This window comes from Trematomus bernacchii, unplaced genomic scaffold (genome assembly GCF_902827165.1).
Source record: "Trematomus bernacchii unplaced genomic scaffold, fTreBer1.1, whole genome shotgun sequence".
Lineage (NCBI taxonomy): Eukaryota > Metazoa > Chordata > Actinopteri > Perciformes > Nototheniidae > Trematomus > Trematomus bernacchii.
In genome coordinates, this window is record NW_022987342.1 from 4,504,749 (window position 1) to 4,566,453 (window position 61,705).

The 61,705-nt window shown below is 42.5% G+C and overlaps 3 protein-coding genes across 4 annotated transcripts; 2 read left to right on the forward strand and 1 right to left on the reverse strand.

Moving 5' to 3' along the window:
* The first annotated feature begins 10,385 nt into the window (after positions 1 to 10,385).
* On the forward strand, positions 10,386 to 14,560 carry scoca (short coiled-coil protein a). Of its 2 annotated transcripts, none has more exons than XM_034131196.1 (4): positions 10,386 to 10,494; positions 11,719 to 11,790; positions 11,897 to 11,977; positions 13,070 to 14,560. In XM_034131196.1, the coding sequence occupies exons 2-4, from the start codon at positions 11,772 to 11,774 to the stop codon at positions 13,210 to 13,212; spliced, it is 243 nt and encodes an 80-aa protein (XP_033987087.1). In that variant the 5' UTR covers positions 10,386 to 10,494; positions 11,719 to 11,771; the 3' UTR covers positions 13,213 to 14,560. The 2 variants fall into 2 exon arrangements, with proteins under 2 accessions (XP_033987087.1, XP_033987088.1); XM_034131197.1 differs by having other exon boundaries at positions 10,392 to 10,490.
* Positions 14,561 to 14,850: 290 nt separating this feature from the next.
* clgn (calmegin) lies at positions 14,851 to 36,499 on the reverse strand. The gene is made up of 15 exons (XM_034131088.1): positions 36,269 to 36,499; positions 33,749 to 34,048; positions 33,575 to 33,648; positions 33,348 to 33,406; positions 32,015 to 32,156; positions 31,809 to 31,890; positions 30,786 to 30,978; positions 30,487 to 30,676; positions 26,419 to 26,532; positions 26,171 to 26,327; positions 21,925 to 22,140; positions 20,199 to 20,315; positions 19,204 to 19,345; positions 17,716 to 17,882; positions 14,851 to 16,011 (listed from the first exon to the last, which is right to left on the reverse strand). The coding sequence occupies exons 2-15, from the start codon at positions 34,046 to 34,048 to the stop codon at positions 15,940 to 15,942; spliced, it is 2,025 nt and encodes a 674-aa protein (XP_033986979.1). The 5' UTR covers positions 36,269 to 36,499; the 3' UTR covers positions 14,851 to 15,939.
* Positions 36,500 to 37,228: 729 nt separating this feature from the next.
* On the forward strand, positions 37,229 to 44,966 carry exosc9 (exosome component 9). Its single transcript, XM_034128116.1, has 12 exons — positions 37,229 to 37,371; positions 37,983 to 38,077; positions 38,277 to 38,396; positions 38,600 to 38,702; positions 38,916 to 39,053; positions 39,748 to 39,830; positions 41,004 to 41,136; positions 41,256 to 41,344; positions 41,436 to 41,582; positions 41,671 to 41,825; positions 43,239 to 43,314; positions 44,504 to 44,966. The coding sequence occupies exons 1-12, from the start codon at positions 37,306 to 37,308 to the stop codon at positions 44,565 to 44,567; spliced, it is 1,269 nt and encodes a 422-aa protein (XP_033984007.1). The 5' UTR covers positions 37,229 to 37,305; the 3' UTR covers positions 44,568 to 44,966.
* Positions 44,967 to 61,705: the final 16,739 nt, after the last annotated feature.

Below are 61,705 nucleotides of genomic sequence, written 5' to 3' on the forward strand. Positions count from 1 at the left end.
CCACCTTGGAACTAAAGTCCTTTTTTGTAGCTTGTAAATTCACAAGCTACCCTGCAGTATACAAAGTCATTAAAACTAGCTGCACCTTTACCAGCTTTGAGAACACTTTAATGATCAATCATTATAAAACATATCATATATATTATTCTGAAATGGACCAATCTGCACAAACACTACTTTTACTTTCGGTACTTTAACTATTTTGATGCCAATACTTTTCTACTTTTACTTGAGTAACATTTTGAATGCAGGACTTTTACTGTAACAGAGTATTCCTACAATCTGGTATTTTTTTACTTAACTACAATATCTGAGTACTTTTCCCACCTCTGCACACCTGATGTTACTCGTAATTGGGGCAACAGAGCTACGAGTTAAGGAAGTCGAAAATGTTGCATTTCTCCGACTGAATATGACGCTTTTTGGCCGGCTGTTTGGACAGACTACTCTACTTGTGTCAACGCGCTAACGCGAAAACACTAATGGCAAACGAGCTTTGTCCACATCGAGCCTTGTAGAGTGTCTCTATACTCTCTGAACACTCGTTCAGCGTGTCTGTAAAGGCCCTGACACACCAGGCTGTCACCAGAGAACTCGCCGACACCGACAGTTCCATTGACGAGTTCTCCTGCGTCTTGGCCATGTGTCGCACTGGAACACACCGCAAAGACTTCAGCCGAGCACGTACGAACTGCGCATGCGTGAGTGGCAATAACTGTCCTTACCAGCAGGCGGTGGTAGTGTGTATTCGTCATTCAAAATAGGCAACAACCGGAAGAAAGAGAAGAAGAACAGACTGTGATATAAACAAACAGCAAATAGCGTGTGCGTTCCATTTTCACTCTCGTCCATCGAAAACATGTTTTAGAATATAAAAATACATGAATGATGAAATGAGCACATAAAGTGCAGACATACTATAAAATCACAGTTAATAGACCTGCATCTGATGATCGCAGTGTTCTGGCGGGTGTGTAGTTTATTGAGTCAGCAATGTAGTAATGTATGTAATGTAATAATGGCCACTTCTTGCTAAATTTACATTTCCATGTGATGCTTTTATCCGAGGCGACTCACAATAGGTAAATGAACAGCAGTAGACACTATCTCATTTACTTAGACACTGTACTTAAGGACAATGTTGAGGTACTTGAGACTAATCCTGCAACTTTATACTGACAAATAAACCGGACTTGACCAAAAAAATCACGGAGCTCTCAGCAGAGGACAGCCGGGGACGCTCCCGCCGATATCAGAGATGTCCCATGTGTGGGAGGTAAGAGAGGACATTTAAGGGCTATGTTTGATGTCTTTAAGTATCACCTGCTGGTGTTTAGCTGCTGTCCTGTGCCTTAAATCGTTTGTTTACGTCCCTCACTTCCGTTTCGCTTCTCATTTGCTAGCTGAACAGCTGATCAGAGTGGTTTCTTGGCCCGATAGCTTGTGTCCGACACCCGGCCGATTCAACATGTTGAATCGGCCGGGTGTCGACCGTGAAAGGCCAAATAAGGCGTGTCACGGCCGAGGGTTCGGGACACACCAAATTGACTTTGGGCAACAAGGAACGCGTTGTCGCCAGACAACCGAAGACGGCTGATATCGGCCTGGTGTGTCAGGGCCTTTAGGCCCCGCCCCCCGCACACAGAGAGACACAGGGAGATCGCTCTTCTGGAGTGAAGAGAGCGGAAATAATGATATTGCAAGTTAGAAACGTAAGATGCATTTTGACAGACAAGATGGACAATTGGGGGAAAATACCCTGCATTTTGAATCTCCGATAGTCCACCATTAACACCTTAGTCCCGTCTCGTCTCGTCTCGTCAACGAAAACTAAATATACATTTCGTCAAAGTTTTCGTGATCAAGAATCTATTTTTAGCTCGTCATCGTCTTAGTCATGTAAAAAAGGCCGTTGACGAACATTTTTCGTCATAGTTTTCGTTGACGAAATTAACACTGCTTCAGTAGAAGCTGCTGGGACTCCCAGCAGCTTCTACTGAAGCCTTCCGAGTAAATCGCCAGAACGCCGACACCTCCTCATCTCCACTGCTCCCATGTTTTCTTTTGTGTTGCCATAAGTTAGTCTCTCTGCGTTTGTGCGCTGGGCTAATGCTAATAATGCTAATGCGAGGATAATAAAATGGCGGCTTCACAAAACCTTTTTGGAGTTTTACGGGGTGTGGTTTGCAATCCGCCCAGCCAATCTGAAATAGGAACTTTGTTCTCCCACGAAAGTCCCTACTCTCTAGCAGGGACGGAAAAGGGGGTAAAAAGGTTCTCGCCGCGTTCACACCGGAGTACTTTTCACCGTACTTTTCGCGTTTAGTTCCGTTAGTACCCCTTATGTCGCGTTCACACCAAAAAGAGCACTTAATCTCGGGAACTTTTACCCCCCATTTTTAGTGCCTGCTATAACAAGAGTGGTAACGACCGGAAGACCAGTAAATGGTACGAGCGCTTGGATGCTCTGCTAGGCCACAGACCTTTTCTCCGGGACAGCATCGACCTTTGATTCGGGCACGATGCTGTGGGAGGCCGCTCAAGGAAAGCGGCCTCCCACACTCTTAGGAAAGCGGGCACGGGATGTGAATTTCTTTGACACCGTCGAGGCGTTGGAGGACCGGCGTGCTGTGGTGAAAGAGTCGATGCACGGGGATCAGATGGTGCTGTTAACCAAGGCCCAGGAAACGGGAGGACAAGATGCTCACGATGATGGAGCGCCAGGCTGAAGTGTTGAAGCGGCAGATGGAGCGCCAGGAGCACCAGGATGAAGTGTCGGTGCAGGATGAGCGACAAACCACTTTTCAGAATGGGTTTCTGGAAGTGCTTTCCCAGCTAGTGAAAGCCAACAGGTCTTCCTCCCTATAGTTGCCACTGTTAACAATGTCTGCTGCTGAGCCTATCCCTACACCTGGGACAGTTTATTTTTATATTATTGTTATTACTGTTATTATATAGTCTTGATACAACTGACACTTTATGTTATATTGATAATGTTAACTTACATGTACAACTTCTATTTTATTTACATTAAAAATGTGAACTTCTATTTACTGTTATGTCTTGAGAGTGCAATAAAGAGAACCTACATGGCGATTAAACAGATCCTGTATCTTGCTTATTTCTCCTGACACTTTATCTTTAGTGACCTGTGTAGCATCCTATACATCACATGTAAGTGATTATTCTGATACCATCATGTTTCATCGGTTATAAACTGGCGAAGCTTTATTTGTCATTTATTTATCATCAATGTTGCAACCTTGTGGGGGAATGGCAGGGGCACATACATAAATATGATAATTTATATAATTTTAAATATTATTTGACCTAAAACTAAATGTTTTTATGATTATCCTCTGAGGAGGACATGGGGATTTGCGAACTTTTAATTCCTCGCCCATTTTACACAAAATGGAGTCCACTATGGGCCAAAACTAACATGTAGGTTTCCATAGTGTTTATGGCAGATGGATGCAGTGGGTCTCAGGAAGATATATATATATAATAAATAATAAAGGTGGGTTTGCTGCTGAGCCTATTTACTGTGCATACAACACACCTGGCACAGTTTATTGTTATTATATTGCCACACTGTACACTATTGTAATGTTGCCTGTCTTGACTGGAAAATAAAAGAGAGAAACAAAAGCACTGTACAAAAGATCAGCTTTATTGTCAAAATGTTTACAATGTACAATTTACACGCTGTTCAGATGCCTCATAAGGGCTGTGCGCGTGTCTTGCCCCCCAGCCTCGGCAATGGCTGGCGCTGGCCCATCAAGCTGGGTCGCCGGTAAGGCAGTCCATTCGTCCCTGTACTCATCATTACTTTCACAAAGGTTATGTAATATGCAACATGCTGCCACCTGGATTTTGATCTTGTCCATCTTGCAGTCGTTTCTTTTCATCAAGCACCGCCACCTGCCCTTCAGTCTGCCAAAAGCGTTCTCCACCACCACTCGTGCTCGGCTTGTTTTGTTATTGTACGCAAGTTGCTCAGGCTGCATTAACTCAGTTACAAAGCTGTATAACATGAGCACAAACAGCACAACTTCAGTCGACTCCATCTCCATCATGTCTGAGGTCGGAAGGTAAACAACAGACGCCTAATGTACAGCGAGTGGGTGGGCGTCGCAGTATACGCGGGAAGTTTTTCTTCTTCTTCTTCTTCTCTTGTTTTTGTAGCGGATTGCAAACAACTTTAAGGTGCATATCGCCACCTACTGTACTCGCCGTGAAGTGGTTTGTGGCCTGCCAGTAAACCCAAAGCAGAAGAAGAAGAAGTGACGTCAGCGACTCATTTGCGTAATCTTCCCTCAGGGAAAAGTACTCTTTGGAAATGCAGAACAGGATATGCTGCGTGATCAGATTGTGGAAAAAGCCTACAGTGGACGCATTCGTGAACGCTTGCTGCTAGAAGACAAACTGACACTGGATAAAGCCATTCAGATTGCAAATCAGGTGGAAACGGCGGCGCGCAACGTGGCCGAGTTCTCCAACAGTGAAGTGCCTGTGAGAGAGATCAGCGCGCCAAAATGGGAACAAAAACGTCCCGCTGCAAGTAAACAAAGGAAAGGTGAGAGTCTGAGCAAGCACGAAGATGTTACAGATGTGATTCAGATAAACATATGGCCAATTCCACACAATGCCCTGCTACAAACAAAATATGCAAATCCTGTGGAAAAACTGGGCATTTTGCCGAAGTGTGTCGTTCAGAACAAAAACGTGAAGTGAGGGAGGTCGTTATTCCAGAACTGACTGTTTTATTGCTGAATAATACTGCCCCAAAAGAGAAGAAAATAATGTGCACTGTAGATTTGGGACTTTCTCCTGCTAACCAGTCATTTGAGATGATAGTAGATACTGGTTCTTCAGTGTCACTGCTGCCTGCTCATGTGTACGAGACCTACTTCAGTCACATACCACTGAAACCTACAAAGGTTCCTCTAGTCACATACTCAAGACAGAGAATCCCAGTACTAGGGAAACTGCATTTACGTGCATTCCATGACGGAAATACTGCCTCAGCTACCCTTTTCATTGTGAAGTCAGGTTCAATACTGCTGGGCCTGGACCTGTTTGAGGCACTGGAAATGGTCATCATGAGAAACAGAGTGGTACTGAAGTCAGAGCAGACAATCAGAGATAACAACCCCACCTGCAACTCCTATTACACAGACACCTACTGCATCTGCACCTGTTAATACAGCTTTACCTATGGGCTGTGTTAGGAACATTGTACACAAAGTAAAAGTGAAAGATGATGTGAAGCCTGTGCAGGAGAAATTGAGAAGGCTTCCATTCTCAGTCAGAGATGCTGTTTCTGCAGAGTTAAAGCGCCTTCTTGATGCTGACATCATTGAAAAAATAGATGCCTCTCCCTGGGTATCACCGATCGTTGTGACTCAACGAAAGAACTCATCTAAAATAAGGATGTGTACAGACCTCAGGGAGCCTAACAAGGCCGTCATAATGGATTGCTACCCCATTCCACACATGGAGGAGCTCTTCTCAGAACTCAGAGGAGCTACCATATTCTCAACCCTCGACCTGGCTAATGCATACTACCAGCTTCCACTGCATGAGGACAGCAGAGATTTGACTGCTTTCATTACTCACGAGGGACTCTTCAGGTACAAGCGAGTTTGCTATGGGCTAGCATCAGCACCCTCAGCGTTTCAGAAGATGATGTCCATGGCGCTGAAAGATTTACCTGGAGTGCAGGCATATCTGGATGATATCATCGTTTACTCCTCATGCCGTGCTGAGCATGAAACCCGCCTGAAAGCAGTACTGTACCGACTGCAGGAAGCTGGACTAAGTCTCAACACAGATAAATGCAAATTCTACCAGGACAAACTAACGTATCTAGGACACAGCATAAGCAAGGAAGGTCTGCTGCCAAACGATGACCACATTGCAGCTATTCGGGATGCTCCATCACCCAGTGATCCAGTGACTCTCAGGTCTTTTCTTGGCCTAACATCGTGGTACTCCAAGTTCATACAGAACTATGCAACTGTGGTGGAACCAATGAGAGATGTGCTACGCAGAGCTACATTCACATGGACTGATGAGGCACAGAGTAGTTTTCAGCAGGTTAAAGTACTCATCACAGACAGTTCATCACTGGCTCTTTTTGACCCGTCACTGCCCACCATAGTGTCTACAGATGCCTCAGACTATGGCATAGGTGGGGTGCTGACACAGATACATCCTAACAACACTGAAAGAACAGTGGCATTTGCTTCCCGCTCTCTTAGTGCTGCAGAGAGAAAGTACTCTGTGGTAGAAAAAGAAGCTTTGGCCTGTGTGTGGGCTGAAGAGCGTTGGAGAACCTACTTGTGGGGAACAAAGTTCACCTTAACGGGCCGTCTCCACAGCAGCGTTAAAAAAATCCTCAAGCTTCAGATACGCCCACGCGTATCTGAAGCTTGAGGATTTTTTGCGAGCAACCAATCACATGAATCTCCCGCCCGGGACATACGAAGCAAAAAAGCCCGAAGTAAACTGGATATAAACTCCCCAAAACAGGCGAAAACCTACCACTGTCTCTGCCACCTCCCTCCATGCCTGGCTCCTCCGGTTTATATCCCGGTAGGTCTGGTCATAAAGCACCGGGTGATTGATTCGCTACCGCTAATTTCTCCTCCATTTTTTGGAATATGAGGAAATGACCTGCGGTATGTCTCTCCCAGCATACACGCCGTTTGATTGGCTAGAGCTTGAACTGTCAGATTTGCGTACACGGGATTTGATTGGCTGACGCTTCCACCTCAGCCTCAAAAGTTGAACATTGTTCAACTTTGAATCCTCAAAATCCTGAAAATCTCCGCTCGCCTGCCCACAATGCATTTCGGCGAAAAGTGAGGGAAAGTGACGTCACCCCATTCAAAGTGAATGGGCAGAAGCGTTTCAAGATGTTTTTAACCGCTGCTGTGGAGACGGCCCGTAAGGACTGATCACCAAGCTTTGACCACACTCTTGGCTACAAAAGGCATGGGGAGAGCTGGTATGAGAGTAGCACGCTGGTCTGCCAGGCTACAACAGTAAAGAGCTTAGTACCCGTATCCTCTGTCCCTTGCTTCATTAATGTCTTTTTACTAATACACAACAGTGTGAAAGCGCCTAATGCAAATTTTTGGAACTATATCGGAACTATACTGGGGAGCTAAGACGCAAGGAAGGGACGTGAGTGAGGGAAAGGAGGAGGTGAAATATTCAATTGAGATGAGCCTACTATCACCACAATGAAACACGTCCAGAAGAATGTCATGCAAATCTGCCTGCCTTCCTTCGATTCTCCCTGAACTGCCTGATCTTTTTAATGTTCAATGTTAAAGGAGAGGCGTCATGCTTTTCCGGTTATTACCCGTCCCCTTGTGTGTTATGAAGGTTTTTATGCATGTAAACGGTGTGCAGAGTCAAAACCCTCAAAGTACACCCTGTAGCGAGTAAAACTCTAACACAGAAAATACCTCCCCAAAACGCCTCGTTGGAGATACGTCATTGTCCATTTGATTCTTCCGGGACGGCATGATGTCAAGCCGTACCCGGAACGAAATGGACCAATCCGTGGAGCCGTTACGTTACGTCCGCGGAGCCGTTACGTTAAGCCCCCCGCTGATTGGTCCAAATTGACCAATCCACGGACTTCCTCACACACACATCTGTGTGCAGGGAGCAGGCAGCTCAGCTGATTTCTCCTCCCTGGCTGCAGGCTGATAACAGACAGTTGGGATTGCGGCGAAATTCTCTCTGCAGACCCATTCTCACAGCGTTTATCAACCTTTTTGTTACTCAATATCAAGCCACACTTATTGTTTTTACTTCGGATGTGAGTTTGTGTGTGCTCAGGATGAGTTTGGCTGTGTTTCGCTATGTATCCTAAACAAGGAAACAACACCTCCACGGAGCTCAGCGCGATTCACAACGTCCCGACTAATCAGAGCACACTGTGCTCACAGGGAGGGTGCGGGCTGGAGCTTTGGGAGCTACAACGAGCCGTTAAAGGCAGAGAGTGAAATTCAGTGAATACAAGTAGTTTACAGAGATGCTGTATGAGAAACCAATGTGAGTTTGGAAAAATGCACAGTATAAATCTATTTTAGTATCAGTGGAAATGGCCATGACACCTCTCCTTTAACCATTTGTGCAGATAGCATGAAATAGAAAAGATCGCCGATGCTAATGTAGCGTTAGCGTTAGCATGTCTGCCCCCAGGGGAGGGGGCATCCGGGCTTAAACGGTGTATTATAGAATGATCACACCGGTGTGACAGTACTCTTCAAAGGGTTCACGAAATATGACTACTACTCTTACTGTTTAACATTAATGTTACTTCATGTTAAGGCTAATAAAAATGACAAGGCTGAGGCTGTAATGCTAACTAACGTGCTTGCTACTAGCTAGGTAGCTAACTTGATCCAGCCACTCCTGGTCCTTTCATCAGACGGGAAGCGAAAGAACGAGCAAGACCCATTGCTGGTATGATTACAACCTCGTACAAAGCACACAGGCATCTTGTTAAAGTTATCTTATCTTAGCTATCTCTTATATTTAGTGGAGGAAAACAATTATGACATCACTTACGCGACTCTGGGATTTGTAGTCTTTCTAGTTGCGTATTTTTCATAGTCTTATATTTCAACAGTTTTATGACAAACTGTGACTTTTTGACATGGAAATTATTTTTTAAGATTGACAAACAACATAGGCCTATGTGTAATTCATGGCACAATTCAAACGGGATCGAAAGATACGTTTTCTCTCGCCATTGACTTCAATACATAATTTTTCAGAAATAAGGTCCCATGCGGTCCACCGGAAAGGGAGGGACTTCACCTCTCTATAGCGTTGAGCTAACGGTAACAGCGTTTATTGTTTACTTCCGCTGCATGTTTTATTCTTCTACTTCTTATTTAATTGGCATTTGTGAGCAACGAGTTAGTGATTTACCGCCCCCTACTGGGCTGGAGTTTGCAGAAGTCTATTGCCCGGATTAATAATGAATAAAAAAAACTGAAAAAAGAAAGGAAGTGGGTTGCTCACCCTCGCCTTCGTGTCCACTTGTATTAATGGACATGAATCCAAATGAGTGTGTAGGCTTGGTGACAAACTCTCTCAAAAAACTCAACTGAAGACATTGTTGCTTAAATGTTACGTTTAGTAAAATATGATTCTATTCAACTCAACGTCTCATAGCTAATTCCTTACATGTACGTTTGTTTATATATATTTCCGCTGTATGTCTCCTTTGTCTTCTTCTTCATTACCGCCACGTTCTGATCTGGAGTGTGAATCACAACTTTATTTAAAAGATTCAAGATTCAAAGGCCTTATTGTCCTGTGTACAGTGTAGTAATGGGAATGAAAATCTTTAGTCCAAGTAAAGTAAAAAAAACAACATAAAAATAGTGCAAAAAGAGTATAAATAGAGTAAATAAAATAGTGCAAGAATATGTTGCAAGTAATGCAGAAGCAGTAACATCTCAAATAAAATACAATAAGATAAATGTTGCAGAGAATGTTGCAAATGCAAGTCTTTATACATGTAAATAGAACAAGATAAACAAAAACAGAATGTAAAATAAAACACTTTATAGTGGATAGATACTCTTCCTATAGGCGGACTATGCAGATGCATAGAGAATACAAATTAGCCGTCTTTATTTGTAGACAGCCAAGCCCCCTCCTGTGTTCGGTGAAGCATTATATGCTTAAAATTCTAATGTAGGATATCAACACAACTAAACTGCAATGATAGCAAAGCTGTGGCTTGTGTTTTTGGGGTAATAAAGTCCAAATCATCGTTGGGCTGTCACCCAATGAGTGACGTCTGAGGAAGATGAACAATGTAAATTATACATTGTTGAGAAAATGCAGCATCTCTTGTATTTATTGACGTAGAGGAGCCTTATTGTTTACCTTTTTAATATCATTTTTTGTAAGTTTCAATTGCTTGGTTTTCGTGAAATTAGCCTGTTTTCCTCTTAAAGTGCAACAGACTGATGCATTCTCCACAGATCATCTTAAAGGCTTCGGAATCCCCCCATTGTAGTTAAAAAACTGTAAAAACTAGGGCCCCCAAACAGCATCTTGCATAGGGCCCCCAAAAAGCTAGAAACGGCCCTGAGTCCTTATTGTTTATAAATACATTTGTGAGCTGCAAACAGATGAAGTTATTGAGTTATGAAGGCATTTTCAATACCAATGTTATTATCATAGTATGACTTAATCCTTTCCAGAACACTACAATACAATCAAACCCATTCGATTATTATTTACTAGTCTGATTATGACTGCAGTGTGTGTGTGCGTGTGCGTGTGCGTGTGTGTGTGTGTGCGTGCAGTAGTGCTCCCCCTGCCGGTCGGTGTGCTCACGCACAGTGACGTTGCCATCATCCTCATTAGCATCCCCATCCTTCCCACAGAGCCGCTGGTCTGTTTACAGGTCACTCCGCTAAACGGAGGAGACATTTCTGGCTGTAGGTGAGTCCAAACCAATGACTGCATAATATAAAGGTCCGAACATCGGTACTTGCTCTTTTCATTTGGGTAACAGAACATTTTAAACTGCTCGATGAAAGGCAGCCTTGTAATCTACATCTGAAGCTAAAGCTAGCAGCAGCTAGTCTGTATCGTTAACAGTTAGCAGCGCTCCGTATGATGACCAGTAATATTTATATATCAAATAGTCACTTCTAAATTTGAGCTCGTTTTTGTTGCCTACTGTGAGACACTCATCTTGCGTTTGTTGTTGAAGTGGTAGCCCCATTGCTAGTTAGCCTACATAGCTAAGCGTCCATTATCGGACACTCCTGGCGAGTTGCTTTACTTTCCCCCATTTTCTGCCAAAAATATTGCTCACAGCCACATTGAGCCACAGTGGTATATTAGACTTTAAAATGTTTTCGGGCGATTATATGGAGCTGGCCTAATCTATGTCCGCCGACATCGCTCATCTTTGTCCAGACAAGCTAACTAAGCACTAGCAGTTCTTCGCAGAGATAGAGCAGCTATACCGCTCATTTGATGTTGTTGGTTGCCGGTTCATTTAATATAAGATAGTTTGGACACAATTACCCAATGTCAAAGACTGTTTGGCTTCAAGCGGGCCTTACAGTGGTCCTTTTGCGGGTTATCAGTAGTCAGCATCACCACATCATCTCACACCCCTGCCCCTGGGTGCGGTGTCAGCTCCACCCAGCTGCCATCATCATCCCCGGCAGGAAAACATGCCTGAGCCTCTCACACACAGTAAACATAGCATCGATCATAACAAGCAGCAAATTGAAGGGAATAATCATTATTGCATCTATTTTCATGCAAATTAATAATCACTATTAAAATGGTGGTTTGTGTGTGTGCTTTTCTTTTTGCATGGATCTGTACAAACTTTAATACATTTTAAAGTTTCAATTTGTAGGCCGTAACATCTCTGCAGCACCACAATACTTAGTTGGAATAGTATTTGCCTTTTTAAAATAAGATTACTCTGGTCAAAATTGTGATTCCGACAAATTCAGATTAAACACCCAGCCATGATTTAAGCATATTGAGTCCGGGAAACCCTGAATCTCCGGCACTTGGTTTTATTTATATGGACAGAGTAGTATATAATGGCATGCATCTCTTCCTGCTTTTGATATATTCACCATGCTATCTTATGATCTACCTTATGGAGCTCACAGTGTTCTTCTATCTCTTTTACAGTGGACAGTGGATCTGCAGCCCTGCATACTAAACAGGAGAACGAGCTTTTCATCATGAACTGCGATATAGATGGTACGCCGGCTTACATGCAACTTTGTAAAAAACTATACATGTCCCATCATGTTTTAATCAGACAATGCGTTTTAAGTTGATGTGGAAAGCATGTTTCTATTTGCAGGAGACATGGAGAACCAGGTGGAGATGGAGGAGAAGACGAGGTTAATAAATCAAGTTTTGGAACTTCAGCACACTCTCGAAGGTAACACACACACAACTTGGATATAGTACTGTGCTAATGCACTTAACTGCACCTGTCCCTCCATCTCCTTTCCCCATTCACAAACACATGCATATGATTTTGATGGAGGATATATATCACTTAAACTTAACCTCTTTTTAATGTGAATGGTGTTTAACATGTATCCACAAATGTAGGCAGAACTTGTGGACAAATTAGATTAGTTTCAGGCCCAACTACACCAGAAGAGTCTGCTCACACATTCTTCTGTTTCTGATGTTTTTGTTACTCGCCATCAATGTTATATCTGCAAATTCATGTTATCCACTCAGCAGATATAAACAGAGAGAACACAGCTAGACATTTGTGGAAGAAAGGCGCTGGCAGTGTCTCCTAACGGAGTTTCTTCCAAAAAACCCATCTTTTTTTATTGTTCCTATGACAGCAATATCTTGACAACCGTGGTTGTATGACAGATAAGCATCACCCCATTTGAATTTTGTTAAAAATCTTTTGGTCTTTGTTGTGACAGTTTCCGTCTGACAGACACGGCCAAAAACAAGCTTTGCCTTAAAGGTCTTCAGTGTCATTTCTTTGTGCTTTTCTAGATATTATAATAATATTATATAATATTTTCATCTCGAAGCAGCTGCCTTTGATGTTCTCATTGTAATGAATTGAAAAAAAACGCTCAGGCTGCCTTGACATGACAAGCGGTAAAACGGCTATGGCGTGGCCTAACATTTCTAAGGAGAGAGCTGTGCTGCCCCACTAGTGGGAAGCACTCAACGTTCAAATTATTTCAACTCTAACCTTGTTTAACGCTGACTTTTTGACACGCATCCAATCAGTATGTAGCGGCGCAAGATAGCAAAGGAGGTAACCGTAGAATTGAACATAGCTGGCTATTTTCACCGCAAGGCTCTGCTCCAAACCTCGCAGTGAGCAAAGATCAAATAGTGTATCATGTGAATGCAGCCTCATCTCATTTTGTAACTGTGCCCCGATACTGGATTTGTTAAATACTCGAATTTCAACGTATTAAAAGGAAGCATCGCATTTCCGAACTATTCGATGGTTTTAGCTTCCATTTCTTCCTTTTTTTTGTTCCAGACCTGTCAGCGCGGGTGGACGCAGTCAAGGAGGAGAACCTGAAGTTAAAGTCTGAGAACCAGGTGCTGGGTCAGTACATCGAGAACCTCATGTCTGCCTCCAGCGTGTTCCAGACCACCGACACCAAGAGCAAACGGAAGTGAGGAAAAGAAAGGGACCCGCCATCCAGGCATGGAGAGGGATTTGTTTTTCTCAGCAGACCTGGGCGTTTCTTCTGTAATCGCTACTTTCCAGAGTGAATTGGATAATCATAAATATAAACGTTCCCTTCCTGCTGACTAAACAAATCAATCTAACGTTAGTCTTGCCCAGGTCTGTTTTGCAGCAGCTTCCTCTCCACACTACAGACAAGGTAGACATCACCCTTTAATCAGCAACACTAAAACAGAACTATGTAAATAAAGTGGTTGAGGGTCATTTGTACCTTGAGTCTCTTCTTAACGTTCTCTGTCGAAGTCGTATCTGTAAAATAATTCTTAGCTCTGCTTTACCCGCTTGGTTTTCCATATTTCAAATACTGCTGCTCATTTCAACACCGGTTTATTTTAATTATTTATTTTTGTACATTTTTCTTTACGTCAGCGCAAGTCCCGGATGCAAGCAGGACTATTACTCTGTTAAAAAAAGCTGGCAAACTGGACAGTATTAGGGAGGATATAAGATGTAACTGGATCGCATGTAGGAGTTATTTTAAAATGCATCTAATGATGTCATTAAATCAATAATCCCTAAATAACGAAGTGTACAAATAACTTTTTAACAATGTGGATAGTAGATAACAATGCAAATAAAAATCACAGATAAACTAAAAGTGGTGTAAACAGTTTTTAGTTGCAAGTGTATGCAATATTTTAATCACGATACATGATTTCCATTCTGTACTTACAAGTATTTGCGACCCTTTTCAGTTCATCATGTCATGTGGTGTTGTAAATTGTAATGTAAGCGTGATAAAGGAAATTATCGGGTCATAAATGGTTTCATTTGTGTTCTTATTCTGTGGGAGGAGGGGACTAAATAGGCCAGATGACACAAGGAGGAGGAGACAGGCAGGAAGGGAGCAGTTGAGTGGCCTTGAGTGCTATTGATCCACTCAGCCTGGAATACACCGGCTGCTAGAGGAGGGGTATGACTGTAAAATGTGCTGATGTGCTCAGAGTACAGTAGAGGAGGGTGTGTCCTCAAACTTCTGCTAGCTCAGAGACAAAGGGGATGAGGGTGGAAGAAGTAATCCTAAGAATTGTTTCTCTTACGGAAAAAAAAGTCTGATAATATCTGGAAACCAGTTATCAAAGTGGAAGTGTTAACAATACAGGATGCTATTAACACTGTATATGCTTGTAATTTATTAAGGTTATTTTGATAACAGTTGTACAGGCTTTCATTTATTTGCTGGCATGTTTTTTTCCCACATAACCACCCTGTACTCTTGTGTGTAGACACCCTGCACCTTTGCCTTTTAGACATTTGTTAAATAAAAACCTAATATCACTCCTTTCTCTGGGTCTTTTTTCACCTGTACAGCTTTATATAGGACATATCCTGCTTCTTTTAGGTGCTTTTTTGTATTTTGTGCTGCTAATGTGACATGTTTACATGCAGAAACTCCCTCTGGAAGAAACCTTTTTTCTAGATTTTAGCCTTTGCAGACCATTTACATGCACAAACCTATTAAACTCACTACAGGAAAGGGAAAACCCCAAAAGCATAATAGGGCCTCTTTAAAAAAGAAAATAAATCTGAATTGCTCAGAAATAAAATATGCCCTTTTTCATAATTTGTATTCAATATTTTTATTTCCAAGAGCAATGTACAATTTGCAAACAAATGTAAACAGGGATATCTGCCAGAATGTGGCAAGAACATGAACTACAAAAGCTCGAGACAATAATATAAAACAAAATAAATTAGCATCAATGTTTCCCCCAGGCAACAATCTGGGGTGTGAACTGATATTCTGCGAAAGCACTGCTGTGTACTGACAGATTGAGACGTGTTTTCACAGGGTTAATATATCCAGCTGTTTGATGTAGAAACAGTCTTATTGACAACTGATGGCCAAGGCATTCAGTGTTTTGTTTTTTTAATCAGGTAAAGCATTTCAAACAGGCCTAGGTTCAGAATAATCATATTCAAGAAAACTGCCTTAAGTCGCTGGAAACACTGCATTATTAAAACTGAATTCATACCAGCATAAAACATACAGATAGGACCAGCTGTGATAATCCTCCATTGATAAATTATAAAAGTAAATGATGCTCCTTACAAACTAGCTAAAATCTAAAACAGAATGTGGAGTTTTATTGAGGTTAACTTTTAAACCTAAACTGTGTCCCCCCCCCCCCCCCGGACTGTCAAAACCCGAACAATTTCAAAACACGAAGGAACTTTATTCTTGAATTCAAGGACATGAAAAATAACTAACTGGTGAGATGTAGCCCATGTGATATGCTGTGTAATGGAAGGAACAAGTGGAGTGGACAGCTTTTTTTGGGGGGGGGGGATTTTTTTAGGCTAGCAATGGCTTAGAGAAGAGAAGATGGAAAAAAGGAAAGCTCAGGAAAGAAGAGGAACAACATCTAGAACGAGCAGAATCTCCAAAGGATTCTTCTCATAGTTCGATAAGCAGGCAGGAGGGGGGAGTCGAAACAAGACGGGGGAGGATGCAGGATGTGGTTTGGGAGACACTGCCCTGTGAGCGGGCAGCTGGAGGGGGGGGACGGGGACTGCAGGCTACCAGGTGGTGTGGAGGAAACGCATGCTGCTCCACTCAGAGGAGGCGGAGCAGCAGCAGCAAAGACGGCCTTTCAACCTCCTCCGCTTTGGGGGGGGAGACAGGAGATAGTGTAGATGTGGGGGGGTTCACCTCTTCAGTCTTTCCGTACCCTCCTCTTCCTCACGGCTTGTTTGTGGCTCTCCTCGGTGACGTCTCCGCCCTCCTTCTGAAGCAGAGCACAATTGGTATCCAATTAAAAGCGAGAAATGAAAGGTGAATTTTATGGATGAGATATAAGAACCCACTCTCGCTATTGCCACATGACCAATATGTTAATGAAAGTGCAGCGTTATCTGGACACGTCATCAGGTGATCTAAAACCTTTTTACATTATACTTCGCTGATGCTTTCAATCCAGAGTGACTCAACAATAAGTGCTAACAGCCATGACAGTCTAGTTGCCAGCTCATAGAGTTCTATTGTGAACCGTTTATGTTGAGTACCCCAACGTTTTATGTTAGAAATGTACAGTACGGGTCCCCAGCACTTAGACATTTCCGAATGCTAATTTGCATATGTTGGACAATTTGCACTATTAGCATGAGATGCATTAATTAGCAAATGCAAACAATAGATACAAAAATTGCTTTGCCGATTTGGGACATTTTAGAGTGATTTTGGGGGTTATGGAGGATGTGAAATCACTTTCTGACACTTTCAGGATAAAATAATTGGCTAACAGAAAGTGAATTGATTAATTTTGAGTTACATTTGAACGTTTTAGGGGACTCATAACTGCTATCACTCCAACATTTTCCAAATCGGCCAATCAATTTTTTTAGCTAGTGTCTGTATATGCTAATTGATGCAACTTATGCTAATTGGGCAAATTGCTCAACATATCAAGTTAGCATCCGGCAGTTTCTATATGCTGGGGACCCGTACTGTACATTTCTAACATAAAACTTCGGGGTACTCAACATCTCAGGGTTCACACCTGTGTTTTTAGTTTTTAAATGAGCTAAGTACTACATTATTTCTTTCTGTGTTGTAATGACCACAGGTGTAGTTCAAAGAGGTGTAGCCGTCAGCTGTCCTGATATCAATGGGGAGATCGTTCCACCATTTAGGCGCCAGGATAATGAACAGGCGTGTTTTAAAGGAGGTAGAATGTAGAATGAAATGCATGTTCCTCCAATGAAAATGAAAACAAGAGTAGCCTGACTGTGCCCATTTCTCACTAGGACAAGGACACAGTGCCAGAGACAGAAAGTAGTCTAAACAGAATACTCCTGTACAGTGTGATGTCTGCTGGCTAACCTCGAGTGTGAGAACCTAAATAAATATATTAATGTGTGGCATTTATGGGTCCATGAAGTGATTTGCATCCAACATTGTAGCAACTTTATAAAACACTGTATTCAGGGTCTTGCAGTGATGATTTTAAGCCCAAGTTAGTGTTGCAAGGGTTTCCTTGACCAAAAAGCACTATTTTTTATGCAGAATATTGCAGAAAGAAAGATCTGTGGCTAACACATGTTTATATATACTTGCACATATTGTTCGGCTGGATCATTTCCACATATTAACAACACTTTGTGATTTCTTAAGTGTTCAAAACATTAGGCTTTAGTGGAACTACATCACGGTGGCATGGCTGCGCATCACCACTGCTTAGCAAAATGTGGCTAACCACAAACATGTTCAAAGACCAATGACTTCAGAAGAAGGAACTGGAAGTTTTGATATTCTAACTAATTTCAAGGGTTTAGGACTCATTCCGGCAATAGTCTATAGTGATATCAATTTTAACTAGGTGATCCAATATGATATCTAGTCAAATGTAAATATCACATCAGTATTGATACAGAAATGGGGGAAAGCCATGCATCATGCTCTGCAGGAAAGAATAACTCAGGATGACACCAACCTCCTTTTCTAATGTTCTCTCAGGAGCTTTGCTCTCCTCTTCTTCCTCCTCTTCCTCCTCCTCTTCTTCCTCTTCATCATCATCCCCTTCTAGATTGTCGCCTCCTGCTTCGACTTCATCTTCATCCTCCTCTTCCTCCTCTTCCTCGTCCTCAGCCTCTTCGGTTGCTTTTGAGAGAGTAACAAGATGACAGTAAGAACACAGAAATACGACTGTAGAACAGGGCAGTAAAAGAACGACGCTGTGTGACGTCCTGTGTGTGACGAGGACGTCCTGTGTGTGACGTCCTGTGTGTGTGACGAGGACGTCCTGTGTGTGTGACGAGGACGTCCTGTGTGTGTGACGAGGACGTCCTGTGTGTGTGACGAGGACGTCCTGTGTGTGACGAGGACGTCCTGTGTGTGAGGTCCTGTGTGTGTGACGAGGACGTCCTGTGTGCGACGTCCTGTGTGTGACGAGGATGTCCTGTGTGTGACGAGGACGTCCTGTGTGTGACGAGCATCTCCTGTGTGACGAGGACGTCCTGTGTGACGTCCTGTGTGTGACGAGGACGTCCTGTGTGTGACGAGGACGTCCTGTGTGACGTCCTGTGTGTGACGAGGACGTCCTGTGTGTGACGAGGACGTCCTGTGTGTGACGAGGACGTCCTGTGTGTGACGAGGACGTCCTGTGTGTGATGTCCTGTGTGTGACGAGGACGTCCTGTGTGTGACGAGGACGTCCTGTGTGTGACGAGGACGTCCTGTGTGTGATGTCCTGTGTGTGACGAGGACGTCCTGTGTGTGACGAGGACGTCCTGTGTGTGACGAGGACGTCCTGTGTGTGGCGAGGACGTCCTGTGTGTGACGTCCTGTGTGTGACGAGGACGTCCTGTGTGTGACGAGGACGTCCTGTGTGTGATGTACTGTGTGTGACGAGGACGTCCTGTGTGTGACGAGCATCTCCTGTGTGACGAGGACGTCCTGTGTGTGACGTCCTGTGTGTGACGAGGACGTCCTGTGTGTGACGAGGACGTCCCCTGTGTGTGACGAGGACGTCCTGTGTGTGACGAGGACGTCCTGTGTGTGATGTCCTGTGTGTGACGAGGACGTCCTGTGTGTGACGAGGACGTCCTGTGTGTGACGAGGACGTCCTGTGTGTGATGTTCTGTGTGTGAGACGTCCTGTGTGTGGCGAGGACGTCCTGTGTGTGACGTCCTGTGTGTGACGAGGACGTCCTGTGTGTGACGAGGACGTCCTGTGTGTGATGTCCTGTGTGTGACGAGGACGTCCTGTGTGTGACGAGGACGTCCTGTGTGTGATGTCCTGTGTGTGAGACGTCCTGTGTGTGGCGAGGACGTCCTGTGTGTGACGTCCTGTGTGTGACGAGGACGTCCTGTGTGTGACGAGGACGTCCTGTGTGTGACGTCCTGTGTGTGACGAGGACGTCCTGTGTGTGACGTCCTGTGAGTGACGTCATATGTGTGACGTCCAGTGTGTGACCCTCTGACCTGCAGCTGCTGCTCCTTCTGTTCCCTCGGCTGCTTTGTCTTCATCGGCTGCTGTATCCTCCTCTTCGTCGTCCTCCTCCTCTTCCTCTATATCAGCTCGGGGAGGATCCACCTTCTTGTACACGTATTCGTCGTCTGATTTCTGTGACGCGAACAGGAGATGGTATCACAGTCGGGGTTAAGGTAAGTCTAATTATATAGCACATTTCAGACAGAAAAGGCAATCCAATATGATTTCATAAGCATGAACACACAACAAGAGTATTAACAAAACAAGAAAAGAAAAGATAGAAGGTAGTTAAAAAAAAAACATTGTAAAATACAGTTGTTGCAGAGTGCTAACAAAATATTGTTAAAGATTGGCCCTATTATGCTTTTTGGGTTTTGCCTTTCCTGTAGTGTGTTCTATAGGTTTTTGTGCATGTCAATGGTCTGCAAAGGATAAAATCCCTGTGTTCCCTCCAGAGGGAGTTTCTCTTAAAGCATGTAAACATGTCACAGTAGAGGCGTAAAGTACAAATATGATACCTTAGAATTATCTTAAATGTGTCCTCTTTAAATATTCTCTGGAAAAGCATTGGTAAATAAAAAGGTTTTTGGCCTTGATTTAAAAAAACTCAGGGTTGAGACAGACCTCAGGTCTTCTGGAAGTTATTAAGGATCTGCAGAGCAAAAAAGCTAAAATCTGCTTCTACGTGTTTTGTTCTGACCGTGGGAACGAATAATCCAAGAGCTCCGTTTAGCTTGTAACAAAGCAGCATGTCAGACATGTATTCCCAAACCATTGGGCGCTTTGTATCTGAACAATAGAATGTTGAAGTTATTTCTTTGAGATGATGGAAGCCAGAGCAGAGCTCTGATAAAGGGGGTGATGTGTTCTCCTATTTTTGTTGAAGACAGGTCTCGGGCTGCAGCGTTCTGTTGGATGGTGTGTTTGTGTGCAGGATCAGAAACATGCCCTTCATACATGTTCAGCACCAGGTTCCTCACTGTACCTTTGGCCAGCAGAAGAGCACAGCCAGTCCTATCGGCAGGCCGACCGTCAGGATGTAGATCACCCAGAGCCACGGCCGCTCCTCTGCTGCGATCGTCAGCTGAGCGAAGATCCCCGGCTGGTGAGATTGAAGGGCGAAGGAGGACAAGAGATCAGAGAGAAAGTAGTGAGCCTATGACAGAAACTGACAGGCCTGTGCTAAAGTATATGCACAGAGAAGGGCTGCACAATTAAAGACATTTTTATCTTAACCTTGATTTTTGGTTCCTACAATTAAATGAACATGAGCAGCGAGAAAAGCATATTATTTTTGCTGTGTTAACGTATACCTACACCCAATTTGTTAATGATTAGTTTGGTTTACAAGAGCACAACATACTCCAACTCTAGCATTTTACTCTAAGTACATCAGATTGGTGAATTAGTTTTTAAGATGTAGCCTACAACATTTAGGTTAATATTCTTCTTTTTTATAATACATACAGCAGACATGTAATATCAGAAATTATTTTTATTTCGTGCAACCCTAATTTGTAAATTAGGATTGTAGCTAGCGCTGCACAATTGATCGCGATTTTATCGATGCAATATTCAAATTGCAGAAAGCACAATAATTGTTAGAGGCAAAATATGTGTAAAAAATACTAGTCTGAAGAAATGGCAGCCTGATAATTGTATTCTAGAGACGTCATATGGTGCAAATCCACATTATTGCGGTATACATGGTGTTTATAGCATTATCAACACATCATCATTATTTTTTATATATTTTTTAAGTCAAGTATGATGGTGCAGTAATGATCATTTCCTCCAATATTGTAAATCGGAATTTCAAAACTAGTCAAAATAATCTCACAATTATTTTCTCAAATTGTGCAGTCCTTATTGTAGCACAACATGGAAATGAAAAAAGTGCCCTGTTTATTTAAATGCAAAGTGCAATACAGACATTTTTATCGCTATAAATCTAATAATTGTGATAAAAAAAATTGCGATCTCAATATTGATCATCAAATAATGGTGATTATAATTTTGGCAATAATGGTGCAGACCTAGCGCAATGGGGTTATTCCCTATCTTTATTCAAGAGTGTGGTCTTTAAATTTGAGAGCATAATTTATTGATTTCACATTCAGATTTTGTATTTCTTTCCCTCAAACCCTGTCCTCGCACTCAAACTGTATGCTTGCACTCAGATATATTGCTGCTTACACAGATTTCCCGTGTTCCAGCTTAAAACCTTCTCCTCGCACTCAGGCTGTTTCTGTGCACTCGTCAAATGTCTGCTCTCAGATTTCTGCTGTGCGTTTGGATTTTTTGTGCAACAACCCTGTCAAAATCCCTCAACCAATAGGAGGCCAGGTGTCCTTGCGGGTGCACAGCAGAAATCTGAGGGTAGACATTTGACGAGCGCACAGAAACAGCCTGAGTGCGAGGAGAAGGTTTTAAGCTGGAACACAGGAAATCTGTGCAAGCAGCAATATATCTGAGTGCAAGCGTACAGTTTGAGCAGAAGCAGAGCAAATCTAAGCGCAAGCAGGCACTATTTGAGTGCGAGGACAGGGTTTGAGGGAAAGAAATACAAAATCTGAATGTGAAATCAATAAATTATGCTCTCAAATTTAAAGACCACACTCTTGAATAAAGATAGGGAATAACCCCCATAAAAGTGACAATGTAAACGTTTGATCAGCTGTTCCTGTCTCCCTTTTAAGCGTCACACTGACCTCATTGGCGCTGGCCACCAGCTTCTTCAGCCCCCAGCTGTCCGAGGCCCAGCGGTCGGCCACCTCCTTGTGAGAGGTGATGATGAAGTTGTCGAAGTAGATATCTGAGGTCATGGACCACAGCTCCAGGCCCACGGCTTTGAAAGGAGTCATCCTGAACGGCTGCAGGTCCTCGAAATAGTCCGGGTTATCGATCTTACGCGGCTTCCAGACTCCCTTGAGAGAAGACAAAGGAGGCAGAGGAAACAGTTAGGGTGGTTTCAGCCGCAGCTGAACATCCAGCATCTCCAACAGGAAGGGTTTATAGGTGTGGCATCACAGGGAGCAGGGGTGGGAGATTTGATGAGTACAAAGCCAGGGTTTTTATAGGCCCATTTTATTTAGCTAATTAAGATCTGACAGCAGGGAGACGGCTGAAGAGACAGCATATTTTACATCTAAATGTGTGAATTAAAAGGGTTATTTCAAACAAACCAGAGTATGTGTGGTGTTCAAACATTCAAAACCCTAACCAAGACTCTTTTTAAGGGTTTGTTTTTGTTTCTCATGTTTTACCATAAGTTTAATTCAAGTTTATTTATATAGCCCAAAATCACAAATCATATTTGTCTCAGAGGGCTTCACAAGTCAACAAACACAATTGGCAATGTAAAACAATGTAAAAACAACAAACATATCTTACAAGATCAATGTGAAAATACCAATTTAAAAAAGGAGCATAACACAATGACACAAATACAGTTAGAGTACAATAATTAAAATTCCATAAAACGAAGGGTCCATGAGGATGTATAAAAGGGGGTTTAAAACCAGTCTTAACTGTACGCTGTACTAAAGAGGAAAGTCTTTAACCTATTCTTAAATGTGTGGACACTGTTTACAATGCAGTTATGGCTTAGTCCTAGTTTTTTTAAAGGGAACAACTTACATTTAATTTAGAATAGGGCTTCAAAACGAATGGAAGTTTGATCAAAATCGCGATATGGACTAGTGCGACATTCAAATCGGAGAAAGCTAAATATCAAAATCATTGAAAATATCTGAAAACATTTTTTGGACTGCAAAAAAAACGATGCAGTCCTTGGTTCAACCTAGATTTAGCTGAACTGCTTCACCTCAAGAACTCCACCTGGCACAGGGCTCGTCACTCAAAATCCCACGACGATTGGCTATCATTCAGGAACATTAGAAATAAGTCTATACAGACCATCCGCAAAGCCAAGGTTGATTACTTCCATAATCAATTTAACCTCTGTGGATCCAATCCAAGGACATTCTGGAAAACAGTGAAAGAGATGGAGAATAAACCCCCATCCTCTCATCTGCCTAACGGCCCGTCCACACGGCGGCGTGCGTTGAAGCTTCAACGCTTCTTCCCATTCACTTTTGAAGGTGCCGAACTGCATTGTGGTTCCGTCGCTTCGCTTTGCTCGCTTCAAAAGTTGAGAAAAGTTCAACTTTTGAAGCTTCGATGGAAGCGTTAGCCAATCAAATCATATGCCAGTACAAGCTCTAGCCAATCAAACCGAGTGCTTGTGTGTCCGGGGCGGGAGATTCATGTGATTGGTTGTTGGTCGAGTTTCAGACACGCCCGCCGGCAAGCTTCAACACACACTGCCGTGTGGACGCTGCCGTGTGGACGCTGCCGTGTGGACGCTGCCGTGTGGACGCTGCGTAACTCCCTCGTTAATGAGGATACAGTAGTCATCGGTAATAAGCGCATAGCAGAGCACTTTAACCAGCACTTTATTAAATGTGGGAACCTATTTGACTCTATAGCGCCTCCTAAGCCCCCCACCAACACTCTGCCACCCAGCCCCTCTTGCGCAGCCCCATGTCACAGCTTCTGCCTGCAGGAAGTTAGTGAGAACGATGTGCTGGAGGTCCTTAGTAAACTTGACCCCAACAAACCTGCAGGTCTTGATGGGCTAGACCCCTTATTTTTTAAAGTTGCAGCCACAATTATTGCAGAACCTATCTCCCACCTATGTAATCTGTCCATACAGACAGCAGTGCTACCTTCTGCCTGGAAGGCAGCCTCAGTGCGACCTTTGTTTAAAGGGGGAAACCAAGCTGACTAACTGCTATCGTCCAATATCCATTCTATCCTGTATAGCGAAAGTGTTAGAAAAGTTAGTTTGCAAAACAGCTAACATGGTTTCTGAAGGCTTACAACATACTATCTGACATGCAGTCTGGGTTCCGTGCAGGTCATGGGTGTGAGACGGCGACTCTTAAAGTCCTAAATTATATAATCAATGCCCTTGACTCCAGACAATACTGTGCTGCCATTTTCATCGATCTTGCCAAAGCCTTCGACACTGTAGATCACCAACTGCTTCTGGGAAAGCTTAGATGCATTGGTGTCACTAACTAATCGATAGCCTGGTTTGAAAACTACCTGTCCATGCGCACCCAGTGTGTAAAATCTGACAATCTGATGACACAGCCCCTATCCATCTCTAAAGGAGTACCACATGGCTCTATCCTAGCACCCATCCTATATATACATATATACATATATATATATATATATATACATATATACATATATATATATATATATATATACATATATACATATATATATATATATACATATATACATATATATATATATATATATATATATATATCATGGAGAAATCAGTGGGCTACTCCTCTATCCACTTATATGCCGATGACACGATTCTGTACACTGCTGGCCCTTCCCCAGATACTGTCCTGAAAACTCTACAGGATAGTTTTCAGAGAATCCAGTCACATCTCTCTGCCCTTGGCCTGGTCCTGAACACCACTAAAACCAAGATCATGTGGCTTGGCCGCAGTGGTGCCTCCCAAACTGGTACTATTGTGGCTGCCGATGGCCGGGACCTCGAAATGATTAAATCTTATAAATACCTAGGATTTTGGATTGACAGTAATCTGTCACAGAACATCTCTCCAAAATTCAGACCAAGGTTAAAGCTAGACTCAGCTTTCTATATCGCTCCTCATTCATTTCATCTGCTAAACTCTCTCTGGTCCAGATGACTGTCCTTCCTCTGTTTGACTACGGTGATACCATCTACCGCTCGGCGTGTAAAGGAGCTCTCGATCATTTAGTCTGTATCACTCCGCCACCCGCTTCGCCACCAATGCCCCCTACAGGAAACATCACTGATCTGTACTCTCTGGCAAACTGGCCGTCTCTTGAGACCAGGCGAAACATCCACTGGCTGATGTTTGTTTATAAAACACTCCTAGGCCTCACCCCCTTCTACCTCACAATTACTGCAACACCCGCTCAGCTACACACATCCTGCTAAAGATCCCCAAAGCCCATACATCCTTTGGCCGCTCCGCCTTTCAGTTTGCAGCAGCTGATAGCTGGAATATCATACAAAAAACCTTGAAGATGGAGACCTTTATCTCCCCCCGCTCCTTTAGGGACACCATTACAAACACCCTGGTACACACATGCAGCTGCTTCGCCTGATGCCTACTACCAATGTCTTGACCTCTCCTATAGTATGCATTGCCATGAAGGAATGAATGGATGAATTAATGAATGAATGAATGGTCTATATTATTTTAATGACTGATTGAACTCCAGCAGTATTATTTTAGATATGTTATATGTTTAACTGCTATGCCCGTCATAACTGCTCTGTGTCATTGTGTTGTCTCCTGAGTTCTGTAGTGCTCGGAGTCTGTCTTTTTATTTTCTTCCTCCCAACCCCCATCCCCTCAGGAAGCCTTTTGCCTCCTGTCAGGTCATCATTGAAAATAAGAATTTGTTCTTAATTGATTTTCCTGGCTAAATAAAGGTTCTACTACTACTACTAGGCAAGGCAAGTTTATTTATTTAATTAGTGCGAATGCTGTTTACAGCATCCTACTATAGTTCTTTGAATCTTTATTCCGAAGGGCCCATACCGAATATTTTCGGTACGAATACGTATACCGTTACACCCCCTAGTAGTCCGTTATTATAATACGTCCATGTAGTCCGCTGTATAGAAAACTGTAGTTTCCCCACAGCAGACGCACATTTATGACGTCTGCTGGCGCATCATAAATACGTTGTATAGTGAAAGTGCAGTCGGATTCTCAAAGCACCGCAGTCTCTTCTCCTAAATCCTTTTGAATTCTCCGATCCACTATTCCTTAACCCTGTGACGTTTCACACAGAGGTCAAGGAATAGACGATAGGGATAGACGATAGGAGCTGATTTTTGGACTATTTTACTGCAACCCTAGTTACCTGATAGTTGGGATTGTCCACCAGAGGGGCCTTCCACTTTCCTTTGTACTGAGGGTTGTTGATCGTGGGGCGCTTCCACTCCCCGCAGCCGGGGGCCGTCTCGCAGGCCGGGTTGGGAATCTGAGGGGCTTCCCACTGCCCGTCCATCTCCTCGTCCCTGCACACAGAGAGGAGAGCTCCATCATTCCCTCACTGGAACATCATTGAAGAACTTGTTATGGGTGTGTTTGGTGAATCAGTTCACTTACCAGTCTTCTGGTTTTTCTGCGATAGGGTCGGGGACAAACTCTGGTTCGTCCTCCAGCCAGCCCTCTGGCATCAAGGCTTCAGGGTCCTCAATCTTAGCAGGAGCTTCTTCATCCCTGAGACACACACACAGCCATGTTTGTTACTAATGACTAGGTAATAATAATAATAAATTCGATTTGTAAAGCACCTTTCATTGCTAACAGCAATCCCAAGGTGCTACAGGAGGCATAATAAAAAGAAACAAAAGAAACAAAAGTTTAATCAAAAGCTTTTTTTAAAAGAAAGGTTTTTAGGCCTTCCTTGAAGGCGTCAGTGGTCTGTGGAGTCCTCAGGTGGTCTGAATGTAATGGCCCCTACACACCAGGCCGATATCGGCCGTCTTGCGTTGTTTGGCGACAACGGGTTCCTTGTCGCCCAAAGTCAATATGGTGTGTCCCGAACCCTCGGCCGTGACACGCCTTATTTGGCCTTTCACAGTCGGACACAAGCTATCGGGCCAAGAAACCACTCTGATCAGCTGTTCAGCTAGCAAATGAGAAGCGAAACGGAAGTGAGGGACGTAAACAAACGATTTAAGGCACAGGACAGCAGCTAAACACCAGCAGGTGATACTTAAAGACATCAAACATAGCCCTTAAATGTTCTCTCTTACCTCCCACACATGGGACATCTCTGATATCGGCGGGAGCGTCCCCGGCTGTCCTCTGCTCAGAGCTCCGTGATTTGTTTGGTCAAGTACGGTTTATCATCTCATCGTAAATTTAGCAAGAAGTGGCCATTATTACATTGCTGACTCAATAAACTACACACCCGCCAGAACACTGCGATCATCAGATGCAGGTCTATTAACTGTGATTTTATAGTATGTCTGCACTTTATGTGCTCATTTCATCATTCATGTATTTTTATATTCTAAAACATGTTTTCGATGGACGAGAGTGAAAATGGAACGGCACCCGCTATTTGTTTGTATATCAGTCTGTTCTTCTTCTCTGTCTTCCGGTTGTTGCCTATTTTGAATGACGAATACACACTACCGCCGCCTGCTGGTAAGGAGAGTTATTGCCACTCACGCATGCGCAGTTCGTACGTGCTCGGCTGAAGTCTTTGCGGTGTGTTCCAGTGCGACACACGGCCAAGACGCAGGAGAACTCGTCGATGGAACTGTCGGTGTCGGCGAGTTCTCTGGTGACTGCCTGGTGTGTCAGGGCCTTAAGGGGCTTGAGGCCCTAACATTCAACCCTCTGAACCCCAAACTGTTTCTGTTTTATTTGCTCCTTCACATTTAATCAGTTGTTATCATTGCAGTAAAACAGCACAATCTTTGCTAGAAATACAAGTGACATCAAACATGTATTTTGTGTAAAATAACAGCTATGAAGCGATAAATCATTATAAAACTGAAAAAAGCTGAAAAGTTTACTTTTTTAATAATACATTTTACAACAATTCTATATAAACAAGTGGTTTCCAAGTCCCCCGAAGTGATGCCAATAAAAAAATAAAACACATATGCTACTATTTACATTTTTACAACCTTAACTTAAAGTGGACCTATCGTGCTATATTTGAACAATATATTGTAGGGCCATACCTATATAAAGTATATAAATATAGGTTTTTTTTCAAAATACCAAACAGATCCTGCATTTTAGCCATGCCTCATTTCGAGGGGGACAAAAAGAGATCTCCGTCCTCCGTGTTTTATTATGCGCGCCCACATCCGTTTCCGGGTCGCTGCCGGAGGACCTGGGACTCCGGGACGCAAACATTTGACAAACGGCTCATTTCGGCGGACTGGCGCGCGTCCACTGGACGCCGGGACGACCGGCCACACTCCCCTACAGGCGCTCGGATGCGAAGGCCCGCCCACAACTGCGTGCACGTCTGTGACCGCAGTTTTAATTATATTATTATATAGAGTCGTTATTCATTTGTTTTAAAGCTCAATAAATAACAAAGAAGACCTTTGACCGGCACTTTTCTAATTTTGTCTGGAAGATTTCAACTTTAACGGACATCTTGACCGGCGAAAAAAAACCTAACTGAAACTCTGCCGCACGGTCCCCTCGTTCCTTGGAAGAGGCGGAGAGGTGGGTGTTTGTCATCTGCTGGTGGACTAACTAACGAATTACAGTGCTTGCCTCGACGGGGAGGGATTGCATTGAATTACAGCAGCAGGAGCAAACGCTTGCCTCGGGGAGGGAGAAAAAGAGCCACAGCGGAGAATAAACAGAAGGGCAACCATGGCAACCATGCACGGGAAGTCTTCTTTGCTGCTTTTGTGGCAGACTACAGCGCCACTTACAGGCCTGGCATATGTACTACAGCGTCTCCAGCGCTTTCGAGCGGCAATGGCCGGCCGTGGCCCAACCCCACATTCCCCTGATAGGTGGAGAGTTGGCCCAATAGCCGTAGCGCCACCGTCCTGACGTCAGGACAGTGTTCAAATCTGGATCAGTTTTTATCAGATCCGTTGCAGCCCCGTTTTTAGAGATTTGGGCAGTGCTTGAATTGGAATAAAAAAGGTGCCAGTACTCAAAATCAGCAACTGTTTCAAGTACATTTATTTATACAGCCCAAAGACAAGTATTTGGCTCAAAGTCATAGTATATCCTATAATGCTGGTGGGTTTGTCTCTTTACTGTATATTTTAGAAAGGCTCACTGTACTTAAACAAAATGACTCAGGGTGCATCTGAGATTAGAGGGGGTGCAGGGGTAAAGTGCTATTTTTATAAGTGGGGAGTGGACCTGACACCCTAGGGGGGTCCGGGGGCATGCCCCCCCGGGAAGATTTTTTTTTTAAATATTGAAGTTAAATGCATCAATCTGGTGCACTTTGAGAGCAAAATGAAGAGATACATGGATACCTCTCAACATCCATATGAAACAGAACTGTAAACAGATTTACTTTTTCTTTATGGATATAAAAGAAAGTAAAGCCTGACTCCTACTGGCGGCTGGTTAAATGACTCCTCGTCCCTGAGTACACTCATCTTTCAGCAGGAAAGGAGAGAGGGAATCAATGAGCTGCCAGGGAGCACACAGGGGAATCCAGACGGTGGTTTATGGGATGCAGAACTTGGAGCAGGAGGCTCGAGAAGGCTCCCCGTCAGACACAATTTCTAACACAGGCACAGCATTTTCTGTATTTGCAGTCGGCTCCTTGTCCGGCGACAACCGCTGTCTTTTCGGCGGCCGGCGGCATCTAGGTACGCTGGGCATATTTGTTGTCATGCGTCATGACGTGCCGCCGGCGGCTGGGTACCGGCATCTTACTGAGTACCGGCACCGTGCCGGTACTCAGTAAGAAGTGCCGGTACCACATGGGTAAAAATCAGATGTGCCGGTACTGCGTACCGGTGAGTACCGGCCCAATTCAAGCACTGGATTTGGGTATGGAGGAAAATAGAGAGGGTTGTGTTTTCTGACACTTGGTGAGTTCCCTGGAACACCGGGGACACATATTCATGTATAAAAAGACGTACAAAAGTGCATTTTCCATGATAGGTCCCCTTTAAAACCTCTTTTGTCATTCCTGTCTGCTCTGTGTAAACGGAGGAGCGCAGAATAACATATTTTTCACAGGATCTGGTTTATTTTGAAATTTAAATTGAGACATAAGGTCATTTTAAGATCGAAGCTTGGTAGAGAGGAGGACACTTAAACTGTTATCATGGATAACCCCATCCCCCTCTCCACCTGCAGCTGGACAGACAGCGGAGCTCCTTCTCCAACAGACTGCTGCAGATCGGTACAGGAAATAATTCCTGCCTAAGGCAATAACCCTGAACAACAACTCACCTCTGGCGGACAGAACTCACAGCCTTTTTGTTTGTTTAGGTTCTCCCTTTCTATAATCATGAACAATCTCAAGGGAGAAAACTCCCTCCAGAGGGAACTCTTGGATTTCAGCCTTTGCAGACCATTTACATACACAAAAACCTATACAACACACTACAGGAAAGGGAAAACCCTAAAAGCATAATAGTGTCCCTTTAAATATAGCAAATTTGTAATCTGTACTATTTACTGCTGCTGTAGTAGTACAGGGTTTGTACTCACCAGTCTTCTGGTTTGACGGCCTCAGGATCAGGCATCTTGGCCCTCTCGTCCCAGTCCTCGGGCTTGGAGTCAGATGGGTCATCGATCTCCTTGGGGGGGTTGACCGGAGGAATGACGTCATGCAGCAGGCTGCCGCGGCTCACGCTGGACTGGTCGATTAACATCTCGTAACTGTTGTCTGGTTTCAGGACTGAAAACGGGAAGAAAATGCTAAATGAATGTGTGAGCAAAATGACACATTTTATAAAAGCACAGAAAGGTATATAGATACATATTCTCCTTTGGAATTGTCTCTGTACCCAAAGTATAGAGGTGAGTCTTCTTGTCAGTGTAGAACTTCTTGAGGTCCACGTCGGCCCTCTTGGCGTGCTTCTCCTCCGTGTCTTTGTTCAGAGGGTTGAGGTGGCGGAAGATGAAGTGCAGCTTGTAGTCCTCACCACACTTGTCAGGTCCAAACATGAGGCTGTAGGCGGTACGGTCTTGGAACTGCTCCTACGGTGCAGAATTAAAACGGTAAATAGAGTTATTGTATTTAGTTCAAATCTGGACAGCCTTTACCAAGTTATATTACATGAACACAAGACAGAGTAGGAATGCTGCAAAGGTTTTGGTTTCCGTTTCAACCAATACTAAGAAAGATAACTTAAGTCTTTATTAATACACTTTATTTATGCTGTTGTGTTTAATTGTTTAGTAAAAATATGACTTAACAGGCAAGGCAACAACCTTTAATTTCTACGACAGAAATGGCACAGATTTCTTTAATCATCTGTGACATGGTTTTCTTTTACAAGAAAAAGATGAGGCTTGTATGTGTTGTATTTAACATTTTTCGAGACTAAATATTCTAAACAGGTTTTTTTTTTTACAACGCTAGAGTTCTTGTTCTTTTGCTGCGCTGCATATCAGGATTAATAATACAAAGTTTGCTTAATATAATGATTAGAAAATACTTTTTTTGTACTTTGAAAATCAGAATACCTTAATTAGTCCCACAGAGGGGACATTTCCATTTATACCGCAAAGTAAAAAGGCAACATTTTAAATAAAAGGCATGCATAAAATATAATACAGTATTTCAGTATTTAAAATAATAAATAAGTGTAGCTTGTAGGAGTAGTGTGATAGCAGCCAAATAACAGTAGTGAAATTAAAAGTATATGAAGATGCTGTTCAAACTTAAGTCAACCACAATCTGAATATAAGAAAAACAGGATTAGATGACTAAAAATATGATAAAAACCAACAAGTACATTTTCAGCTGCAAAAAAACCTTAGGCGTTACGAATGGAGCAAGGTAGAAATAAAGCATGCACACCAACCAGATTGAGATCGCTGGTGTCAGAGAGCAGTTTGATGTATGCGCCACCACAGTCAATACCATCCTGGAAATTCACCTCATACCTGGAAACAGAACACAACAAAACAATTTAACAAATACTTGATTTTAGTCATTCACTTATACATCCATCATGGAAAGGTCCTCTTGGTTAAAGAAACATTTTAGTGTTTGTCTAATTGAACTCACTGTACGACCAGAGTATCGTCCTGGAAGACAAAGGGTTTGTTCAGCATGGAGGAGATGGCGTGGTGTTTGGCCCGGGACTTGAGCACCAGACCTTTGTCTCCTGGAATCTTGTTCTCCTTCAGCTGCTCCACAGCCCACTTCCCTACAGCCGGAGAGGAGACAACCTTTTATTGCGTTGTTCCAAAAGACTCTGCTTGAGAAAGCTATGTGTAGCTAACAGAATATAGCCTTCGTATGGCATATCCAAGTGATATCACAACAAATAGGGTTAGTCCCTAAAAATGAAATAAAATGTGAAAAGTACAATGGCCATGTTAGTTAAAAAAATAGGGCGATATTATTCAAAAGAAAAAAATACGGATTTCACAAGATTATTATTCCTGGAGTGGAGGATTTATTTAAATTATACTTTATAAATCGGATTTTCAAATAATAAATACTCCTAACTTTAGAAAATTGTCACCATATTATCATAAGCATCCAGACTTTGAATACACATTATCGTGAATTTGGTCTATATAGAAACTACACCACAAGAAATTGATGATAGCTATCTCCATGTTCCATACTGTTGCAACTCTGTGAAGATGTTTCTTGACAAAAATACACAATTTTCAGAGTTTTTTTTCTTGTGAATTAGTGACTTTCATCATATAATATTTCAGGGTTTTTTTCTCGAATGTATCACTTTGTATGACTTTAAAATCTCAGTTGTTTATAGTCTCTGGTAAATTACAATTTATAATCTCAAAAATACAGAATTCTTTTGTTAAATACAACGGTAGCCCGCAGGTGCAAATGCGTGACAATGGCCCAATACTTTTCCATAAGGAGAAACGTGCTAAAAGTTAAAAAAAAATGATACAAATAAAATGGACAATTGGCCAACTTTATAAACCCTGAATGCAACAAACACTCCGCTGTTTGCGTCACTTTTTAGTGTCCTCGTTTCTGTTGTGTTTTGAGCTTCTTGCAGCGTTTTTTATTTGCAGCATTTTGCGTAAACGCTGTTCATGTTTCATGAAGCTGGTGAATGTTTTCTAAATGCTGTGCATGTGTTGTGAAGTTGGTGAAGATGTTTCTTCATCTGCATGCGTTTTTAGATTTGTTTTTGAAAGTGCAGTGTGTTCTCCTAATGAAATTGTTTTGGGCCATTGTTGCACGTTTGCACCTGTTGGCCACTAATTATTATTTTCCCAACCTACAATGGCCCAATAGTGGGTTATATTAACCCTAATGCGTGTTAATATAGAAACAGAAAGTCGTGCCTCTTTAAAAACTCTCCTACGCACAATGTAGATTATTAAAAAAGGGCACACAAAAACCAACAAACCGTCATATTTGGCGATGTCATCCTCCGCATCCTCCTTCACTGTCTTTGACTGCTGCCATCTGTGAAGATCACGTCACAAAACTCTTAGCTTCCACACACACACAATGCTATGACTGATTGGGTACATTTATCCTGGTCGCTCACTACCATTGGAGGCTCATGTGTCCTAGCAGCATTCATTAAACATTTACGCTGTATCTTTAGCAGGTATTGTGGATGGACTGTACCTGTCCAGGGATCCATCATCAAACGTCTCTGCAAAGTAGACTTCTCCAGTGGGAACAGGAGTCTTGTAAGTTACCTGTGGCACAATATTGTAAATTAGAAGTTGTTATACGGAGATCTTTAACATACTTTAATTTCCCATCTGACCTTTACTTAACCTATGACCCATTACTGACCTGGAAGGAGACATTAGCATCCACTCCAGCCTTCCCACTGGCTGTCCCGTCTGTCTTATCAGCTTGATCTTCATCCATCACTGTCGCCTCATCGTCCTCCTCCTCCTCCATCTCCATCTCCATCTCCTCTTCCTCGTCCTCTCCTGCCAGCAGATCATTCAATTCCTCATTGTCCAACCCCATATCTTCATCGATGTCCGAAACATCAAGCTCCAACTGCTTCTCCTGGGCTGCCGCAGCTGCCCCAGCAAGGGAGAACAGGAGCAGCAGGCCCCATATCCAACCCCTGTCCAGCTTCATCTGTAGGGGGAGGGTAGAGAGAGGGGGGAGGTGAAAGCAGAAGGGTTAGTAGAGTGTGAGATAAGGCCGCCAGAGGAACACAGTGTGGTATGAGAGGATAAGGGAAAGGGAGGAGAAGAAGAGGCAGGTGTGAGATGTTATTTATGGAGAGTGACGGGGTGTGTGCGGGGGGGGGGGGGTGCATCAATGATATAAATAGCGAATGCATAAAAGGATAGAAGGAAAAACACAATGAGATTGAGGTCACATCAGTACACACTGGAGGCCTGTTTCCTCAGATTACACTTGTCTTGTGTTTTCTCTCCAAAAACTCTGCTAAATCATGAAGATAGGTGCCCTAAGGGAAGCGATAAAATGACGCAACCAACCAATTTCAATTCATTGTACATATTATTTCCCATACATTGATTCATTTGTGGCGGGCCTCCACAATTAAATATCGTCCGCCACAAATAGATCTCATAAAAAAATTAAATAATATAATTGTTTGCGGTGCCCCCACTAATAGAATCAAATTCTGTGGGAAACACTCAACATCTTTAATTCTCCTGATTTGTAACAGTAAATATATTAGATAATAATATTCGTGTGTATCCCAATATGCCTTTAGAACTAACCTTGCTGAATACTGGTACAATTCATACATCTGTTACACCAAACAGCAGCTTCAATGACCTATTGATCCAGTCACACCTGCTCACTCTTCTTGTTAGCAGAGTCATTTAAACGCATCAGTGCAGACAGCACAGCAGCACGCCTCCCTTCATTCCTAAATTGCTTTATTTCCCATACTGCTGTTCTTCTACTTTCTATCATCAGAGCGCATGGAGATCAAAATGACAAACATATAGGAGGAGAAGATGAACAGAAAACACAATTAAGAGCTATCTTTTCTTGAAAAGCAATAAAATGTTGCAGATTATTAGCATCTTTGGATATAAGGCAAACAACGCAACAGAGACATTTCTTGAGAGAAATCATGGCCACACCCCATGATGGAACATATTTTCTAATGTGAAAATATTCAAAAGCTAGCGCTATATATATATATATATATATATATATATATATATATATATATATATATATATATATATATATATATATATATATATATATATATATATTTAAAACAACAGGAGTATCTCTCGCACACACACAACATATTTCCTGCTTTAAATCAAAGTGTAGTATTTGTAATATATAAGGTCTCAATTTAGTTGTGGCCTAAGTCTAAAAAGGTATCTCGAAACAGGTTGCACTTTCTGCCAGGTCATCTTAAGCCAAATAATCTTTCTCTTTTAAAAAAGCAATGAGAGGATGGTCCAGATTTACAGATAGAAGGAAACAAGCCATGCAGAGAACCGGGAAACAGAAAAACAAGCAACACCATCCACTATTTGGATACACAGCTAAGCAATTCATTTCAAAACCATTTTTTGACCTATCCAACGCAACACCAATAAAGCAGCAGACAGTCATAATGTTTAAGTTAATGAAATGATAAAAGATGCAGTTACACATAGATAAAACGGTACTACCATACAACTGACAGACATGCAATGCATCATAGTATACGACATAGCTTTCGAACATCATACCAAATTGAAAAACAAGGATTAGTAGTATGCCATACACGTAACTGGCTTAATAGCTGTCTGCATGCCAGTAACCAAAAGCCACATCTATTTCTATTCTAAGCTTCAGTTCTCTTATTTAACAGTCATAGTCCAATGACCCATTAACAGCCTTTGCCTCACGTTTAAGAGAGCCAACAAGGGCTTTCATTAATTTTTGTTAAATATGTAAGAGAAGCTTATCACTGAACACGTCTAGGAACGACAGAGAAAAGGTCATGGGACAGGGTTGTGGAGCTAACATGGCTGCCACCGAACACGGCGATGTCCAAACTCTTTTTAGATGAACGGCTCTGGCTGCAGCACCTGCTCCGCTAGCTAGCTATGCTAACGGAAAAGCAAACGTAAGCATAACATAAGCTTAGATAGTAAAGTAATGGGCTTAAACAAACGGAGGCCTGTAATTAAACATGCCATGGCGTTAAAAAAACTAAAAGGGCAAATAATATAAAGTAAAGGGTAGCGGAAAATGTCTTGCTACACTGCAGAAATGAGTGGAGAGCAACGGTTAGCATGCTACATTGGCAGTGGTGGTGTCGCACAGGGGGAGGGATGGAGAGAATGAATGAGCACACAAACAAACCTTGCGCCTTCTTGTTAATTGCAGAGAAAATGTCCCGATAAAAGCTTTTTCTCTTCTTAGGAAAACAGAGGAGGTATGCTCTCCGTTTGGCCCGCTGAGAAAATCACCGAGGCCCGCCGTGTGTGGTTTGAGAAAGCCCGGTTTTCGGCTGGGGAAGATGGGATCTGGGATCTGGGATCTAGATGACAGTTTGGCCCAGATAACGGTGCGCGGTTGACGAGTGCATGAGCGAGTCCCTGCAAATCGGAACTACGCATGCGCATATGTGCAGATGGGGGAGCGTGAGTGGTGCCTTCACGTGCCGCCGACAGTTGTAATAAATACAATTGGCCAAGAAAAGACCGATGAGGTGTAACCGGGTGTAACTAATGTGAATGTAGAATAATTTTGGTTTAATTTAGCTATTCTTCTGCATGATTGAAAATATTACATCAGCTATTGAAATTATTACAATAATTAATGAATGTAGGTAAGTATTTTTGATATTATCACATTTAACCAATGTGCACGACGTTCAGGTCAAAATGGCAAATACTACAATACTCACAAGACCACCATGGCAACAGGGTCAATTATGGCACAAACTAGTAATTAAGATACGCATTTATATTTTAAAATGTCAGCATTAATTCACGCAAATTACTTGCCGTAATATTTTACTTTCTTCAAAGCCCCAAACGACGAGTTTTACAAGAAGCACTTTAAGCCATCATGAATGTCTCTGCAGTTGCATTTCAAAGTAAAAGCATACTATTTACATATACTTTATTGTTCTTAAAATGTTCCGTGGGTATAATGCCAATGAATACCTGGGCCTTTACAATAGTTAAGCACAAATAGTCAAGCATAATTTACATTTCACAATCATTGTTAACAAGTGAATAAAAGAAACGTATTAACCCCCAATTTTACTGTGGCATGTACTATGAACTTCCGGGGTAGAGTTCAGAAAATATAGATGGTGGCCACATGCGTGTGGCTGTGCAGTTGTGAAGTAAATAAGTGAAATAAAACTGCAACTACTCAACACCTGCAAAATGAAGGACACACCGCTGTCTAACTGTGAGCGGGATTTCCTGCTCAAAGCCATCGAGGAGAAAAAGGTGAGCTGGTGGCTGAACATTGCGCAGTGACTTACAAAACTAACACCGAAAATGATGAACTACAAAAGGGAAAAAAATACAGATCCAGTATAAAAAGCCTTTAATCTTAAAAATAACATGTTTTAATCTTCATCAGGGTAATTGTTTAATTCATATGTTATTATTGTTGTAATTATTGATGCATTGATGTGTTTTTTACTGTTGCAGCCAGGAAAGGAGAAGCTACTTTTCTTTATACCTTGGTTATATTTACTAGTGACGTTTTATTCATAGAGCATCTTTGGATATACTGCCTAGTAGCTTGTGGAATTAAAGAAGGGATCGAATAAGTTTATCTTAACCTATACATAATAAATGATTTGTTGATTATACATGTGTGTTATTAGCCTCTGAATTGCAGGTGAGTATAATTATAAAGTAGTAAGAAATGGAAAGACTCAAGCAAAGTACCTTCCAATCGTATTGAAATACAGTACTTAAGTAAATGTACTTAGTTACTTTCCACTATTGGTCTCCAGTTTTGGCAATCTAAAGGTTTCAGTGAGTTGTTCCTGTATATCTGCTTTGAGGGAAATGGTGTCCCATATTACGCCTCTGTCCTCTCCCTGCAGCGCCTGGATGGACGACAGACCTACGACTACAGAAAGATGAAGATCACGTTTGGGACTGACTATGGGTGCTGCTTTGTGGATCTCGGAAAAACCAGGTTAAACTTTGGCCTGTTATGTGTACTGTGATTTTATACCTAGTCACGCCTATGGGGTGAACAATGTTTATCTTCAAGACTGTGATGTACTGAACACTTCCCAAGCAATTCACCCACATTCACATGGATTTTTGTATTTATTTACTCAGTAAATGGAGTTATCTTAACACTTAGAATATCAATGTTCTTCCCTCTTTAGGGTCATGGCACAGGTGTCAGGTGAGCTGGTGGCTCCTAAAGAGAATCGACCAAACGAGGGAATCATGTTCTTCAACATCGAGCTGTCACCCATGGCCTCACCAGCATTTGAACAAGGCAGGTAAGAAAAGACAAAAATATATTACTTTTATATATATATATATCAAACTATACCAGACACTTCCTGTGAGATTCTATTTGACAATAGGGAGTTGACATATTATTACATATTATACTAAGACTGTGTCTGAAATATGCTTAATTTTAGTCCAACTTGTTTGTGAAGAAAGTGTAAATCGTCTATGGGCTTTTCTCTGTCTCCAGACAGTCAGAGTTGTCAGTGAAGCTTAACAGACAGCTGGAGAGATGCTTGAGGAACTCCAAGTGCATTGATACTGAGTCCCTGTGTGTGGTGTCTGGAGAAAAGGTAAAACACACACACACACGCACGCGCGCGCGCACACACACACACACACACACACACACACACACACACACACACACACACACACACACACACACACACACACACACACACACACACACACACACACACACACACACACACAGACACACAGGTAGAGGGGAAAAAAATCACCTTATTCATTGACATAATGATGATGGCGATGTGTGTGTTCAGGTGTGGCAGATCAGAGTGGACGTTCACATGTTGAATCACGACGGGAACCTGATGGACGCGGCCAGCATCGCTGCCATCACCGCTCTGTGCCACTTCAAGCGTCCTGACGTCGGCATCCAGGGAGATGAAGTCACTGTGGTGAGTCAGCAAAAAACAGCAGGTGGTGACTCCGCTTTTCTGAATCTGCAGGGACAAATCCGGCTTAGTTATTTGAATTTCTTTAATGATACTCACTGCAGATATAGAGTGGGAACTTTCCTGCTCTACTTCAAATCACCACCGGTCAATCATTAATACTGTTTTAATTCAATAGCACCAGGTCTTTTTATTGTCAAAACCAAAATATTTAATCTTGCCTGTCCTTTGTTTCCATGACTAAAAAATGTGAAAAAGCTCCAACGCCATTTAACGCTATCTGTGATGATATCAACATGAAATATTGACGACAAATAGAGTACAAAAAGAACGTTGCAAAGTCCTAAACTGTTTTTTCTAAATGCAGCAGGGATATTGTGGCTAAACTGAATCAACAGAAAAGTTCAATATAATCTAATGTCTAAAGAGACTGAAATTTCAACAGTAATACATTGACTAAAACAAAAGTACTAACGGTTTTCTTTGATCAAGATGAGACTGAAATGGACAGAATTTTTGTCAAAAACTTTACAAACAGGATGAGGTTGACAAAATAAGAACATATGACATGGGACAAAGGCTAAAATGAACACCTGACATCCTACTTGAACCACAGTTTTTTTGGAGCTCATTTCCAAACGGTCTTAACTAGCTTTGTGTAGGTTGTAATTCTGCATTTCTTCATGTGCTCCCTCAGTACAGTCCAGAAGAGAGGGACCCCATTCCTCTGAGTATCTACCACATGCCCATCAGCGTCAGCTTCTCCTTCTTCCAACAAGGGTAAGGCACCGAATATGAATTCAGGACAGAATACACTTATTGATCAAGTACCAACGTTCTGTGATCTTCATTTGAGGGGCGCCCTATTACGGCCCGTCCACACAGCAGCGTTACAAAATCTTGGAACGCTTCTGCCCATTCACTTTGAATGGGGTGACGTCACTTTGCCTCACTTTTCGCCGAACTGCATTGTGGGCAGCAGAGCGGAGATTTTCAGGATTTTCAGGATTCAAAGTTGAGCAATGTTCAACTTTTGAGGCTGAGGTGGAAGCGTCAGCCAATCAAATCCCGTGTATGCAAATCTGACAGTTCAAGCGCTAGCCAATCAAACCGCGTGTATGCTGGGAGAGACATACCGCAGGTAATTTCCTCATATTCCAAAAAAAGGAGGAGAAATTAGCGGTAGGGAATCACCCGGTGCTTTATGACCAGTCCCTATTTACCTACCGGGATACAAACCGGAGGAGCCAGGCATGGAGGGAGGTGGCAGAGACAGTGGTATGGTTTCGCCTGTTTGGGGAGTTTATATCCAGTTTACTTCGGGCTGTTTTGCTTCGTATGTCGGGGGCGCGAGATTCATGTGATTGGTTGTTGGTGCCTTGCTCGCATTAAATCCCCAAGCTTCAGATACGCCCAACTCCAAGATTTTTTTAACGCTGCTGTGTGGACGGGCCGTTAAGGTCAATTGCATGCTCAATATAGTTAGCCTAGCCTCATTGATGTATATTAGGTGGACAAAATAATAGAATCACCGGTTAGTGTTACAATATCTCTAAGATCCCCATTCATCAATTCCTGCTCAAATGAAGCTTAAGGAAACACAACCTTTCTGAACTTCAGTTCATTTAAATGTCACTGCCAGACTCCTCACTAATTCTAAAAATTAAAAGTGCACATTGCATTTGCATTGGCTTATGCGTTTCATTTTTTTGATGTTTGTATTTGCTCTTACTGAATGAACGTCATAATTCCTATTTGTAAAATACTATTATTTTGTTGTTTGATTTTGACTGTTTATCAGACAGCATTAGTTTACAATTCACAAAGAACTGAGTGTGTAGAACAAAAAACAATAATAATAATTATGAATGCAAACGTCTCACCAGTCCTTGAAGAACTTCATCCTTCCTCATGCCGAGCTTTCTTCTTCTCTACTTCCTGTTTGCTGTGCAGAACCTACCTGCTGGTGGACCCCTGTGAACGGGAGGAGCGGGTGATGGACGGCCTGCTGATGATCGCCATGAACAAACACAGAGAAATCTGCTCCATCCAGTCCAGCGGGGGCATCATGCTGCTTAAAGAGCAGGTGAGGAGACACCACTCCACAGCTGTCTTTTAGTTTTGCATCAGTCACCGTAGAACTTCATATTTCCCATGAGGAAAATCCAAAGACTTTAACACCAAATTATTTCGACTGTGTTTAAGGTTATGAGATGCAGTAAAATAGCCAGCGTAAAGGTGTCTGAAATCACAGAACTCATCAGCAAAGCCCTGGAAAACGACAAGAGAGCAAGGTGAGCATCACTTCATTGTTAAACAGTATTTCAACTTCTGCTGTTAAAATACATAAACACTCAAATAAACAAATAATTTCACATTTCACAGAAAAGCAGGCGGGAGGTGTGGTTTTGCGGAGTCAATGCCACAGGAGCGAATCACAGCTCTTAAAACGGACGAGACCTCGGTGGAGATGACTGATGCGTCAGAAAGAGCCAATGACATCGTCGAGAATGCCGAGGTCCCGCCTCAAACGTATCCTTTAACAGTATCTACAAAGAAAATGTGTCTTTGTACCTTTGCATTATTATATCCACTGCGGCTCCTTAACCAAACATATCAGGGTGCCTTCCCCAGTGGTGCCTGCGCCAGGGGTGGGGCAGGTGGGGCAGGGCCTGCAGAACACCTGGGGACTGGAAGAGGAGGAGGATGGTGATGAAGAGGAGGAAGAACAACAAATGGAAGAGGAACAGGATGAAAAGGAAGACAGTAGAGAAGGTTATTACACATGCATGCAAATTAGTCGCTTTTCGGCGCCTCCCGCTTTTTTAACGCTGATTTGGGTGACTTGTGTAATTCGTGGAGAACCGAAGAGTTTTCGTTTTGGGGGGGGGGGGGGGTCCGACTCACGGACTGACGGACAACTTCTCACTTCAAAAATGTTTTAAGAAATCTAGACCGCAAAAGAATTAAACAAGCGAGTGCCTGTTTTTCCTGGCCAAGAACAGGTTCCTTGAACACAACACGAGCGTAACGTGTCATCACGTGGTGTAGTGCTGACGGAGAGCACCGGAACGCCGCTCCAGCACTTCAAATATTGCAGTACCCATAAGGAGCCGTACACATGCCGCAGTTTTTGCATGGCTGTGTCTTTAGTTGAAAGCCCAGTGGCGATCTGTTGTTATTAGCATCTGGTTAGCTAGCTATGCTAACGAATATAAAGAGCATTTTCTACAACCAGGTAGAAGAGAGCCCTCTCCTGACAGACTGAGAGGCTCAAATAACCTCAGCTCAGTGAGGTTAAGGCACATCTTGATATGATCATTATAGTTATAAAAAAATAAGAAATGAAAAACAGGTATAAAATACTTTATGACAGTAACAAAAAAGTTGTTAAAAATAACAAGAATACAGTTTAAAAGGAGAGTGATTTGTAAAATAACCATAAAGAAAAAGAAAAAATCTGCTTACAGTTCTGCTTCATATGGGTGTTGAGAGATGTATCCATATCTCTTAATTTGGCTCTCGAAGTGCACCAGATTGATGCTTTTAACTTCAACATTTAAAAAAAAATCTTCCCGGGGGAGCTTGCCCCCGGACCCCCCTAGAGGATGTGATGTCCCCCCCCACTTAAATGATGTCCACATGGATAGGATACTAAATACATTTGCACACATCTTGTGTCCATATCTTTAGTGGTCATGCCACAACCGTGCACGTGCATGCATGCACGAGTCATGGTAAGATATCTGGATTAAGAGGTTGCTTTTTCTTTGCACAGCATGAAAGAAAGGCGAAAAGAATTTGCTGTGATTTTAGTTTTTTTAAGCAGAGGTTGAGTTCAAGAATTTGTACGGCCCTCGGAGGTTTTGTAAAAATTGAAAGGAAAAAGGTTCCCCACCCCTGGTGTAAATAATAATAAAAACCCTTGATTTATAACTTAACATCTCTGTCTCCTATTGATCTGAGTATATTATAAAGAATAGCCAGTTAATTGAAGCGCAGGCCTTTGTCAGATGGTATATTACGCTGTTTTTTTTCTGCTTCGAATAGTTCTCTTTTTTCACCATACGTGTGTTTGCATCCCTGATTACAGTTTTTGTTTTATCATAATGTCAAGTTATATCGTTACAATTTCTGTTTTTGAACAGACAACAACTTGAACAATTGGTACTTTGTTTTCAATTACAGGAGATGTGGTTGAGATATCTGACAGTGAAGAGGAGGAAGTGGTCATACTTCATCCAGAAACACAGGACAAATCTAAGTAGGTGCACCAGTTTTCTTTTCTAAATATAGGAATTTAGTTAAAGGGCCCTACTATGCTAATGTTCAGGTTTCATAATTAAAAAGCCAGCTCTGGTCTGATTGGTCAGCTGCTTCGGGTGTCCCGCCCCTTAGACCAGGGGTTCCCAAAGTGGGAGACCCTGAGTGGGGGTCGCGAGATGATTACAACATTTTTAATTATTATTATTAATAATAACGTGTGCATAGACATTTTTCAGGGGCGGACTAACCATGTGTATAATTTCCCCGCAACGAGGCTCCCCCTTTGACAATCCACTAGCGCACTGTTTCTCAAACTTTTTCATACCAAGGACCACTTAACCAATAAAAAAACACTCACGGACCACCTAACTCCCCAAATATCCAAAAACAATAGGCCTGCTTACCACTCCAACAAATTATTATTATTATTATTATTATTACCATTATAACTAATTACAGCCTAATAATGACAGCTTAACCTTCTCTATATCGCCTCGTTCACACATTAAATCAACAATACAAATACAACTACAGATTATATGAGCATTTAGTTCAAATGCGATTTAAAATGCTCTCAGGTTTTACACCTCTTATGAAATATAGACTACATTTATTACGGAGTTTATGTCCAACAGACTCACAGATCGTTGGCTACTGAGAGAAATGCAAAGTACACCGCATAGTACGACAAAAACCTCCGCTGTGGATTTTCAAAACAAAATACAGTAAAACTATGGTCGCAGGCCCAAGTTTAACTCTCTGAAGCCTGCATGGTCTGCCTACAAAACAAAAATAAAAAACGTTTATGCAGCCCCAACAACAGCCTCTGATCATCAACAGACTTCATGCAATGCTTCATCGGATGCATTTTGTATGCATAGCATGGATAAATGTTCATAAAATACATCCATTGTTTGTTCTATATGCTTCTTGAAATCCAAAAAAACACATCGTTTTTCTAGAACAGATTACAAATCGCCTGAAAATGGTACAAACAAGTGGCAACATGTGTGACGAAGGTGTTGCGCTGGGCTATATCATGCAATCGAAAGTGAAACTTAAGCTCGCTCCATTGCGGAGATATTCCCGCGAGAGTGCGGAGAACTTAAATGAATCCCCCTTTAACAACTTAAGAAGGGTTGCCTAAATGGTTTAAAATGTACATCTTATTTCTTTTTTGCTCTCAGAAATGCAGCATCCAGTTCCAACCAGAAGGGGGCAGAAACGTCAAAACAAAGACAGAAAAAATGAAAGCAAGAACTCCTTGAACTGTATATAAGGCTCAGACACTGCACCATGCCTTCATAAGGAAGACCGAGGTCCTGGATAAGTAATTATAATGGCTGTGAATTGGGATCAAATAGATGCTACAGAAACACTTTGATTCTGTGATAGTTCAGTTCTTGTTTGTAGCCCTTTGAATGGATACAAAAAAACGTACTGCGCTTGTATAGAACATGTTTTACATTTTTTTTTTAAACAATAAAAATATGTAAAAGGTCTTTGATGATATTGAATTCAGAAAATTCTTCTCCCCACAGTTTGATGTTAAGCAACGATTTAAATTTGCAAACTGATGGATTTTGTAAGAAAAAAGACAACTGTGTTGTTCAATGTGAAACAAAATAAAAATGGAAATACATAAATATTTATTTTCCGTCAGTTATTTTAGTTTCAATATAACACATTTAACTGAAAATACTGTAAGTATGCTGATATGCATTTGTATGTGTTCATGGTGGGAAAAAAAGGTAGATGTGGCTAACATAATCCTCAGAGTACAGTATTAAACAATGTTCGATTACCGTTTTTTTCTTCTGTAAAACGCAATAGAGAACGTATAAAAGTAAAGTTTTCTTCTAATTTGGACCAGTTCAAAAGAAAACAGGTTCCACCGAGATTTGAGCTCAGATCGCTGGATTCAGAGTCCAGAGTGCTAACCATTACACCATGGAACTGCGTCCTCTCGCGGCTGTTTGACTTATTCAAATACTGTACAAAATATGAAATGGTATTGGTGAATGTTTGATGATGGGTTGTTTGCAACTGGTTTATATGATACATATGCACTTGTATTGCTGCTGAAATAAACCTACCTCATTAACATACAGAGATATACATATTCACATTCACAGTGTAAACTTTGGAGCATCAGGGGACTGTACCAGAAATACATTTTCTCCTCTAAAGGCCCTTAAGGTCCTTAAAGGTAGGGTAGGTAAGAATGGAGAAACCAGCTCGAGTGCGCTAGAATTTGAAAGTACGCAGCCGGAAAAAATATGCCCCTTCCTTCAGACTTCCTTACAGAGCCCCTCCTCCAACACACACGAACGCGCACATGACCAATGAGGGCAGATAAGTTTGTGCACGAGATGGAAGGCTGACAGGCAGGTAGGCCATCCAGTTATTTTAGCCGGGCCGGCTCAAATAATTGGTTGTGCTTTTTACAGCGCCATGGCTTCCACAGATGAATTTTTTTTATGTATTTCTTGTCAAAGCATTTAATGTATTCATTGCTATCGGGATGTTAAGAGCATTCCATGGAATATAACAAAAAGTGTTTCTGAAGTGAATGACCTACCCTACCTTTAAGGCCCGGACACACCGGGCCGATTTTGGCCGTCAATTGATGTCTGGCCCTCGATGAGCGTCCTGTCGCCCTACTCAGATTGGTGTGTCCAGCACCGTCGTGTCTTTTCGGCCGTGCCGACACCTTCCGCATAAATCTAATCGATAGATTTATGATCGATAGATTTATGATTAGAAAATTAAGTAGGGTAGACATGTGGAGATTATCCGAATGAACAAAACGTGATCTGTCTCTTCAATTTGTGTCAACCACAGACCTTATTTCGAGCTATTTTCCAAAATCCTATGGAGAAATTGCATTGGTTATATCTCTCACAGGCTCCGCCCTCTACTGGACTCCATGGGTACTCCCGTGTATCCTATTCATGCTCGCATTCCTTCACTGAGACTTCCATAGATGTAGCCGGCCCCTGGGCGGGCCTACCTGAATGCGCGCGCACCTCACTGCATAAGAGGCGGCCTCGCCTCCTCACTGCTCTCCCTTTCTCTTCAGCTAAGCATCATTGTAGTAACTGAGTGAAGAGAGACGGACAAAGAAAGAGAAATAAGGTTTTTTTCAAGCGAACGAACAATGGACTGTGGAGCGCCCGTGTCCTTCGTGTCCGGGTTCCATCGAGGGTGACGACCCCCATACCCGGTGTATCTGTCTGGGGTCTTTTTACAATTCTTGATCACGGCAGCTACCTGACGTTGTAATCACACGTTACTACCAACCCAGTCTCACATCCAGCGACGTGCAGTCAGGGGAGGCAGGGGAGGCAGAGCCTCACCTGTCATACTCCAATGTAACGGAAAAACAACTAAAGAAAAACTAAATAGTAATAATAATAAAATGTCTCCACTGATCTGTGTTGTAAGTGTGATTTATGTATGATTTCAATCGCTTTTTATAGTCAAAATCAGCAAATTTGCCGAGCTCCGCTACGGGAGCAATGAGAAGTGAGGCAGGGACGTGCTCTGCCTCTCGTAAACCCACAGTAACTTACTGGAGCACGGGCACTAATTTAGCGTGGGCACTTATTTTGTGAGCGCGCTCAAGCCAGTTACTGTGGGGTAAGGTGAGGCACAGATGAGCTCTGCCTCACCTCAGAATGCGTCACCCCACAGAAACTGGCTGGAAAGCGGGCCCTAAGCGCATGCCTGTTACCATCTCACTGTAGGTCACCAATGTAATGTTTGTAGATCCCTTTATTACATTTATCCTCGCCATCCATAGTCTCTAAATAACTTATTTCACGTATATATGATATTTAGGCCCGCTGGTCTCATCATACAGCGACAATGAAAAAAGCACAAGGAGAGGCAGCCATAACCTCTGCCGCACTGAATGGGGCGCACGTGAGCCCACAGGTTCTTGTTGCTACTGTTATTCTACACAGAGACGGTAGACGCAAACAACAAACTAGACTTTTGAAACTACAGGAAGATAAGGAGGACTTTTACAAAAAAGTAATAGAGATTGTTGTCCAGAAGGATAGCATGGACTTCATCTTCAAGTCAAGGTAAGACCACATTTCTAATGAAAATGGGATCTTACTAAGAAAGAACAATCCAATATTTAGATTTTGGGTATCCTTTTGTTGAACGGTCTGTTTAAAATGAATCGAAGCATCAGACTAAAAAAGCTTTTGAAAATAACCGAATATTTCGATTGAGGTCAAAATATAATATTTGTAAATCTGACTCAGTGAGTCAGTGGGTGTTTCTCAATCGCGAGTAAAGCTGCTTCAGAGCCACTATTTCAAGCATACTACGTCATTGAGTGCCGCCGAAGTACTGTTCCAATCTCCAGCATACTTGGAAATCTACCGAGCCCGGCGTACTCCGTTTGGAGAAATATCGAGGCTGCACATGAGTAGACTCCGCGGTCTTAAAATCCCCACAATGCTTTGCGCACGGACCAATTTCCCCAAATCTGTGGCGGAAGATGTAAGGCGGGGCCTCTCATATGACGCACACCTGCACACTTGCTAGCGTGTTCCACACTTCGTTTTCCGAATGCCAGGAAGTATTCTTGACTCGCTTCTGAAGCAAGATGCTCGGCAGACATGTGCTACCAAGCAAGCGTACTCGCGATTGAGAAACACCCCCCGTATTTTTTAAATAAAGAGATTCTCAATCACGGGCGCGCATCAAACGTGTGACGTAATGTGGTATTAAAAGTATTAAAAGAGGTGAAAATCACTACAAGTCTGGGCATGTTGAGAGCTGTACATACACACACATTTCATAGTCTTATATTTCAACAGCTTTACGACAAACTGTGACTTTTTTGACATGGAAATTATTATTTAAGATTGACAAACATCATATGTGTAATTCGTGGCACAATTCAAACGGGATCGAAAGATAATCTTTCTCTCTCCATTGACTTCAATCATGACTTCAATGCATACTTATTCCGAAATAAGATCCCATGGAGGAACCCGGAAGTTTGACGGACATTACCCACAATCCTCTGTAGCATAGACTGTATAAAAAAATTAAATAATACATTATTCCGAGTGTGCTTGCTTTTCTCTTTGAAAGTCATCACATAACGGCATTGTAATACACGTTTCGGCTGCATTAAATATTACATATCTGCCGTAGTTAACTCTATTTATAGAGCCCTGATGACAAGACTTCTAGACAAACAGGAACTGCCGCCAAAACTGAAAACTTGACGTGGATCTTAAATATATAAGCAATTAAACAACATCTTACATTTCTTTTCACACAATACGTCTCCTTGCAGTATCAACACTAATTCGGCTGACTTTTATATTTGATCCAATTGGTAGATAGGCTGTATTTACGCCATAACGGTGCACAGCTGATAGAAAGGGACACCTACTGGTTAAAGCACGTTATTGCATTTTATAATTTTATTATTAGATATTAATAGGATCCCTATAAAGTATATTCTTTACTCGTCGTTATTCTCTACTAATAGTTAATTAAAGACTGTATATAATGACTATTTTGCCCATCCCTTTCAAGATTTCAAGATTTTCTAAGGTTTATTGACATATATTATACACAACTACGGTGTAGTTATGCAATGAATGAAAAACTTGGGTCGCAGGTTCCTCAACAGTGCATTACAAGACATCTATCAATATGTGTTTATTCACCACTACATTGTCATATTCTGCACATTTCTTATACTATCTACATACATCTTATAAGAGTATAATACATATGTATAATATCAGTTAAAATAAGTGCTTAATTTGAGAAATGCATACAAAAAGTCAGTTATTGGGAACATTTATATAATTTATTCTAATTAAAACACCATAACATATCGAACATCACAACAAACAATAAACAAGTAAACAAATAAATACTTTCAAAACTAAAAGTGCACTCAGTACCTTCATAAATTGTTGGTCATTCTTATTAATAAAACTTCAGCAATCCCACCCATGGTGTGAAAAGTCTGAAGCACAGACCCACCTTGTTGCTATTTCAAAGTGAAACAACTCACTTTGTGAAAGCATATATCCCACCAACCGATGCTGCCAGATTTTCGTAATTAAAAACAGCCTATTCAAGTTTTGTGGTGATTAAGTAGGAGCTTTGTATACACTGTCAGTTCTGCACACACTGTTAAGCAGATTTAGGCTCTATGAAGTGGCTGCATTATCTGAGTGTTGAGTTGGGGGAGCAAAGGTCAGGGGTAACACTATAGGTGGAATATAATGAAGATGGTTGAATCCACACATAAAACACAGATTCATTGAACAAATGAAGAAACGATTTAAAGATAATAAATTATGTTGGACTATGATGTGTGGATATGAAGACTCAGCTTTTAAAATGAGTTTAAGAATCAGTTGCATGGGTTGAAATGACAGTGGACTTCCTCATCCTCACTATTTAATGATGGTTCCTTCGGGGCATTATGTGCATCCAGGGCACAAATACTGTTGATCCACTGGAGGCCTTTGTACACATTGGTGGTGGTACCACCGCCGACAAATGTCACAGCAAATCTGAGAAAACAATAAATACTTGTTAAGGTTTTCATGATAATAGAATATCTCAAATGTATTTACCACTAACATTCTAACCATTCCTTAAATTATCGAAATCTTTGAAAAACATAAATGTTGTGTTATGAGAAAGAAATACATTTTCAACAAAAATGTATGGAAAAACAAGCACAACATTAATCCTTTATCAGTTAATGCTGAAGATGCCAAATATAGTAGCAATTACCAACGCAAATGTTATGTTGATAAAGTCTGGAAACATATTTCTGCTCATTTGTTTTATTTGCAATGTGCGATAGGAAATTACCCAATGTTCTTCATCCTGCTCCTCCATCCCGCAGTAAAAGCAAAGCCTGCTTAGATCATCTGTTGAGACAAAAAGTAATCAATATTTTCAGATAAACCACATTGCAGATTTGGGGTCAAGTTGACCTATTCAAATTTTTGACGAAAAGGTCAATTATATAAGGACACATTTTTTGTGCAGGGTGGTCTTTTATTATTTTGTGTGAAGAAAAGGCAAAACACACACAAACACATAGATTTTCTACATTATTAAATCTGAGCACAGAGGAGCCATCTGCTCCTTCTTTCACACTCTCCTTACCCTCCAAAACATCCAAAACTTCTTTCGCACTGTACACATCAATTTAAGTTTGGTTCTCATGGTTCTTTTGTTGTTCATCACATGTATTAGCTTTACAGCTTTGATTATAATAAGTTCAAGGTTAAAATTAACTGAGGATATCAGTTAAAAGTAATACACACCAATGAGTACATTGAAAGGAGGAAGATGGTGAAATCTCACATCTTAAATAAACCGCCAAATTGAAAGGGTGTGTTTGTAGAGTGTGACGTGTGTATATGAAATTGCAGTTCAAGATGCCTGCCTGCGATGCTTCAAATGTTATCTGTATAGTTTGGAGTTGAGATACACAATATACTTTATGTAGTGACTATTTACCCTAATCTATACTTAAGCCACTAAGGGATGGGAATGGGAGAACTTGGTTCGGACGCTTGTTCCAGACTATAAAACCATGTCCATCTGAGTCGTATAACCTTGAATATCCTTTATTGTATTTCCTCCATTGCATTACAAGACTCACGCTAAATACAACCAAAGACACATGTAGCTCAACTCGACACAGCTTCTCGAGACACGGTCGAAAACTGTTTGCTACCATCCCACACACCTGCATCTGATCACCCAGTTACATTTATACAAACATTCAACTGCTACTCAGTAGTATGTATCTAATACCTAATATATATATATCATTCCAATAACTTGTATATAGACTCATACTGCACTATTCCACATCATAACTTTATTTCATTTTTATAACTATTATTATTTTTGTATTGCTCTTGCTCTTATTGTTATTATGTTATGTTATTATGTTGCATTGTTGGAGAAGCCTGTGACATAAGATTTTCAACTGCATAATTACTCTGTAGCTATGTCAGATTGACAATAAAGAACCTTGAACCTTGAACACACTTACAAGTGAATACTCCATCTTGTGTTCAATGTTGGAACTTCAACATTCATTAAACGTGCAGATAAAATATGAACAAAGACACATGCACTATGGCTCCAACACTGTATGTTAAGGACTGCTTTTATGTGAATGTTTACTTCTGTGTTGCTTTTAAAACCCTGATAATGTCCCTGGTCAATATTAACCCAACAGTACCAATGGTCCAAGCAGTGATACAATACAACAATTTGCACGACACATTATTAATATACTAGGTTATAGATGCATACTTATGAGATACAATTCATAAAACTAACTACATGAAGTCATTGACAATGTTGAGAAAAAAGGAAACTAACCAGATTCTCTGAGGAGAGAAGTAGCAATGTCCAGCCTCAGCTGCCTTCTGTGAGGTTTCAAACTCAATTTCCTCCCCCAGTAAAATGTTCTCTGCAAACTGAAGAGAACTCCGATTAGTATATAATGGACTGCATGGTCTATGATTTTACCCTCAAATCGAATACAGACAAATTACCCAACAGATTTAAAGAACAACATGTTGTATATGTGTAGTTTTACACAATTCAATACATCTTTGATGAAGATGTATAAAAGCAAGTCAAGATATTCAGTCTAATTGCTAATGAATTTGAGTTTGAGAGTAATGTTTGGGTAAATGCATTTCACACTCACTTTTAAGGCCAGGACACCACAGGATGTGCCATCTTGTTGGCGATTATGGGGGAGGGTGCTGCATGTCCACCTTGACACCTTGCAGCCTTTCATCCTCATAAAGGCTCTACGTAGATAGTACATGTGTCAAGATGCAGCACATCATTGTCAAAAAACTAATACAACACCGGAACTACAGTAGTACACTGTATCAAATGTACCTTGTAGACTGCAAGCACACCTTCATCTTGCCTTTACTTTCTCCAAGTGGATCCAAGAAGAGGGTTTTCTTCTCATGGAGGTACATTACCTTGTATTATTCACATGGAAACACAACATGCATTAGGCAGGAACCATACATTAGGCAGGTACGATGTAGGGTATTGTTTAGATGTTATTAATAATAAGTGACAGCGTGTGGCCAGGTTATCTTGCAAATGTGTAAATTATATAGGTTGTATACAGCACTATAGACAGGGGTGCACATAACTGGTACGCAGGTACGCATGCGCGGCAACAATCTGAAATGCGTACCGTCACTTGTGTCACAAAGCGCATTTGCGTACCGACGTAAATGTGAAGCTTTTCCAGAAGGCGGTTAGTTCACCGGACGACAGAGTCGGTCTCCGTGTGCACAGACAGGGCTGCTGGTAACGTCGGTCTGTACAGCAGCCCTGCACTAAAACAGCTGATCACAACGTTCACACGCTCCGCGAGCACGAAGCTCTGTACTCTACTACCACCCCCCCCACCCCCCGTTGACAATCGTGAAGCGCTGTACTCCACTGACGCCACCACCCCCCTCCCCCCATTGACAATCGTGAAGCGCTGTACTCCGCTGACGCCACCCCCCCCCCCCCCCGTTGACAATCGTGAAGCGCTGTACTCCACTGAGCTGATAAGGTAGCAGGTGAGGCTGGCACTGATGGGGTAGCAGGTGAGGCTGGCGCTGATGGGGCAGCAGGTGAAACTGGAGCTGATGGGGCAGCAGGTGAGGCTGGCGCTGATGGGGCAGCAGGTGAGGCTGGCGCTGATGGGGTAGCAGTAGCAGGTGAGGCTGGCGCTGATGGGGTAGCAGGTGAGGCTGGCGCTGATGGGGCAGCAGGTGAAACTGGAGCTGATGGGGTAGCAGGTGAGGCTGGCGCTGATGGGGCAGCAGGTGAAACTGGAGCTGATGGGGCAGCAGGTGAGGCTGGCGTTGATGGGGCAGCAGGTGAAACTGGAGCTGATGGGGCAGCAGGTGAGGCTGGCGCTGATGGGGTAGCAGGTGAGGCTGGCGCTGATGGGGCAGCAGGTGAAACTGGAGCTGATGGGGCAGCAGGTGAGGCTGGCGCTGATGGGGCAGCAGGTGAGGCTGGCGCTGATGGGGCAGCAGGTGAAACTGGAGCTGCTGGGGTAGCAGGTGAGGCTGGCGCTGATGGGGCAGCAGGTGAAACTGGAGCTGATGGGGCAGCAGGTGAGGCTGGCGCTGATGGGGCAGCAGGTGAGGCTGGCGCTGATGGGGTAGCAGGTGAGGCTGGCGCTGATGGGGCAGCAGGTGAAACTGGAGCTGATGGGGTAGCAGGTGAGGCTGGCGCTGATGGGGCAGCAGTTGAGGCTGGCGCTGATGGGGCAGCAGGTGAGGCTGGCGCTGATGGAGCTGATAGGGTAGCAGGTGAGGCTGGCGCTGATGGGGCAGCAGGTGAGGCTGGCGCTGATGGGGCAGCAGGTGAGGCTGGCGCTGATGGGGCAGCAGGTGAGGCTGGCGCTGATGGAGCTGATAAGGTAGCAGGTGAGGCTGGCACTGATGGGGCAGCAGGTGAGGCTGGCGCTGATGGGGTAGCAGGTGAGGCTGGCGCTGATGGGGCAGCAGGTGAAACTGGAGCTGATGGGGCAGCAGGTGAGGCTGGCGCTGATGGGGCAGCAGGTGAGGCTGGCGCTGATGGAGCTGATAGGGTAGCAGGTGAGGCTGGCGCTGATGGGGCAGCAGGTGAGGCTGGCGCTGATGGGGCAGCAGGTGAGGCTGGCGCTGATGGGGCAGCAGGTGAGGCTGGCGCTGATGGAGCTGATAGGGTAGCAGGTGAGGCTGGCGCTGATGGGGCAGCAGGTGAGGCTGGCGCTGATGGACCTTCCATGTAGGCTGGTGATGTGGAGGGTGATACTGCTATTGTTGCTGTTTTTTTTTATTTGGTGAGGTATTCGGGGCAGCTCTGCTTTGGATATTTTTAAGTGATCCACATTGATTTCTTTTAAAACTTTACCATCATCCGACTGCAGATCAGCACTTTTCCCCTCTAGTGCTGTAATTTTGAAAGGGCCAAGGAAGTTTGCCTCAAGCTTGCCACCTTTTCTCTGTTGGCTCCGCACATTCTGTCGCCACACCTGGTCACCTACTCTGAAGTGACATTTAGGAATGCCCTGTCTCAAGCGCTCCCTGGTGCTTTTTTCCTGCTTGGCAATATTGCCATGGAGAATTTCCTTGATTTCCTCAAGGTTTTTAATGTCCTGGGAAACCTTTTCTTCAGCCACAACATCCTCAACACTGCTGTCTACCTGTGAATACATGTTTTTACATTCCTTCAGTTAATGTTTTCAACATTAACTTGATATACCTTAAGTTATATTGAGACGTGTTTACCAACCATGACGTTTTCTGGCACCTCGGTTGGATACCGAGTAGGGATGTCCCGATCAGCTTTTTTTGCTCCCGATCCGATTCCGATCATTTGATTTTGACAATCTGCCAATACCGATTTTTCCCGATCCGATCTTTATGCAATGCATTAAGAGAAAAAAAAGGTAACAGATAACGGCTGGTCATGCAACGCGATGAATTCAGCTATCTTGGCTGTTATTTTGTTGGCCTTTTCACTGTTCTGGGGCAGTTTCTCTTTCCTTTTAAAAGTCTCTGAAAGTGTTGGTTGTTTCAGTGCCGTTACCTGAGTGGCCGCTGTGTACTCGTCGTGTTGTTGTTGGTGTTTGTTTCTCAGGTGGCGTATTAGATTGGTCGTGTTGAACGTAGCTCTGTTCTTTCCACCACGCGGAACCTCCGCCTTGCAAACATTGCATCTGGCTGTTACACTGCCTTCGCTTTCAATTTTATAATACTTCCAAACTCCTGACATTTTCTCTGTCCCGACTCCCGAGTCACCAGCTGAACGTAGCCTCTTTTTAGCTTACTGCTACTATTAGACACTGCGCCCTGCCCACTCTGTTGCCAGATTTGAGAGAAATAAGCAACCAGAGGCCTGTACTACGAAGCCGGATTTTCCTAACCTGGATATGTTTGAGTTAGCCGGTTGGCCCAATCCAAAACATACGCGCTCTCGCTAAGCTGTACTACGACGCTGGTTATCAAGTGGATCGCTCAAGCCAGCCGTGTCCTATCTAGTTAGGTGCGCGTTCACATGAAAGGGGTGGTATTTGGAGCATTCGACCAATCTCAAACATGGACAAGCGTACTGACAGCGCAGCGTCATACTTCCTGAATGAAAAGTGAACTTTAATATTAGTCAAATATGAAGAAGTTAAACTTTAACTTCAAGGACCGCCTACTTCCATCTACGTAACATTGCAAAAATCAGGCATATCTTGCCTCAAAACGATGCAGAGAAACTAGTCCATGCATTTGTTACTTCAAGGCTGGATTATTGTAACTCTTTATTATCAGGGTGTACCAAGAAGTCAGCTCAGTCGCTTCAGCTGATTAAAAACTGCTGCAGCACGTGTACTAACCAGAGTTCAGAAAAGGGACCACATTACTCCTGTTCTGGCTGCCTTACACTCGCTCCCTATAGAACACAGGATAGAATTTAAAATTCTTCTTCTCGCCTACAAAGCCCTTAATGGGCATCTTACCTTAAAGGGGACCTATCATGCAAAATGCACTTTTGTACGTCTTTTAAGGCCCTGACACACCAGGCAGTCACCAGAGAACTCGCCGACGCCGACTGTTGCGTCGGCGAGTTCTCCTGCGTCTTGGCCATGTGTCGCACTGGAACACACCGCAAAGACTTCAGCCGAGCACGTACGAACTGCGCATGCGTGAGTGGCAATAACTCTCCTTACCAGCAGGCGGCGGTAGTGTGTATTCGTCATTCAAAATAGGCAACAACCGGAAGACAGAGAAGAAGAACAGACTGTGATATAAACAAACAACAAATAGCGTGTGCGACTCACAATAGGTAAATGAACAGCAGTAGACAGTATCTCATTTACTTAGACACTGTACTTAAGGACAATGTTGAGGTACTTGAGACTAATCCTGCAACTTTATACTGACAAATAAACCGATGAGATGAAAAACCGGACTTGACCAAACAAATCACGGAGCTCTCAGCAGAGGACAGCCGGGGACGCTCCCGCCGATATCAGAGATGTCCCTGCTATGTGTGGGAGGTAAGAGAGGACATTTAAGGGCTATGTTTGATGTCTTTAAGTATCACCTGCTGGGGTTTAGCTGCTGTCCTGTACCTTCTTAAATCGTTTGTTTACGTCCCTCACTTCCGTTTCGCTTCTCATTTGCTAGCTGAACAGGCAATCAGAGTGGTTTCTTGGTCCGACTGCCTGTGTCCGACACACGGCCGATTCAACATGTTGAATCGGCTGTGCGTCGACCGTGAAAGGCCAAATAAGGCGTGTCACGGCCGATGGTTCGGGACACACCAAATTCACTTTGGGCAACAGGGCACGCTTCGTCGTCAGACTAACGAAGAGGGCCGATTTCGGCCTGGTGTGTCTGGGCCTTTATACATGAATATGTGTTCCAGGGAACTCACCAAGTGTCAGAAAACACAACCCTCTCTATTTTCCTCCATACCCAAATCTGGATAGAATTTTAAATTCTTCTTCTCGCCTACAAAGCCCTTAATGGGCAGGCGCCATCTTACCTTAAAGGGGTCCTATCATGCAAAATGCACTTTTGTACGTCTTTTAAGGCCCTGACACACCAGGCAGTCACCAGAGAACTCGCCGATGCCGACTGTTGCGTCGGCGAGTTCTCCTGCGTCTTGGCCATGTGTCGCACTGGAACACACCGCAAAGGCTTCAGCCGAGCACGTACGAACTGCGCATGCGTGAGTGGCAATAACTCTCCTTACCAGCAGGCGGCGGTAGTGTGTATTCGTCATTCAAAATAGGCAACAACCGGCAGACAGAGAAGAAGAACAGACTGTGATATAAACAAACAACAAATAGCGTGTGCGTTCCATTTTTTCCGAAAACATGTTTTGTGCGGTACTGGAGCTATCAGCCATTGGAGTGTTGCTTGTGGAAGACATTCTCAAGCAACAGTCTCTCAAGAGCTTATATATACAGTCTATGCTCAAGAGGCGGAAGCGAAGAATTAGGAGAAACCGCACTAAATGGGTGAAATCATGGATACTGCAGCGAGAAGCTCATGGGGCTTTCCCGAACCTGTGTCGGGAGTTAAATGAAATGCCAGATTTAAGATATTTTCCTCAAGCTTTGGTAAAGTGTATTCTTTGAATGCAGATTTGGGTTCTGCCCGCTCTGTATTAATGTCATGTGGATTTTCCTGTCATGTTGACAGGTTATCATCATGTAGGCGTTGATAAAAGCTCATTCTAATGTTGTGTTATGTGTGTATGAAGGTACGAAATAAAGTTTTGCATTGCCTATCCTGCTATTTGTGTTTATTCTTTTAATCACACAGCGATAAGAAACAATAACAATGTGCCTACATAACTGTCAGTTGCAGCCCTAGCATTAGTATTGGTTATAGTAAAATAATGCAGATATATTATATATATATATCCCAACAGGCAACCTTGTTTATGGTTAGATTCAGTTTTAGTAGAATATAAAATACATGAATGATGAAATGAGCACATAAAGTGCAGACATACTATAAAATCACAGTTAATAGACCTGCATCTGATGATCACAATGTTCTGGAGGGTGTGCAGTTTATTGAGTCAGCAATGTAGTAATATATGTAATGTAATAATGGCCACTTCTTGCTAAATTTACATTTCCATGTGATGCTTTTATCCGAGGCGACTAAAAAAGGGGCTGCAACGGATCTGATAACTGATCCAGATTTGAACACTTTCCTGATCTCAGGACAGTGGCGCTACGGCTATTGGGCCAACTCCACCAATCAGGAGGAGACAGCCACGGCCATTGCCGTTCGAAAGCGCTGGATACGCTGTAGTACATATGCCAGGCCTGTAGGTGGTGCTGCTCTCACAGAATCAGCCCTTGCAAAAACAGGGGTAAAAAAGTGCAAATTGAGCGAAATGAGGCATGGCTAAAATGCATGATCTGTTTGGTATTGTAACGTCCGAAACAGAGTTACACATATTTCAAAAGCGAAGTGTAATAACTGCAGTGGCCTTCCTATCACTGAGAATAACAAAGATCCTCAGTGAAGCACAAGCCCATGTTTCTCACTAAATTGTAAGTACAACTTATTAAAAAGATCAGTTCAATGCAACTAATGTCGTCTCAGTGTTATTGCATGATGTTACAATTGGTTTGCCATGAATTTAGTGATGGATTGTAAACATTTGAAATGTAGCATTTAAGTGTTTCTCAGTTACAAGGTTGTTGTTTTAATAAATCAGACACTGATGGTGCAAGGCTGTACTGTACTTCTTTATATAGGCATTTTTTCCCTAACAAATTGTTTTTGCGCCGATCAGGGGGTACTTGGCTGAATTTGTTTTTCAAAGGGGGTACATTATTGAAAAAAGTTTGAGAAGCACTGAGCTAAAGGACTCTCTGAGTGTTTAGATAGTTAACTTTAGTCTAAGTTATCTCAGTGGGTCTCAAACGGTTTGGTCACAAATTATTCAAAAGATTATTTCCGCGGCACATATGATCATTATAGTTATAAAAAAAATAAGAGAATAAAGGAAAAACAGTTATGAAATACTATATGGCAGTAAAACAAGAATAGAGTTTAAAAGGGGAGTGATTTGTAAAATATCCATAAAGAAAAAGAAAATCTGTTTACAGTTCTGTTTCATATGGGTGTTGAGAGAGGTATCCATAGATCTCTTAATTTTGCTTTCAAAGTGCACCAGATTGATGCTTTTAACTTCAATATTTAAAACAAATTATTCTCGGGGGAGCATCCCCCCGGACCCCCCTAGAGGAGGTGAGGTCCGCCCCCCCCAAAAAATAGCACTTTACCCCTGCCTATATGCGGTGAGCTGATTATCGAGCCTTCACTGTGGGCTAAGCCCCGAATGTTTTCAGGTCCAGGCGACGCCCCTGTCCTGGATCATAAGTCCTGGATGGATATCCTCCTGGATTCATCTTCTTATTATAGACACATGCATTTCCAAACATTTGGACTACCTATGTTGCAAATGTATTATCTTTTCAATTTACACACGGCATCTATTGCACTTCTGTCCGTCCTGGGAGAGGGATCCCTCCTCTGTTGCTCTCCCTGAGGTTTCTCCCATTTTCCCCTTTAAACTGTGGGTTTTCTCCAGAAGTTTTTCCTTGTACGATGTGAGGGTTTAAGGACAGAGGGTGTCGTATTGTCATACTGATATTCTGTACAAACTGTGAAGTCCACTGAGACAAATGTAACATTTGTGATATTGGGCTATATAAATAAACATTGATTGATTGATTGATTTAGACGCTTCTTATGAGACTTGTATTTTGTTTTGGTAAAAATTGTTCGTATCGTCAGTTAGCTGAGTTTCTTCCCGTTAATCTGGTATGACACATTAATAGGTTTTTAAATATTAAGAAGCCCTGAGACAATTTTGTGAAAAAAAAAACCCGCAGCCCCCTCCACCGGGGGCTCTCGGGCTAAACAGGTTTAATGTATGTTCAATTTCAACAATCATCAACTCTGGAATCGATATGATCAGTATTATGCATTTTACAAAGAAAGTTTGCATTATGATTTTTATGAATTGTATAAATTGAACTTTGAAATTTGATTACAAATGCACTTTTATTAATTTAATTGTGAAAACCCTCAAGAAATATTTGTTAAAATATTATTTAGAGAAGGGAAGGTAAAACAATCTTAACAGGTTAATATAATACTTTTTTATTACAGTGTATGTACTATGTTTCGGTAGTGACCATTTTTGGTAGAGGAAGAACATTCCAATACAGTCTGAAAATACGATATATGTGTACGGTTCTTTTACTAGATATGTGTAATTTAGATATGGTACAAAATATATATGGACAAAGTTTTGGGAACAAAACATACACAATTTAAAAACATTTCCAACCTGACTTTGGTCCAATTCGGTAGAATGGCCCATATAGGGGTTGCTTCTTTTCTGAACTTCTATGTATACTGTATCCCTCCATATCAAATAAACCTAAACAAATACATAAAGTGTTCACTGCAGCGATCTATTTTACACACAAAACTATATGAAAACTTGGTGATATACAGTTTTCTCCTGGAGACCAAGGGAAGACAGGCTTCTCCTGTTTTTTCAGCCTTTGTTATAATTTTGATAATTAAAAATATATATTCTTGTCTGTGGTTGTTTTGGCGTTCAGGGCATAAGAGGTGTAACATTATTTGAATACCAAAACTATATTGAAATAGAGTCTAGCTTGAACAGCAACTAAGTAGCTGTAACATTACTGGGTTATTTGGTGATAACAACCAAAGTAAAGTAACTTCAGACGCAGACGTCACGTAGTTACTGCTCTCTTTTCCTCAGAGTCCGGCGCACTTCCTGGGGTCTTGGTCGGGACGTGTTCTTTGGTGTCAGGGCCTTAAAGGGCCCATGTCATGCTTTTCCGGTTATTACCCGTCCCCTTGTGTGTTATGAAGGTTTTTATGCATGTAAACGGTGTGCAGAGTCAAAACCCTCAAAGTACACCCTGTAGCGAGTAAAACTCTAACGCAGAAAATACCTCCCCAAAACGCCTCGTTGGAGATACGTCACTGCCCATTTGAGTCTTCCATTTAGTTCCGGGTACGGCATGATGTCATGCGGTACCCGGAACGAAATGGACCAATCCCGAAGAGCTATGGCCACACCCAGCGGCGCTGGCCGCACCCTCTGCCAGCCTAACATTTACTGTTGGAAGCTCTGGTTCAGTTCACAATCGATCCAGTCATGCCACTGCCAAGGACCTGTTTCCTGAAATGTGAGGAGAAATCTGAGCTGTTTGTCCTACCGACGGAAGAACCACGACGAAGTCAGTGGTTGAAATTTCTTTTTAACACTGTTCCTTCAGAGGTTCGAAGAACGTTACTGTGTGCGAGTCATTTCACAGACGAAAGCTTCCAAAACATTGCCCAGTTTGAGGCCGGATATGCACAGCATTTGAAACTGAAGGACGATGCTATTCCTAGTTTGTTTGGACCGTTTGGAGCAGGGGAAGATTCGGGTACACAACCTGTAAGTTTGCATTGTTATTTGTGTATTTATCAAACAAGGTATCTACCACGACTGTTTAAATGTGTAAACATGTTTCGGACTGCTAAGCCAGTGCTAACTGTGCTAACTAAGTTGCTAGCGTTTCCATATCAACTCTAATATCAGCAGATGGCCTTACATACATGTATCTCATAGCAGGAGAATGTCTGCATTCACACACGAAATACTCATAGACAGTATACTCTGTCGGTGATTTACCGTACGGTCAGTCGCGAAACGTAATTACATTATAGCTGGCGTTCCGAGCGTGTATGCTACCGAGCTAAACAACAAGGCTACTA

Bases quoted from the DNA above. Each gene is read 5' to 3' on its own strand.
- scoca (XM_034131196.1), top strand. The intron at 11,978-13,069 runs GTAACACACACA...TTTTTGTTCCAG, and splicing joins ACTTCAGCACACTCTCGAAG to ACCTGTCAGCGCGGGTGGAC.
- exosc9 (XM_034128116.1), top strand. From the start codon at position 37,306: ATGAAGGACACACCGCTGTCTAACTGTGAGCGGGATTTCCTGCTCAAA. The intron at 38,078-38,276 runs GTTAAACTTTGG...TTCCCTCTTTAG, and splicing joins GTGGATCTCGGAAAAACCAG to GGTCATGGCACAGGTGTCAG. The intron at 39,054-39,747 runs GTGAGTCAGCAA...GTGCTCCCTCAG, and splicing joins AGGGAGATGAAGTCACTGTG to TACAGTCCAGAAGAGAGGGA.
- clgn (XM_034131088.1), bottom strand. From the start codon at position 34,048: ATGAAGCTGGACAGGGGTTGGATATGGGGCCTGCTGCTCCTGTTCTCC. The intron at 33,649-33,748 runs GTCAGTAATGGG...ATTGTGCCACAG, and splicing joins ATGCTAATGTCTCCTTCCAG to GTAACTTACAAGACTCCTGT. The intron at 33,407-33,574 runs GTACAGTCCATC...TGATCTTCACAG, and splicing joins GATGATGGATCCCTGGACAG to ATGGCAGCAGTCAAAGACAG.